Genomic DNA, 58,530 nt, shown 5'->3' on the forward strand with positions numbered 1-58,530 from the left:
ATGCAACTTCAAACTTTCATGCAAAATCTATATTTTGATCCCAAATATATTGACAAATGCACTAAAAAAAACATTAAATTTGCTTGACTTTACACTGATGAGATTACATAGTACTAAAAGAGGAAACAGCCACAAATTCCTATGATTTTTGCAATTAAATCTTAGGAACAAGAGAAGACCAAAAGCTAATCATTCTCATTCTGCCATTCATGAGAAAAGGTAAAAAAATAGGGCCTGACCAATTATGTTCCATGCAAAGTAATATAAGAGCATCCCCATCAGTGGGATGTCTTTTTGTTTTTTAATAATAAAATCAAAAAAAAAAAATTATTCCTGATATTTCACAGATCTGTGTCTCTCCACCGATAAAATTAGATACCCACATACCCTTTACATGTCATAATTTCATTGCTTGCGTTTGTTTTTTTTTTCTTTATTTCTGCATTTGCTTCTCTCTTTTTCGAAACAACGAAACTTTGAAGCCAAAATCGATTTTCTAAAATTTGATTCACAACCCAATTATTTATTTAATTATATGTGAAAGTAAGATTATTTTTTAAGTATATTTTCCAACTAAAATATAAAGAATTTTTCAAAAAATTGTATGTTTTTGAAATTTTTATTAAATAGTTTAAGAATCTCAATAATTTAAAAAATAAATTTTAATTAAAGAATTTTTGTAATAAATATTTTACTAAAATGAGTTCCTTCGCGATATGGCGGGGACTCCATACCTAGTTATCTTAATAATTATCTCTCGATGTCTCGGTCCATTCTCTTGGACACTTCGAGCGTACTTAAAAAAAAATGTTTATACAACTTCAAACTTTCATGCAAAATCTATATTTTGATCCCAAATATATTGACAAATGCACTAAAAAAACTTTAAATTTGCTTGACTTTACACTAATGAGATTACATAGTACTAAAAGAGGAAACAGCCACAAATTCCTATGATTTTTGCAATTAAATCTTAGGAACAAGAGAAGACCAAAAGCTAATCATTCTCATTCTGCCATTCATGAGAAAAGGTAAAAAAATAGGGCCTGACCAATTATGTTCCATGCAAAGTAACATAAGAGCATCCCCATTAGTGGGATGTCTTTTTGTTTTTTAATAATAAAATAAAAAAAAAAAATTATTCCTGATATTTCACAGATCTGTGTCTCTCCACCGATAAAATTAGATACCCACATACCCTTTACGTGTCATAATTTCATTGCTTCCGTTTGTTTTTTTTTCTTTATTTCTGCATTTGCTTCTCTCTTTTTCGAAACAACGAAACTTTGAAGCCAAAATCGATTTTCTAAAATTTGATTCACAACCCAATCAAATTTTTCATCGATTTCCAGACAAAATTGATGGCTCCTCATCGTCTTCTTCTTCTCCGATTCCGCTTGGTTCTTCTCTGTTAGGTAAGATGCTGATTTGGTTGACACAATCAAAGTAATTGCTGAATAATATTTGCTTCCTTGTGTTAGGAGCGCAAAAATCGAATTAAAAAAATATGTGAATTATATTTAAAATAACGAAATCACAATCGAATTACAACAGCATAATATAAAGCATAAAATAAATCACGGAGGCAAGATATGATATCTCTTTCCTTAATTCAATAAATCGGCCGTAAGTGCTTTCGGACAATCACGATTTATGAATCCCAGGATACAACCGATCACGAACTATTACAGTAGCACACCTGTAATAGAACTCAAGCGAACAGATCTACGTTACACTCTCAGGACTACTAAACTAAGAACTTACTTGAACTAAGCAAGGGAGAGGGAGAGAGATTTTCAGAGAGATGAGTGCTTTGTGTTTTTTTGTGTGTGAAAAATAATGAGAGGTTGTGCCTCTATATTTAGTGGAAGGAGGGAGGTCTCAAGAAAATATTCAGTGAATATTCTCGGAGTACTGTCCAAGTTTGCTTGGAGTTCACACCAAGTCTTTCCAAAAAATTAAATGGGTCTAAAGTTTTCCAAAAAACTCAAAAGCCCAGGGCCTACGACCCGCCTCCACGCCCAGCCCGGCCCTTCCCGCGTCCATGCTCGGCCCGCCCCGCATCCATGCTCGGCCCAGCCCGGTTTGGTTCGGTTCGCGTGTGGGAATCTTCCCTCTTCCAGCTACACACTTTTGAAACTAGAAGAGCGTGAAACTATATATATATATGAGTGAAAAATCAGTCATATTTCCGATGTGGGATATTTCCCAAACCATCTCAAGTAGCTTACTTCACACTCTAATTTCTCATTCAAATCAACTCCTTTTTGGATGTATGAGTATACCATATTGTAGTACTCGTTACCAGCTTTCCATTGCACTATCAACCCGACAATTCCGATCAGCCATTTGGCCGGAAAGTCGCCAGAAAGTCGCCGGAAAGTCACTATCCCAAAACCTGCAATTTTCTGAAACTTCTTTCTGAAAATTCAGTTCCAACACCTTGTCCGCATACATCTGGGTTTTTAGTGATCATCTCTGAGTTCAGTAATGTTAGAGAAACTATTTGTGTTTTTTGGGGGCTTTGAATCTATGAAACTCAAACAAGTTTTGATTTTTAGTGTTAACTCTTATGTGTCTGTCTTCGAACAGAGTCTTCAACTCTTAAATTTCCAATGGATAAGCCATGGCTTTACCTTCATGCATAAAGACCGGAGTTTTTAAGTCTCCGGCCGCCGGATTTAATCCTACCGGCAGTCTTATGAAGTTGGACGACAGTTTGCCGTTCCGACAAAGTTACAAAGTATTCGAAAAGGTGATCGGGAAAGATTGAGAATCCAAGCTGTTTTCAGCTTTCCTCCTGTGTTTCTGACAAAAAAGGGTCGGGCCGAGAAGCAGAAACAGCTCAAACAATAACTTCTAAAAGCCCTTGAGCCTCTTGAACGTGGTGCCACTGCCACGCCTGATGATCAGGTTCTTGATTTATCTCTTCCTAGAGAAACCATTAGCGTGCCATCTTCAGAATAGTTTTGGTACATTTAGGGTCTAGAGAATGTGACTGAGAGCTAATAAGATGATTCTTTTTCTTATTTTTTGAATCGTCATAGTTAGCACGTAAGGTGGAAGCAGTAAACCCAACAAAGGAGCCTTTGAAGTCTGATTTAATCAATGGGAAATGGGAGCTCATTTATACAACCTCTGCTTTGCGTTTGCAAGCCAAGGTTAGAACTTGTAATCTTTGAAACTTGTGTTGTTGTTGTGTATATGTTATTTTTGTTGGCTTGTTGACATTGTTGTGACATTTCCTCTGTCTCTTCGACAATGTAACAGAAACCAAGGTTCTTAAGATCAATAGCCAACTACCAATCTATCAATATGGATACACTAAAGGTGCAAACCATGGATACTTGGTGATGCGACCCCGGACTACGGACGTGAACCACGGACGTACGGACGGAGCAAAGCCAGCGGAGTGATTCGGAAATACAACTCGGTTCGGCCATGAACAAATAGGATCGGCGGATGGGGTGGCGCACGGACGGAAACAACACCAAGGAACGATAAGAACGGGCGGAGAGAGTTTCACGAGGAGATGCTCGACTCGTTTGGCTCTCGGAGAGATGGGGATAGAGGTGGAGCGAAGTAGCAACACACGAGGGATGACTCTCCTTGTGATACGGCCAAGCTAGAAGATTACGAACCCGGTTCGTGTAGCTTCTAGGGTTTCGTTTCAATCTCTGAAAACGAGAGGAAAGAGATAACTTTGTTCTTTATTAATGATAGTCTGCCTTTACATGATAAGGTCTAGGCCCTTTATATAGGGTGGCTTACATAAGGGGACTCTCAAACCCTAAACACGTGGGTCAAACTAAAACGCAGCGTCCTGGAAATAGTTTTAAAATACAACGGTCATAAGCAAAATTTAACTAAAGATAGAATGGACATGTGGCAGAAGTGGTCCTTGGCCATGGCCATGCACTAGGGATCATAGCCTCGTTAAAACTCCCTTGGTAAACCCATTGGGAAAAACCCAAGGTGGGAAAAAGAGTACTACTTTCCCTAATGACTTGGAGGTTTTCACCCTTGGGTGATGGTGAAGACCGTTAGAAGAGCCTCGGTTGGCTGTCCGTCGGGTCGGTTGGGTCCGTGATCGAGCGCCTCTTGTTCTTGAACGAAAGCTTGGACAAAGATGAGGCACTTCTTCCTTGCGGTCCTTGCTGCGGTCCGGCTCCTTTTTGTAGCTCTGAGCATCAGGTTCGGTGCTTGGGTTGAGGGCCTTCTAGTTCCGGACGCGGTCGCGTCCTTGGTTCCTTGCGCGCTTCGGTCCTCGTCTGAGTCCATAAGCTGGCCTTCGTCCCGGGTCCCATCACTTGGCCTTTCTATAACTCGGGAAGGTTTCAAACCGCTGAATTCACAAGTAGGTTTGAGTTGTGTTAGACCATATATGATGCTCTTTTTCTCTGTGATATGGAAACCTATTTGATGTGATCCATTGTTATAAATGTTCAAAAGTTTGTGACTTTGTCACATATGTGTAATGATCATGTTCCATTGTGGCTGATTAGCGTTTTCATCTTTGGAGAGTACTATTCCTATAGCCGAGTTTGTAAAATGAGACTCATATATGATAGCAAACTACAATGTTTTCCTAGGTAACTGGAGACTTGACACCCCTCAGTTCAAAGAAGGCTGCTGTGAAACTCCAAATGTATAAAATTCTCGGCTTTGTAAGTATACCAAAACTCTTGCTGCTATATGTGCGTGCGTCTATAGTGAGCCTGTACTGATTTCATACACCGTATGCTTCTTTTACTGAGTAGTGTTTGCTGTGCAGATTCCTAGAAAAGCACCTGATGATACCGCACGTGGTGAACTAGAGATTACCTATGTGGACGAGGAACTACGGTCAGTTGTCAAATGATAGTTTTCATTTCTATATGGAACAGAAAACGTTTGAATCTTTAAAGGGATGTTCTTTCTATCATCACCGTGTATGTATAGTGTTGATAATCAGCTTGTATATTTTCTAAGTTTCACATCTTTTCTCCCAGATCTCTCTTGCTAGCTCACATCTTTTCTTTTAAGTTTCACATCTTTTCTCCCATTCTTTTAGTTTGTTTTTTTTTCATTGTAATATATGTTTTAAAGTTTTAGTAATGTAATATATTTGTTTTTTAATTAAATGTATTATACTATAACTACAGTTTTTAGTTTTATTTTCTTAATATTGTATACATTATATACCAACATTTATAACATTATACCAACATTTAAAACACAATTTTAATAAAAATTATTTAAGACACCCATGTTTATGGATGACTAATAGGAGGAGAAAAAATAAAAACAATTGATTAAAAATCTAAACTTAAGTTAATATTATTTTTAATTTTATTTAAAGTTTAAGGCACTAAGATGAGTATGACTAATGGGCATGCCAACGAAGAAATTATCAGATTCTAGAGGGACCTTTTATAGAAATACGTGGCTTAGAAATTAACGCCAATACGAATTAAAGAATATTTAGTTTGCATGGCACATAATTTGTCAAGTCATCATATTCGTTCTTGCACAGACTAAAATTGTATTGTTTAAAAACAAAAAAAAAAATTGTATTGTTTACTTTATCGATCACCAAAGTTCAATTTAACAATTTCAAGTTTAATACTATAAACTACGACATATGTTAGTTAACCAATCTCTTGAGATAAAAATGTACCCATGTCTTGGGATTGAAGATGCCTTAAGATCTAATGGCTTATCTAATGAGAGTAGGAAGGATATGTGGCACTTGAGGATGGTTTCTGATACAACATAGCAACACGTAGGTTAAATTCGTTACGTGAACTACTACTATACTACACATAAACCGAGTTGTTCCCAAACATAGACTAACACAAATCTCCCACAGAAGACAGAATATACACAACACGGTCGAGTTCCTCAAATCCTATTTCTCTTTATCTCCAATGATGGCACAAATGAACCTACCATTACCAAGCCACCACGACGAGACCAAGACAGAGTCAACAGAGTTCGAGAAGAATCAGAAACGGTACCAAGACCAAATCGCCACGTTTCCTCACGTCAAAGGTTGGTTTCCGAAAGCTCCGCTGATCGAGTACGGTGGCCATTGGATCATACAGCCTCTCCTAGAAGGTTGCCTTCACGCGCAAGAGTTCTTCCAAGCGCGACCCATTGACTTTTTCGTTTGTAGCTACTCAAAGACAGGTTCCACTTGGCTCAAAGCTCTGACTTTCGCCATCGTCAATCGATCTAGCTTGGAAGATTCCTCAAGGATGTATGAAATCAACAATCTAAATAATACAAATATTAGAGGGATAAATCGGAACTGGTCATTCTATTAACCTAGAATTGAAGGTGAGAGTTTTCGGGAAATACAATCAAAATTCTAAAAGCAATTAATACGAATATAAATGCTCTTTTTTCTCTGATTGCCAAGAGTTCGGATCCCGAGCTCTGACAATGACTTCTAGTATTTATAGTGGGCTATTAATCTAGCGTCCCCTCTGTCTCCTCCGTAAAATGACAATTTTGCCCCTACGGCCAGATGGACTATGTCCATGACTTCAAGCCCTTAACTTCTTGAGAATCTTCTGTTTGAGCTATCTGAAATGTTGGGGCAAGGCCCATATCTAACAATGGTCCCCCTAGTCCGATGTGCGATGGATTGCTTGAGCCGTCGGATACAATTCCGCGTCGCTAGGTCCGTCTTGCAGAAAGAACATAAGATTTTTAAGATCTTGAAGACCTTCCGGGAGGTTCCGAGTTGAACAGTGCGTCACGCACGTTCTTCAAGGCATCCAAGAGATTTTGGGATAAATAGTGCGTTGCACACATTTTTCAAGACATCCGGGAGCTACCGGGATGAATAGTGCATTGCGCACGTTCTTTGAGGCATCCGGGAAATGTTCTTCGAGACATCTGGAAGGTTCCCGGATGAATAGTGCATTGCGCACGTTTTCCTAGGTTTGTCGGTTTTTAAAAGGGAGTTTTGCGTGTTAGGCACGTTTTCCGAGGCGCAGGAAGTAGAGACAGCTTCAAAACGAGGGTTTTCCTTTTTACCTCAGTCAAAGCGCTGGTCCCCCCATATAAATATGTCTCCTTGACCTAGTTTTTACTTCTAACTTTCTCCTTCCTTCTCCAAAAGGTAAATTTCTCTTCTCTCTCTTTTATCTCTTTATTTTTTTTTTTAATCTGGCTTGTAAGGGCCATGGTTTCGCCGCCGAACCTGCCATGTCGTGCCCCCATGTCGCCGCCGCTTGAACCGGCCGGTTCGTTCTCCCGGCGTTGCCTTGTCGCCGCTGGATCCAGCTTCGTCACGTCCAGCTCTTCCGCCGCCTTGCACCACCGTTTGCTTCAGTCGATCTCTCAGCCAGCGATGTCCCCTTGCCAAGTCACGGTTTCATTCTCGTCAGTCATGGCCGAGACCTTGAGGCGTCTCGGTCATACTGCGCCATCGTGGTGCCATTGCCAAATCTGCCAGTTTTCTTCATCGACGACACCTCCTCAATGTTGTACGGGCTTCGTGTTGTGATGTTGTGGCCGCCGAACTGAGCCAAGACCATGAGGCGTCTCGGCTCCACCGCTCTCCTTATGGCGTGGTGTCGTCGTTCCCGTGTGTAACTTTGACAGTCCTGACGAGGCTGAGGACATAGCAAGGTCGAGGTCTTGATGAACTTAAGAGGTCGTGACGAGCCCGAGGTGGCGAGCTCGGGTTGGCGAGGTGATGAAACAGAAGTCCGTGCAAGAGTGCTTTCGACGTAGGGCGAGGCGATTTGTTCATGTATCGCTAGCGGGATGGCGGGATTGATGATGGCGTACGTGACGTTGTTGTTCTTCGTCGTGCGATATCGCGAGTTCGGATGGCGAGATCAAGACTGTAGCGAGGTCGAGATTGCTGCGAGATCGTGATTCTCATTGGCGAAGTGGTTGTGCTGATGCTGTAGTGGACGCGAGCGAGTCGACGTTTATGAATGCTGGAACGTGCGGTGGCTATTGGCGAGGTGGCTGTGGCGTGTTGGCTGTTGCGGTACGCGAGACAGTGTGGAAGGCGAGATAGGTCAGCACGCAAGATGGCGATGATGCACGGTGAGGTAGTGGACTCGAACGACGTTGTCTCCTAGTGAAGAGGTGGCTTGGATCGAGATCATGGTGAGCTTGAGGGTTTACGAGTACGAGACCGTACTTCAAGAGTTTTTGAGGTTGAGACCCTTTCGTACGAGACTATGGCGAGATCTGGGGTTCACGTATGAGACTATGGTACGTGCTCGATTTGGCGAAATCGAGTTTGGCGTGATGGAGGAGCTCGTAGGTCTAGATACGGGGACGTGCTAATCTGCGCATTGACGCCGGGCCGGTGACGATGGCGTCGTCTTCTTCGTGAAGTTTCGAAGTAGAGATGATTTATCCGTGTGGCGGTCAAAGGCGAGGTCGAGGTTGGTTGCTTGCATACGGGATACGCTGGCTAGATCAAAACCGAGGTTTGGCGAGGCCGTGTTTATCTCGCACAGGTGGTGAGCTCGCATCTCGCAAGTGGCGTGGTCGTTGCATGTTGAAGTGGTTCGTTTTCTAAGTTTGCGCTTGAGACTTTCGTATTTGCAGCGGCGAGATGGTGTTACTGCAGGTGTCTCCGCGAGATAAGACAGGTTGCAGTGTGCAAGACAGTCTGCGGGATGTAGTACGCAAGACACGGGACATTGCGCGGTACACAGTACGCCGTACGAGGTACACAGTACGTAGGATGCAGTGCGCAATACGCGGTACGCGGTATGCAGGACGTAGTGCGCAATATGCGGTATGCGGTATGCAGGACGCAGTGCACAATACGCGGTATGCGGTACGCAGGACGCAGTGAACAGTACTTTGTACGCAGAATGCAGGGCGTAGTGCGCGGTACATAGTGCGCGGTACGCAATACGCAGGGTGTGGTGCGTGGTACGCTGTATGCAGTTCATTTGGGTGTTTTAGTTCTATCCGGTATCTGTTGCGCTTTCGATATGTCTTTGCTCCCATACTGATCGGTTGCTTGGTTGGTTTTGCAAGGTCCCGCGCTATGGTTTCTGGAGATGATATCTTCGGTGACGTTCCGGAGGAGTTTGGAGATGACCAGTACCGTGCGCTAGAGAGAGGTCTCGACGAAACTAGAGTGGACTGTCCTTCATGGTGGAATCCGCCGGAGGAGGGCGTCCTACCTGATCTTACGGACAAGGATGTTCGGAATCTCGAAGATATATTTCCTACGGGTAACCAGCACCTTACTCTAATCCCACATCCTTCAGGTCAGCGCCGCGGGAAGGTGCTGGCGTACGAAGAACGCAATGGTTCGGAGTGTGCTCCTAGGTCTATGGTCGCTGGCTTAGCTGTGGGAAACGGGGTTCCGAGACGTTGTAAAGGTCGTACGGGAGACGGAGAATGCACCCCCCGCGATGAAGGAAAAACCCTGAGCAATGACATGTCCATAGCCCGTATGTTCGACGTCCATGAAATGCCACACAACCTGCAGCTTGCGTTGCCGACTATCAACGAACGTCCGTGGGCTTGCCCGGTAGGTCACCTCTGCATCTACGAGGACCTTTTTACTGAGTGCGGTGATGTTCATATATTTCACCCTGTTTTCCCTTAATAAATTCACATCTTTTGCATCCTTTGCCATCCTTTTTGACCATTATTGCATAGTTTTAGGATTGTTCTTGCATTAGAGTTTAGTTGCATTGCATTTGCATCTTTTCTTGCATAAACAGGTGATTTTGAAGCCTAAGGAGCATGGAAGCAATGCTGAGGAGAAGTGAAGCAATCATAAGGAGAAAGCAAAGGAGCTAAGGCTGAAGAACCAAGGTCCGGAGTCCAACTCGACTGCCCACTCGACCAGACACTCGACCGTGTGCTGAGAGGGACTCGACCGAGTGGGAGGAGCACAAGAGGAGCCAACTCGACCGGTCACTCGACCGAGCACCAGGTCGAGTTGGTCGAGCCGCCTGGCTATTTTGTCTTTTAGCGTTATTAGGGCTTCCACTACTTTTTCTATATAAGGGCTTGTACCTGCAGCCACCAAGGAGTCCAGCTTTTTAGAGAGTCAAAAACCTAGTTTTTACCTTTTTGGGAATTATTCTTTTTGCACTTTTATATTTTAGATCTTGTACCTCCTTGAATGAGAAAAACAAAGAATTCTTGGATTTTGTTGGTTCCATAACTTTCAAGATATTAAGAATTTGTGTTTGATTCCTTCTTTAATATTGTAGATCTTTGCTTTATCTATCTAATCATGCTAGTTTTATCATTTTCTGGGTTTATGACTTTGATGTTCATCATGTATGCTTGTGAGTAGTTGCTTATGATTTTGAGGATGGGTCTAGAGACTATCATTAGGCTTGCTAAGAGATTAGAAGTCTTGTTTGATTTTTGACATATTGCTTAATGCCTGCTTGTGTGGATTCTTTATTTTGTGAGAACAAGTCTAGAGATGCATGAGTTTGATTGTTTCTTGCCATGAGAGTGGAGTAAACATGTCTTAGAAATATATGTCTAGAGATTAGCTCAAGTTGTTTGAGATTTGTTGACCAAGTTAGATGACCTCAATCATAGTCCAGCCCATGAATCCCTCCTCAAGACCTTCCTTGTTAATTGATTTCCTAGTTTAAATCCTGTTGTTTGATCGTTGTTTGATTTGCTTTTGTATTGCTCTGTTTTTCTTGCATTGCTCTGTTTTCCGGATTTGTTCAGCTAGACCCTGCACTCGATCTACACTCGATCGAGTGCTTGCTCGAGTTCATCCCCAGAATTCTTGTTTATGCTTTGTAGTTGTCCTGTCTTATCTCTTGTCTCATTCTAGTTGCATTTCTGTTGCATTTACTTAGTGTGCTGTTCATTACTTGCCTTGCATTACTTGCATTATCATAGTTCTATTTCTGTTCTTGGTTCATCATAGCTTTGATTAGTCTGTTCTCTTTACATTTAGCATCTATCTTAGTAGTTTTTACTTTCTGCATTTTACATTCTGCAATAGGATTGTTAGTGACAAACATCCTTTACATTTGGCTTGACTTAGACATTTATGCACATCCTGATTGCTTGCAAATACTCAGATTGGATTGACACCTCTTATACTACAATTGCATAAGGGGAATTTAAACACCTTGCTTTCACCATTGTTCATCATCATAACATTCACATTTCATTCATCCACCACCACAAAGATATGAGTTTCAATTTGGCGTCGTTGCCCAATTGAGTGTTTATTTGTGACAATTAGGGTCATTATTAGTCTAAGATTAAGTTCTATTGCTACCTTGATCACTACTAATCTCGATTCTTCTTCTGCTTGTCTGTGTTGAGTTTCAGGTACCAACTCGACCATCAAATCGAGCTAGCACTCGACCGAGTGCTGATCGAGTACTTGATCGAGTCACAACCCGAATACATTTGTCTTCTCATCTCAGTCAGCCCGACCTTCAACTCGAGCATGTGCTCGACCGAGTACCTGTTCGAGTCAGTAATGATGTACCACAACAGTATGTTCAATTACATACCCATGCAACATCAACCAGTATACCAGGCTGAATTGTATCCCTCTCCATGGTTCCAGACCTCACAAGCTCAAGAACCTGACTTAAGAGCTATGATGCAACAAATGTTGCTTGGGCAAGCCACTAAGCAGATTGAGGACGCAAGGCAGTTTGCTGAGCTGCACCAAACGTTGAATTCTTATTCTACTGGACTGAATAACTAGTTGGAGAGACTGAGCTCTACAATCACGAACATGGAGAGTTGCATGGCTTCTACTTCCTCTCCTACACCAAACCAACTTCAACACCCAAGGGGATGCACTGCTAAGGCCATTCATCTCAATGAGGCAGTTGTCACTGAGGACAGTGAAGTTAAAACTGGGGAGGATTGGTCATTTCTTGAAGCTCAAAGTGAAGATTGTGCAAAACAAGCTGAAGTTGACAAAGAACTCAACCCCCCACTCGAACACACACACGATCGAGTAACTGATCGAGTTTCCAGTCGAGTTGATGTCCCAGAAGCTGTTAAGCATGCTAAGTACATTCCTCCTGCTTATAAACCACCTCTACCATTCCCAGGGCGTTTCAAGGCACAAAAGCTGAAAGAACTCAGAGAAATTATTGAGAAAAGGGAAAAGTTGGCTTTGCAACAAGAGAAGGAGTTAGCTTTACAACAAGGGGAAGTCATTGAGAAGGAAGAAGTCATGGCTTTGAAGGAAGAGGTTGTGATTGAAAAGAAGGAAGTGAGGGCCATTCAACAGGAGGTTGTCATTGAAGAGAAGGAAGAGGAGAGAGGATCAGCTTTGGAACAATATGCCCCATATCCTCTCTACAAAGGCATGTTACTTGACATATCCAAGCAGAAAGCTCAGAATCAAAACAAGAGAGATCAAGAAGAGATTGGGACAGCTATTGTACCAACAAAACTTGAAGATCCAGGTCCATTCAATCTACCTTGCTCCATCAGCTACCTTCACTTCAACAAATGCTTGTGTGATCTTGGAGCATCTGTTAGTGTCATGCCCTACTCTATAGCAGAAAAGCTTGGACACACTGAATTCAAGCCAAGCAATCTCTACATAAGTCTAGCTGATGGTTCACACAAAGATGTAGTTGGTAAATTGGAGAGCCTCCTAGTCAAGATAGTCAAGGCAAGAATTCCCACTGATTTCATCATAATAAAGATGGATAAGGAGGTAGAGGATCTAATCTTGCTTGGGATACCATTCCTTGCCACAGCAGGAGCAATCATTGATGTTAAGGAGGGGCTGATAAGGTTGAACATATCTGAAGGTTTGACCATGAACTTTGATATTACAAATCCATCTAACCTACCAACCATTGGAGGTCAACCATTTAAGATTGAAGATAAGGCTGATTTTGGGGTTTTGAGAGAAGAAGAGACTTCAACAGCTAAGGTCACATCTCATGAGGAATCAGTTCAACATCTTAAGGGTTCAGTTCAAGAGCTGACTGATCTGGTGAAGGATCTTCAAGTTAAGCTCAACAAGAGGTCTTTGAAGAAGGCAAGACCAAGACTCAAGTTTAAGAAGAAGCAAAGCTCAAATGTTAAGGAAGTAGTGATCAAGAAACAGCACCAAGGTTATCAAATAGAACCAGGGGGGATTTCATCACCTCCTTGGAATCCAAACCAAGCCTGAACAGGCATCAAAAGTCAAGCTTAGTGACTCTAAACAAGCTCACTAGGGAGGAAGTCCCTAAGGTATCCATGTACATATTGTTTAAGGTTTTTGGTATTTTGATTTTTGTTTGGTATTTTCATGATCAGGGAAGCAAGGGAGGCCAGATAGAAGAGGAAAAGAAGACTTGGCAGCCAGCTCGACCCCCCCCCCCCCACTCGACCAGGCACTCGACCGAGTACCAGTCGATGGCCATAGTCGAGTTACCCCAGTCTCCTCCTCCAAATCAACAAGACCCCAACTACACTTTTGACAGCATGTAAGAGGATGTGGACAGTTTCTTCTCCAATACTTGAGGTACCACTATCACCTTCCCTTGTAAATACCATTGCATTTCATATTGTGTTTTGTTTTTGATCTTGATTCCTCTTACAAATTTCTTTCACACAGAGGACTGTGTGATTTAAGTTTGGGGGAGGGTTTGAGATAACATTTGATATTGTGTTTTGTGTTCTTATTTCAAATTTTTAGCATCATCATGTTAGTATTTGCATAGCATCTAAGGCATAGAAAAACGCTAAAAATTTGAAATTTTTTGCAAAAATCTTTATGAAAAAAAGAGTGTTCATGTAGTTTGCATTGCATATTAGGATCTTGTTTAGCATGTTTCGTGTAGGATTGTATATTATTTGCATTAGGGATCTATGATGAGCTTTGCCTTGTTAGTTTGCTTGATTCACTAGACTAGGATCAATGCCCAAGTTAATAGTACTTTGATGCTAGTTGAGTGGTTAGAAGCATAAGATTGAACCAAGCCTTGAATTCCTGCATTGCATTTGGTCTAAATTGAAGCATGTTGTGATTTGACACCATTTCCTACTTATAAGAACCTAATATTAACTTACAATTATCAATATGTGCATTGCTTTAAACTCATGGATACCATATACATATTTGGATCATCTTTCTCCTTTTTACCACTCTTGGTGATCCAAGTAGCTGATTAAGACATTAAAATCAGTTTCGCTACCCATTAACCAACCCTTCTTTCAAGCCATGTTTGTTCTTGTGTGTGTGAGGCCTATTTTTTGGGATTGACCTTGGTAGAAAGTGTTAGGTTTGAACTGACAAGAGTACAGCCTTGTGTAGTTCTAGTTTGCATTTTTCAAGCTAGATAGGACTAGGTGGTTCACTTGTTGGGTTTGGGACTTGGCTGTTATGAAAAGAAAAGAGGAAAAAGAGAAAGAAAAAGGGTAGAGTCTTTAAGAGGAGGATGTGTTTAAGTAAAGCTCTAGTGAAAGGATGGGAAGTAAAAAAAAAATTGTTGAAGATGGTTCTAGTTAAAGAAAGGAAAAGAAAGAAAAGAAAAGTCTAGCAAAATGCTTGTATGTCTTAAGAATAATAAGAAAAGAGAACCATAGCAAAATAAGAAAGAAGCCCCCATCCCACTAGAAAGATCAAATAAGAAACCTCTCCTAAGACTTGAAAACCAAAAGAGAAAAGGGTGAAAGAGAAGAGAAGAAGTTAAAGGGTAGCACTGAGATCATTTGGGTTTAGATGATAGGATAAACACTTTGGATGCCTTTGGGTAGACAAGGTTTTATTCTTGTATGTGTCTAAGTGTTCTTACCTTTAGCATTCTTCTAAAGCTCAATCCATTTTTATGAGAGAACCCTGATATTGATAAGCCCCACTCTAAAGAGAGACCACCATTGTCTCAAAACCTTTATCTCCAAGCCAAATGAATTTAAGCATTGCATAGAATTGATTCATGTTCTTGATTAATGAATGTTGAAGGAAATGGTTGATTTGAATGCATGTGGATATCTAAGGCTCAAATCAATAAAGGTTGTGATATGCTTGTCTAAAATCTTTAAGTACAGCTCATTCAACTTGCATCATAGTACTAGTAACTTGGACATTGATTCTAGATGGTCTATTTACAAGCTTTAGGAGCTGAGATCCCACTTTCAAACCTCACCTACCTTCTTATGACTTGATTATTTGCTTGAGGGCAAGCAAAGACTAAGTTTGGGGGTGTTGATGTTCATATATTTCACCCTGTTTTCCCTTAATACATTCACATCTTTTGCATCCTTTGCTATCCTTTTTGACCATTATTGCATAGTTTTAGGATTGTTCTTGCATTAGAGTATAGTTGCATTGCATTTGCATCTTTTCTTGCATAAACAGGTGATTTTGAAGCCTAAGGAGCATGGAAGCAATGCTGAGGAGAAGTGAAGCAATCATAAGGAGAAAGCAAAGGAGCTAAGGATGAAGAACCAAGGTCCGGAGTCCAACTCGACTGCCCACTCGACCAGACACTCGACCGTGTGCTGAGAGGGACTCGACCGAGTGGGAGGAGCACAAGAGGAGCCAACTCGACCGGTCACTCGACCGAGCACCAGGTCGAGTTGGTCGAGCCGCCTGGCTATTTTGTCTTTTAGCGTTTTTAGAGCTTCCACTACTTTTTCTATATAAGGGCTTGTACCTGCAGCCACCAAGGAGTCCAGCTTTTTAGAGAGTCAAAAACCTAGTTTTTACCTTTTTGGAAATTATTCCTTTTGCACTTTTATATTTTAGATCTTGTACCTCCTTGAAGGAGAAAAACAAAGAATTCTTGGATTTTGTTGGTTCCATAACTTTCAAGATATTAAGAATTCGTGTTTGATTCCTTCTTTAATATTGTAGATCTTTGCTTTATCTATCTAATCATGCAAGTTTTATCATTTTCTGGATTTATGACTTTGATGTTCATCATGTATGCTTGTGAGTAGTTGCTTAGGATCTTGAGGATGGGTTAGGCTGGATTGTGTTTGAGGTTTGTTTGATTTGGTCAAGCTTGATTGTTGTAGATCTCTTCTAGGCTAGATGTTCTTAATGCTGATCCTATATCTGAGAGGGTAGGATCTGATCTCTTCTACGCTAGATGTTGTTAATGCCTGCTTGTGTAGATTCTTTATTTTGTGAGAACAAGTCTAGAGATGCATGATTTTGATTGTTTCTTGCCATGAGAGTGGATTAAACATGTCTTAGAAATATATGTCTAGAGATTAGCTCAAGTTGTTTGAGATTTGTTGACCAAGTTAGATGACCTCAATCATAGTCCAGCCCATGAATCCCTCCTCAAGACCTTCCTTGTTTATTGATTTCCTAGTTTAAATCCTGTTGTTTGATCGTTGTTTGATTTGCTTTTGTATTGCTCTGTTTTTCTTGCATTGCTCTGTTTTCCGGATTTGTCCAGCTCGACCCTGCACTCGATCTACACTCGATCGAGTGCTTGCTCGAGTTCATCCCCAGAATTCTTGTTTATGCTTTGTAGTTGTCCTGTCTTATCTCTTGTCTCATTCTAGTTGCATTTCTGTTGCATTTACTTTGTGTCCTATTCATTACTTGCCTTGCATTACTTGCATTATCATAGTTCTATTTCTGTTCTTGGTTCATCATAGCTTTGATTAGTCTGTTCTCTTTACATTTAGCATCTATCTTAGTAGTTTTTACTTTCTGCATTTTACATTCTGCAATAGGATTGTTAGTGACAAACATCCTTTACATTTGGCTTGACTTAGACATTTATGCACATCCTAATTGCTTGCAAACACTCAGATTGGATTGACACCTCTTATACTACAATTGCATAAGGGGAATTGAAACACCTTGCTTTCACCATTGTTCATCATCATAACATTCACATTTCATTCATCCACCACCACAAAGATATGAGTTTCATGCGGCATGTGGTTCCTGATTCCAGAATTCCTAACGAGTTACTGTACGCATCGGAAGATCGCATTCCCGCAGCTGTCGATCTCCACCATCTGTAACGCTGTTGGGCTTTCGATAATCGGCGCCTCGATGAAAATCAAGATTAATGTGGACCTCTTCGAGCTAGTTACGTGATTTATGCATGACAACTCGGGGCTATATTGTGCTCGCTGTACTCCAGGTCTCACGATTACCTGCGGCCAGAAGAGCAACATTCACGGTTGGCGAAGGCGGTTTTTCTTCGTAGAAAAAAACGAGATTGGAACTTGTATCCCGGTAGCCATTGCTGGGTTTGGTTCGTGTCCTTTGGTTTTCTTTACCCCGCTTGCTGACCGTATTTGTTTTATTTTTGCAGGAAATCCTCCACCTTCAGCTGCGTGTGATTCTGAAACCGTTGACAAAACTTCCGCTTTTCTTTTTAGTGGGAATTTGCGGTGGCCATCCGTCCTTTCACACGTCGAGACTTGTAAGTTTAGAATTTTCGCTTGCCTTCCTTCCGAGACTTGTGTGCTCTCGTATCTTATGCTTATATTCATTCTGCAGGTTCGTGGACTGTTTTGCAAATGGGAGACTCCCTGATGCCTTGTTACGCTGATTTGATCGACGCCGACGATGCGCCAGTTGTCGCAACCAAGGTTGTCGCACCCAACGCCGAGGCCGACGCGGAGGTTGTCATTGTGGAGCATGAGGATGGCGACATGCATGTTCCCGAGGGTGATCCTAGCCGTAGGACTCGTTCTGCTGGGGTAGCTGCGGCTTGTGCTGGGAAGAGGCCTTCTTCAACGTCCCGTGGGAGTGTTCCAGCAGCTAGTGGTGGCGATCATCTCGTAAGAGGGCGATGCTTGAGGAATCTCTAGGCGTCCTCATCATGCGGAGGATGGTCGCGTGGGCGTCGATCACTCGTTTTCTTTTTGCTACGACGTGAAAGATCATGTGTTTTCTGGCGACTCACGGGCTTGCGCGGACCTCGCCAGCAAAATTCATGGCGACTTCGTCCCGCTTCCTGCTCCTGGCGATTTGGCTTGTCCGACCACGTACGAGGAATGCGTTTGTCGGCAGTTTCAGGTTAGAGTCCGTTTCTTCAATTTGCTTTGCCTTGCGTCTGCATGTTAATCATAATCCAATTGTCTCCCTTAATCTTTTAGGAACTAAGCTGGCCGAACCGTCTTACTGGTGACTACGAGGATAAGGTGCGTGCTGCTAAGAGGGAGACGGCGCTTGCTCAGAATGCATTGGTTCAAGCTGAGTGATCGAGCAAAGAGAATGCGGCTCTTGTCAGGGAGCTGTCGGCTTCTCTTAAGCATTCCTAACGAAAGCTCCCTTTCCAGTCGGAGCGAATTAGGAAAGCGAGGGATGAGCATGGAGAGCAGGAGCACGCAAAGGCTGCTATCATGATTGGGACGCATTGTGAACGTATTGACCGCCTGAGGAGGCATGTGATTGCGACACGCCAGAAACAGCCCGACTTGCTCACTCTTACCCATGTGACCGGGACTAGACAGTGTCTACAGACGATGATCAAGAGCGGCGTTGCTATTCCCGAAGATAGGATGGTGTGTCTTGCCGCTAGCGAAGAGGAGTTCCAGGCGAAAGGAAACCGAGTTGTAGTTCCACCGCTTATTAATGATGATCTTGAGCCAATCCCGGAGGCTGCTGACGGAGGTGGTGATGATGCTGCTAACGAGTGATATGTCCTCGTGTTATTTCTTGTTTCTTTTGCTTTTTTGATTTCACTTTTTGTTATTGTGAACTTGATTGCTGATTGCTTTTGTATTTCTCCTTTGGGTACTGCAAACTTTGTTGTTTTTGCTTTATGACTTGGTCATTAGTATTTTATTGATGATTTCCGCGCAAATGTTGATTATTGCCGATTTTTGTTTCCTTCATTATGATGAAGTTGCTTTTGAATGATCGCACAAAGTTTGATTATTGCGTACAATAGAGATGCGACGTTTTTGTTGTTTACAGGGCATATTTTGCAGTGCAGGACGTCTCCTGGCTTACCCTGGATATGTTGCTCCCCGAAACGTCTCGAGTAGACAAGACGGGCTTGTCGTACTTTTTTAGGTGCGGTACGCATGACCGGCTTATCCTCTGGGTGCTACAGGAATTGCGAGTGTGCGAGTGTATCGATTCCTGCTAGCTCGTTGTGAGTCTGGACTCAGCTTAAAATGTCCTACCAAAGTTAGGAAGTGGATTATTTCACCACTGCACCCATGCGGAACGCGTTTTAGAGCTGTGCGTCGTGAAACTTTTATTTTTTATGAAAGTTATAGTTGGACCTCGTAAAAGGCTGCCTACGTACCCTCGAAAGGGATTAAACCATTCATAGTTCGGATTACAAGGAAATGCTCGGTAGATCGAGCGGTTTTTTTTTTTGTTTTTTTTTTGCGACTAACGGACTAATGATAATAGCGCTTGAGGCTGGCGAAATTTCACGATCTCGGGACTGGATTGCCATTCATCTCGAGTAGCTGATAGACGCCGGGTTTGACGATCTTGGAGTTTAAGTACGGACCCTCCCAATGCGCACCGAGTTTTCCAGCGCTCTTCTCCCTTGTATTCTCGTAGACTTTGCGGAGGACGAGATCACCCTCGACGAAGTAGCAAGATTTGACTTTTTTGTTGTAGAATTTTGCGGCAGCTTGCTGGTAGTTCTGGATACGAAGTAGAGCTTGGTCGATGTAACATCCGCGAACCGAAATCCCGGTTTAGGGGATTGCATCGGTCGATGCATATAGTGCATCGGTCGATGAAGGTTCAGTTTTCTGTGGACTATTTAAGTTAAACGCTGCGTTTTGGGTTAGGGAAAACCCTTAACACGAGTTTTGTCTCATTAGTCGGGTTTTGGCCGCTTTTGAGAGAAAAAGAAAGAGAGAAAATTTCCCTAAGTGTTCTTGAGTGTTTTTGGTTATTTCTAGAGTTTGGAAGTTGTTCCTGTAGAGATCTGTAGTTGGGATTGTTGTAGGAGCTTCCTGGTTGTAGGAACGAAGATCCGGTGAGAAGCTTCGGGGGAAAACGATGCTCGGCATTGCATCGGTCGATGCACTTTGTACGTCGGTCGATGCAAATGTGAGGATGGCGCGTAAAATCTATTGTTTTTGTGCTATGTCGAGCATGCGTCGGTCGATGCAATGGGAGCGTCAGTCGATGCAGATCTTGCGTCGGTCGACGCAACCTCCAACTGGTGTCCATCGATGCATGTTGGTGTCAGTCGATGCTGAGTCCTGGTTTGTTATTGTAGATTGTTGATTGTTTATTGATGGTTAGAGATGTCTCTATTGCTTGTGTGTATAGCCCAGTAGATGGGAGGATTGCCTTACTGAGTGTTTATAAAATACTCATGCATTGCAATTTGTGTTTGTGGTGCAGGTAAAGGCAAAGTGTGATCATGGAATCAAGGCAATGAAGAGGAGGATATTCTAGGGACTCGATTGGTTGTTGTCTGGCATTGCTAGGTTGCTAAAGTTAGGTCATTAGAAACATTGCTAGGTTGCCGGTTTTATGTTTCCTGATGTTTGGTATTTGGATATTGTTTTTGATATAATATTGGCTTATTATTGGATATTGTTTTGGATATTGCTATTTGTTATTCTGATGTTTCTTTGTGATTGTGGTTAGGTGGCTAGTGGATATGGGACCACTAGTTGTAAGCTTCAATTGGTGACCACATTTTAGGAAAAGAATGAAGAGAAATGTGACATTCCTCTTTGTTCCACAATTTTTTTTACCATTTGATAGTAATAATTTTTCTTTTACATTCCTCTATATTCTTAAGAACTAAGGAACAATTGAACAAAAGTATTCCTCCCCAAAATTGATGAGGAACAAATGGAACTGAAAAAAGAACAAATATTAAAATTCGTTTTTATATTTTAAAATAAATAAAAAATAAGTTTATTAATAATATTCAATTTTCTAATATAATAATTTCATAATGTATTGACAGAAAAAATAATTTTGATATGAATTTCATGTTAAACTAATCTTAAGGCTATTTGAAAACTATATATGAATAGTAAAATAAATTTAAGAGACTCATGCTTATATCGTAAATAAAAACTAAAAATATTTTAAATTACCTTTAAAATTGTATTGTAGGTTAATATTAAATATTAATAATTAATATGACATATCTTAAATTTAATTTACAATTTAAAAAAACAAATGTAAAATTAATTGTATATACATTAGAAGTAGTATTAGTATTATTATTGAATTTGATTTATTTAATATTTAATATATTTGAAAAGATATTTTAATTGTTTGGTTATTATTTAATATTTAGTTCATTCTCTGCAGATTTTCTTTTCATTCTTCAAAAAATGTTTATTCCATTGCGCATTGTTCTTTTTGTTCCTTTTCTTTTTGTTCTTTTAATGGTTACCAGTAGGAGTCATAGTTTATTTATTATTATTATTATTATTAATTATATTTAAAAAACGGCTCGGATCGTTTCAATTTGGTATCAGAGCCCTTACAGTTCTAGGTTTGGGTTCACTAGGCTTTGTGCTGTAGATGTTTGGGGTTGCATGTCTTGATTGATTATGTGAGTTAGTCAATTGTATGTGGCATGGAGTCCTAGAACATCCTTTTTGAGCCTACAGTGTGATTACACGGTGAGTTTATGTTTTTGTGTTATGTTTAAATTGTGTGCTTAGCCTTCTGTTCATGGTCGTGGTCGTAGACGCGGACGTGGTCGTGGACGCGGACGTGGTTGTGGACGCAGACGTGGAAGTGGTAAGGGTAGGGTCCAGAGGTTAGTGAGACTGCGGACCAGAGTGTGACAGCTGAGGGTGTTGGCGAGTCGCAGGGTGTCCAGGGGGATTCCATGAGTGTGGCTGGGGGCAGTGTTGATGCTCCAGTGGCCGGTGATGTTAGGGTCCCGGGTGTGGGAGACCCAACGGGGGAGTTCCTAGAGTCGATCTTGCGGGCTTATTAGCACAGTTGTTGGAACGGTTGCCAACAGTGGTACCGACTCAGGCTAAGGTAGTGCCACCAGTGGTGGCAGAGGTGCGGCAGCCAGTGGCTGCAGATGTGGGAGCACATGGTCGTTATTTGTCCATGCTCAACGAGATGAAGGGCATCGAGACTGCAAAGGTTTTGGGTGGTACAGCCCCTACTGCTGCAGATGCGTGGAGGACGAGTGTGGAACGTAACTTCCATACTCTGAGATGTCCTGAGGAGTTTTGGGTGGACATTGGGGTCCACCATTTGATTGGTGATGCTCAGGTGTGGTGGAGAGCAGTGGCTGCTAGGAGAGTGCAGCGAGAGATGACTTGGGCTGACTTCGTAGGGGAGTTCAGCCGCAAGTATTTCCCGAGGGAGGTATTGGACCGGATGGAGGTGCAGTTCCTTCAGTTATCTCAGGGGACCCGGTCAGTGCGAGAGATGGATTTGGAGTTTAGTCGGCTTTTATGTTATAGGGGTAGGACTATGGAGTCTGAGGAGGCCCAGATCAGGAGGTTTATGAGGGCTCTTCGTGATGGCTTGAGTGTCCATCGTAGAGGAAGGAGTTACGCTACGCGTGCAGAGCTGGTTGAGACTGCAACAGAGATCGAGGAGGATATACGGGCACAATCAGTGACGGTTAGTCAAGCAGTTCAGCCTAGTAAGGCTCAGCATCATGGAGGTTCTAGCAAGGACGGCAAGCCTGTGCAGGGAACCAAGAGGAGGTGGGAGGCTACGTATAGGCCGAGTGGTGCGAGTTGCTTCGGCTGTGGGAGCAAGGATCACATGATTGCTAGCTGTCCCAAGAGGAGTGATCCGACGGCAGCGGTTCGTGTATGCAATCATTGTAGGGAGCCAGGGCACATCAGGCCCTTGTGTCCCAAGTTGCAGCCGGTGGCAGTGGTGGCGTTGCAGCAGGTGTAGCCAGGAGGGCAGCAGGGGGCACGGATTGAGCAGGCGCCACGGGTTTACACGACTGCAGAGACTGGTGGAACCAGTGCCAAGGCGATCACATGTATAATTTCTGGGACCTTGTTGGTGGGCGGGTTTAAGTCCCATGTTATGTTTGATTCTGGAGCTTCTCATAGCTTCATTACTCTGGAGTGTGCAAAGAGCGCGAGAATCAGAGCGGATCCCGGGGAGCGTACAAGAGTTGTCAGAGTTGCGGGAGGCAAGTTCCTGAGGTTATAGGACGAGCCAGAGGAATTGATATTCAGATCGCAGGGGAGTCGTGGCCAGCGGATTTGCTTATCAGTACAGTGGAGTTGTATGATGTGATTCTCGAGATTGATTGGTTGCATCGGCATATGGTGCATTTGGATTGCTATCAGGGTAGAGTGGAGTTTGAGCGTCCAGGAGGGAAGTTGGCTTTTCAGGGTATTAAACCGACTTCGGGGAGTCTCGTGATCTCGGCCATTCAGGCTGGGAAGATGATCGAGAAGGGCCGTGAGGCTTATTTGGTTACCATATCTATGCCAGAGTCAGTGCAGAAGTCAACGGTTAGCAGTATTCTTGTTGTAGAGGAGTTTGAGGATGTGTTCCAGTCATTGTAGAGGTTACCACCATCTCGGTTTGATCCTTTTACAATTGAACTGGAACAAGGGACAATGCTGTTATCCAAGGCTCCTTACAGAATGGCTCCAGCAGAGATGACAGAGCTGAAGAAGCAGCTAGAGGATTTGTTGAGTAAGGGATTCATCCGTCCTAGTGTATCACCGTGGGGAGCACCGGTGTTATTTGTCAAGAAGAAGGATGGGAGTTTCCGGTTGTGTATTGATTACAGGGGTTTGAACCGGGTCACTGTGAAGAACAAGTACCCTCTTCCGAGGATCGATGAGTTGTTGGATCAGTTGAGGGATGCTACTTGGTTCTCCAAGGTAGATCCGGCGTCGGTTATCACCATATACTGATAGATGAGGTAGATGTGAGGAAGACTGCATTTAGGACGAGGTATGGGCATTATAAGTTTGTGGTTATGCCTTTCGGGTTGACTAACGCACCAACAGCGTTTATGAGATTGATGAACAGTGTGTTTCAGGAGTGTCTGTATGTATTTGTCATCATTTTCATCGACGATATCCTAGTTTATTCTAAGAGTCTTAAGGAGCATGCAGTGCATTTGAGGGCAGTTCTGGAGAAGCTGCGGGAGTAGAAGTTGTTTGCTAAGTTGAGCATGTGCAGTTTTTGGCAGCGTGAGATGAGTTTTCTGGGTCATATTGTGTCTGCAGATGGAGTTTCTATAGATCAGGAGAAGATTCAGGCTATCAGAGATAGGCCTAGACCGCAGAATGCCACAGAGATCAGGAGTTTTTTTGGTTTGGCAGGTTAGTACAGGAGATTTGTGCAGGGGTTTGCGAGTAGAGCACATCCTATGATTAAGCTGACAGGGAAGGATGTTCCTTTTGTTTGGTCATAGGAGTGTGAGGAGGGCTTTGCAAGCCTGAAGGAGATGTTGACTACTGCGCCAGTGTTGGCTTTGCCTGAGCAGGGAGAAACCTATGTGGTTTATACGAATGCATCTAGAGTTGGTTTGGGGTGTGTTCTGATGCAGCATGGGAAGGTGATTGCCTACGCTTCGCTGTAGTTGCGGAAGCATGAAGGCAACTATCCTACTCATGATTTGGAGATGGGTGATAAAGTTTTTGCCCTGAAGATTTGGAGATATTATCTTTATGGTGCAAAGGTGCAGGTATTTATAGATCATAAGGGCCTGAAGTATATATTCACTCAGCCCGAGCTGAACTTGAGCCAGAGGCGGTGGATGGAGCTGGTGACGGATTATGATTTGGAGATAGCCTACCACCCTGGTAAGGCTAACTCGGTTGCAGATGCTCTGAGCCGGAAGAGGGTAGCTTTGGCTCAGGAGCAAGAGATGGACTCTCTAGTAGGAGAGATCGGTACTTTGAGTTTGTGTGATGTTTCTCAGGAACCATTGGGTTTGGAGGCTGGTGAATGCATTAAAGGATGTGGATTCAGAGTATCAGGTCTCAGATAATGGTACTATCTTGGTGCACGGTCGGATATGTGTGTCCAAGGATGAGGAGTTGAGGCAGGAGCAAGTTTTCTATTCATCCTGGAGCGACTAAGATGTACCGAGATTTCAAGAGGTACTATCATTGGGTCAGGATGAAGAAGGATGTAGCTAGTTGGGTCGCGAGGTGCGATGTGTGTCAGCTAGTGAAGGCTGAGCATCAGGTTCCAGGAGGGTTACTGAAGAGTCTTCAAATTCCAGAGTGGAAGTGGGATATGATTTCTATGGACTTCGTGGTAGGTTTGCCAGTGTCCAAGACGTTTGATGCTATTTGGGTCATTGTGGACCGGTTGACTAAGTCGGCACATTTTCTAGCCATTAAGAAGACTGAGGGAGCAGCGGTCTTGGCTAAGAAGTATGTGAAGGAGATATTCAGGTTGCATGGGGTGCCAGCGAGCATTGTGTCTGATAGGGATTCTAAGTTCACTTCGGTGTTCTGGAGAGCGTTTCAAGCAGAGATGGGCACTAAGGTGCATATGAGTACAGCTTATCATCCCCAGACAGATGGACAATCAGAGAGGACGATCCAGACGTTGGAGGATTTGCTGAGGATGTGTGCGTCGCATTGGGGAGGCTATTGGGCAGATCATTTGAGCTTGGTAGAGTTTGCTTACAACAACAGTTATCAGGCGAGTATTAAGATGACTCCTTATGAGGCTTTGTATGGGAGGTCGTGTCGTACACCGTTATGCTGGACTCAGGTGGGAGAGAGGAGCATTTACGGGGCAGATTTTGTTCAGGAGACCTCAGAGAAGATTTGGGTTCTCAAGCTGAACATGAAGGAAGCTCAGGATCGGTAGAGGAGTTATGCCGATAGGAGGAGGAGAGATCTTGAGTTTCAGGTAGGAGAAAGAGTGTACCTCAAGATGGCCATGTTGCGGGGTTCGAAAAGTCATTGACTGAGACTAAGTTGAGTCTGAGGTATATGGGTCCGTTTAGAGTGATAGAGCGGGTTGGACCAGTGGCAGATAGATTGGAGTTACCTGAGGTTATGCGTGCTTTCCATAAGGTTTTCCATGTGTCTATGTTGCGGAAGTGTCTCCGTGAGAATGATCAGTTGTTAGCTAAGATTCCTGAGGATTTTCAGCCTAACATGACTTTGGAGGCGAGACCTGTGAGGGTTCTCGAGAGGAGGGTCAAGGAACTTCGGAAGAAGAAGATTCCTTTGATGAGAGTCCTTTGGGACTATGATGGTGTTGAGGAGCAGACTTGGGAGCCAGAGGTGAGGAAGAAGGCAAGGTTTAAGAAGTGGTTCGAGAAGCAAGCCGCGACTTGAGCTTGTCTAGCCTAGTTTCATCTATAATCTGTGTCTGGAGCGAGAATGGAATATTCCATCCCATCTCTCTTAATTACTTGGTCGCTTGGGGTGGTTGGTTGTGCGACTAAGTAACAAGATGAGGTGGTGCTCGGGATACAAAGTTTCCATGAGGCGAGGTTTTTGGAAGAAAGTTTCCTGAAAAAGAAGTTTCCAAAAGTGGAAAGTTTCCAAAAAGGGAAAGTTCTATAATGGAAAGTTTTATGGGAGTTAGAATTTGTCCATTTTAGTGGTGGTGAGCCTTGGAGAGGCTTGTGTGGCCTTAGTGGCGGTCTTTTGAGATATTGTGTGGCCTTTGTGGTGGGCTGTGAAACTGACTTTCTTTGTGGTGTGGTGAAAGAAAGATGTATGGAATGATGATGTATGGAATGAATAGAAGTCAGGGTTTTTCAATTCCCCTTATGCAGTTGCAGTATAAGATGTGTCAATCCTATCTGAGTGATTGTGAACAATTAAGATGTGCATATGACTCTAAGTCAAGCCAATTGTAAAGATTGTTTGTCACTAACAATCCTAAAATGAGATATGAAATGCAGAAAGTAAAAACAACTAGAACAAAATACTAAATGCAAACAGAACAGACAAATTAAAGCTATAATGAAACTAGAACAGAGATAGACACTATGCTAATGAACTAATGCAAGACAAGTAATGAACAGGAAACTACGTGAATGCAATGGAAATGAAACAGGAATGAAACAAGACAATCACAAATTAAAAACACAAGTTCTGGGGATGAACTCGAGCAGCACTCGACCGAGTGTAGGTCGAGTACGTGGTCGAGCTAGACTTAAACGTGAAAACAGAGCAACACAAGAAAAACAGAGCAATGCTAAAACTAATCAAACAACAAGCAAGCAATGATATTTAGACTAAGATTTCAATAAACAAAGAAGGCCTTGAGGAGGGATTCATGGGCTGAGCTAATCATTGTGTTTATCTAACTTGGTCAACAGATCTCAAGCAAACATTGAGCTGATCTCTAGACATACTATTCTAATACATATTTAATCCACTCTCATGGCAAGAAACAATCAAACCTATGCATTTCTAGACTTGTTCACACAAAGTAAAGAATCTACACAAGCAGGCATTAAGAAATACATCTCAAACCAAACAAGACTTCTAATCTCTTAGCAAGCCTCATGGTAAGCTCTAGATCTAGCCTTATCTATGCTCCTTAGACATTGGTGTGATGCTAAGATGCTTGAAATCAAACCCTACCTTCTCAGATATAGGATCAGCATTAAGATCATCTAGCCTAGAAGAGATCTACAACAATCAAGCTTGACCAAATCAAACAAACCACAAGATCAACCCAGCCTAACCCATCCTCAAGGTCCTAAGCAAACTACTCACAAGAACACATGGTGAAATATGTCAAAAACCTAGAAAATAATGAAACTTGCATCATTAGAAAGATGAAACAGAGATCTACAATATTGATGAAGGAATAAAACTTGAACTCTTCATACTTTGAAAGTTATGAAACAAACAAAATATAAGAATCTAGTCTTTCTCTCTTAAACAAGTACAAAATCTAAAAATAAAAGAAAGTGCAAAAGGAATAAAATCTAAAAAAGGTAAAAACTAGGTTTAAGACTCTCTAAAAAGCTGGACTCTTTTGTGGCTGCAGGTACAAGGGCCTTATATAGGAGGTGAGGTGGAAGCCCTAAAAATACAAAAAGTCAAAGTAGTCAACGGCTCGGTCAACTCGACCAGTGCTCGGTCGAGTGGCTGGTCGAGCTGGCTTCTCTCGTGCATTCTCCACTCGGTCGAGTCCTCCTCAGCACATGGTCGAGTGGTGCGGTCGAGTTGGACTCCGGACCTTGATTCTACAGCCTTAACTCTCTTGTTTCCTCCTCAGGATTGCTTCACTTCTCCTCAGCATTGCTTCCATGCTCCTTAAGCTCCAAATCACCTGTTTATGCATGAAAAGATGCAAATGCAATGCAACTATACTCTAATGCATGATTAGTCCTAAAGCTACACAATAATGGCCTAAATGGATAGCAAAAGATGCAAAAGTTGTGAATAAACTAAGGCCAAACAAGGTAAAATATATGAACATCAGGCTGTTTAGCCATTGTGTGGCCTTTATGGCGGGCTGTTTAGTCAATTGTGTGGCCTTTATGGCGGGCTGTTTAGCCAGATGAGTGGCCTTTGTGGCGGGCTGTTTAGCCAGAGTGCTTGTTTAGGCGGTCCTTCGGGACAGATGGTCTTTGTGACGGTCCTTCGGGACATATGATCTTTGTGACGATCCTTCGGGACAGATAGTGTTTGTGATGGTCCTTCGGGACAGATGGTCTTTGTGACAGTCCTTCGGGACAGATGGTCTTTGTGACGGTGCTTCGGGACAGATGGTCTTTGTGACGGTCCTGTTTAGGACATTTGTTTGGCCTTGGTGGCGGTCCTGTTTAGGACATTTGTTTGGCATTGGTGGCGGTCCTGTTTAGGACATTTGTTTGGCTTTTGTGGCGGCCCTAGTGGCACTGAGATGATCCATGTGTGGTCATGAGGTATTCCAGTGAGGGGATATGTGGTTGGTAGGACATTGTGATGTCTTATGCGAGCCACGGGAAGGAAGCCTGGATAGGGATAGGACTCAGACGTGTTCAGAATTGTTTGCTCGCGACTCTTGGGGGACTTAGGTTCTCCTAGAACTGCATATTTTGAGACTTTGTGGCTTGGGAGTATGGTTGGTATATTGACTTCGGATGACGATCCGAGGGCACGCTGTAGGGTGGCAACCCGAGAGACGAATATTGGACTTCCTTATATATTATGGCATGTGGGCTTAGGCCCAATGAGGAGCCAATATTATGCCATGCAGGCTTCGGCCTGATGAGGAGCCAATAAAAACTCAAGGTTTAGGCCTCTGAGTAAATGAAAGTCCAAAAGTCGAGAGCAAATAATGCCTAGAGCGTGAGTCTATCGCCTAGAGGTGACCTTTTGTAGATCGGTCGGAGGAGTGTGGGCCGTGGAGACGGTTGCACGAGAGTCCTTGGCTGATGGTTGTTCGAGATTCAAGGACGAATCTATGTTGGTGGGGGAGAATTGTAACATCCGCGAACCAAAATCCCGGTTTAGGGGTTTGCATCGGTCGATGCATATACTGCATAGGTCGATGCAGGTTCAGTTTTCTGCGGACGAGTTAAGTTAAATGCTGCATTTTGGGTTAGGGAAAACTCTTAACACGAGTTTTGTCTCATTAGTCGGGTTTTGGCCGCTTTTGAGAGAAAAAGAAAGAGAGAAAATTTCCCTAAGTGTTCTTGAGTGTTCTTTATGATTTCTGGAGTTTGGAAGCTGTTCCTGTAGAGATATGTAGCTAGGATCGTTGTAGGAGCTTCCTGGAAGTGTTTTCTTGTTGGTTTAAGGTTCAGATTCTTCTTGGCAAAGGTAAGTGCATGACCATGGCTTATCTATGCTTGAGATATCTCTGATTTGCTTGTTATGTGTGGTTAGGCTTGTTAGATTGTTATTTGGGACGTTAGGAAGCTTTCTTGTGGCTTGGGATCGAGTTTTGTGGTTGTAGGAACGAAGATCCAGCGAGAAGCTTCGGGGAAAAACGATGCTCGGCATTGCATCGGTCAATGCACTTTGTGCGTCGGTCGATGCAAATGCAAGGACGGCGCGTAAAATTTAGAGTTTTCGTGTTATGTCGAGCATGCGTCGGTCGATACAATGGGAGCATCGGTCGATGCAAATTAACTTTGCATCGGTCGATGCAGATCTTGCGTCGGTCGACGAAACCTCCAACTGGTGTCGATCGATGCATGTTGGTGTCGGTCGATGCTAAGTCCTGGTTTGTTATTGTTGATTGTGTATTGTTTATTGATGGTTAGAGATGTCTCTGTTGCTTGTGTGTATAGCCCAGTAGATGGGAGGATTGCCTTACTGAGTGTTTATAAAATACTCATGCATTGCAATTTGTGTTTGTGGTGCAGGTAAAGGCAAAGTGTGATCGTGGAATCAAGGCAATGAAAAGGAGGATGTTCTAGGGACTCGATTGGTTGTTGTCTGGCATTGCTAGGTTGCTAGAGTTGGATCATTAGAAACATTGCTAGGTTGCGGGTTTTATGTTTCCTGATGTTTGGTATTTGGATATTGTTTTTTATAGAATATTGGCCTATTATTGGATATTGTTTTGGATATTTATATTTGTTATTCCGCTATTTGTTTGTGATTGAGGTTAGGTGGCTAGTGGGTTTGCGACCACTAGTTGTAGTTTATTTATTATTATTATTATTATGTATTATTTAAAAAAAAACGGGTCGGGTCGTTTCAGTCGCGCTCTTCTTCAATGAACAGGAGTCTGTCACAAAGCATTTTGTTGTTCAAATCAGGATTATGAACGAGCATGGACCGACGGAGCGTGGGGATTCCTACTTCGGCCAGTGCGAGTGCCTCCATGCCGTAGGCTAGAGAGAATGGTGTTCGACCGGTAGTTGTGCGTGGGGAAGTTCGATGAGACCATAGGACGTCGTCTAGTTCGTTGGCCCATAGACCCTTCTTGGTGTCGAGTTGTTTCTTGATTCCTGCGGGTATCTTGTACGCGACTTGCTGAAACGTATCCGCAATCTAGAGCAGAATCCTTAAAATGGAGGGAAATGAATTGGGGGTCGTTGTCACACACGATTTTGTAAGTAAATCCATGCCTGCAAATGATGTTCTTCCAAATGAAATACGATTCCGCTTCGACCCACTTGGTGAAATAATCTGTCATGATCAGAAGATAATTATTTTGGTTAGACGGAGTTAACGGACCCACGATATCCATTGCCCATCGCATAAACGGGTAGGGTGGTGATGTCGTTCGTAAGAGCTCGATTGGAGAATGGATAAGCGGAGCATGACGTAGACATTTTTCGCACTTGGCTGCAAATGTGGAACAATCGGCTACCATAGTTGGCCAGAAATGTCCATTGCGACGGATTCAAAGTGCTAGAGCTCGACCGTCTGAGTGGTTTCCGCCAGCGCCTTCGTGGACTTCACGCATGATGTCGTTGACGTCCTTCGTATTTACGCAGATGAGAAGAGCACCTGTAGCGTCTCGCTGAAATAAGTTGTCGTCCAACATTGTGTACTGGGCGCATTTAGCGCGCAAACGCCAAGTTTCCCACTTATCCTTTGGATTTATTCCGTCAGCGATGTAGGTTATAATTTCGGTTTTCCAGTCGTCGTCTGCAGAAGTAGCAGGAACTTGAGCTGGGGCAGCTGGAGCTGGGGCAGCTGGAGCTGGGGCCGGGGTTGGAATGGGCGTGGCGGATATGGTTGCAATTGCTAAGACATTTCTCAGGCTTGTTGACGTGTCGGTTGAGGGCGCAGCTTCAAGAAACTTGGCAGGAGCGGGTGGTAACAAATTGACGTCGATACTCGGTTGATCAATGCTCTCTACCGGAATTACTCTTCTGAGATCGGGATCGGATGTAGAAGCAAGCGTTGCAAGTGCATCCGCCGGGGCGTTGTCGCTTTGTGAAATCTTGACGAGCTCAACGAACGACTTTGAGGTAGGCATCCATGCGCGCGTGTCTTGTTGCATAATCTCCACTTAACTGGTGTGTTACCAGCTGAGAGTCGCAGTAAGCATGGATCTTTTTGACTCCAATTCCGTGCGCGAGACGCAATCCAGCGATTAGTGCTTCATACTCAGCGTCGTTGTTTGACGCAGAGAAAGCGAGACGGAACGATTGCTCCAATATTTCTCCAATAGGCAAAGTTAGAAGTACGCCTGCTCCTGAACCCATCTTTGACGAAGCGCCGTCTACGTGAAGTGTCCATATTTCGGGTTGAGGGTTCAACGAGAAAATCTGCGAGAACCTGTGACTTGGCGCAAGTGCGGTTCTTGTATTCTATATCGTATTCACTCAACTCGACTGCCCATTTCGCAAGGCATCCTAACTGGCTCGGGCTGTGGAGAATTGTCCGTAGAGGCTGATTTGTCAAGACTTCGACAGTGTGAGATTGGAAGTAGGGGCAGAGCTTTCGAGCGGAAATTACGGCTGCGTATGTGAACTTCTCAAGAGTCGGATATCAGGGTTCAGCGCCATCGAGGGTCTTGCTGACATAAAAGATAGGATGCTGCTCGTCGCGATCTTCTCGGACAAGCACGCGAATAAGTAATAAGTGAGTAATATATGATAGTGAAATATATGGTTGTGAGATAGTTGAATAAATGGAGTGTTGTAAAATAAAGTAGAGAGTTGAATAAATGGAGGGTTGTAAAATAAAGCTTAAGGAATATTCTATGTAATATTCCCTAAGATTTGTACTATAAAAACCAAGGCTTGGTGAAGAGTTTCATACAAGCTTAAGTGAGTGAGTTTGAGTAAGAGTATTAAGAGTTCTTGTAATCCCTTTGAGTGTTTCAATAAAATAAGTTTATCCCCTTGTATAAAGATCTTTCTTACATTCTTACATAATCTTTGTCCAAAATACTTCCTAAACACTTAGCATTGATCCTAAAAACCTCCTAAGTGGTTGTACCACTATGTGTGTGTAATTTTGGTATCAGAGCCATGGCAGTCTAAACTCTAGCTCTTCTCTTCCAGAAAGGTAATACGCCATAACGTTGTCTTCTACCATGCTAGTATGAAAGTATGCTCTGTGGTTGCAATATTAATGGATCCTCCACATCAGAAATATAACTATGCTAAGAAAAAACGGTATGGAGAAAAATTTCTATGAGGTTGTAATGCTCGATGTACCTTGAGGCTTTTAATGTTGCGATAGTTTTGCCTCGGTTTGCGTAGCTAAGCACCTCTTGATTGATTTCTCTATATTCGTAGTAGGTAAGATAAAACAGGGAGACAACTTATGGACTGTTATTACTTCAATGGTTAGAAGAGAGTTATAGTATTCTGTCTTGGTTTCTGGTTCTATCCTATATTATGGAAAGTTCATCTTCTTTGTCTAAAACCCCTTCTTTTCGACGATCAACTTCTAAAAAGATTGATTACTTATATGAAGTAGAGTATGTGAGTGATGATAGCAAAGTTCCTATTACCCAACTCCCATTACTTAATCCTTACAAAGCTTTCACCAAACCAAATTCCACTTTTCCAAAAGTCATTCGCCAGGTGTTTGTCCCTAACAAACATAATGCAAAGGAGCTTGTTCTAGCCTCTCCGTTGGAACAACACCTTATCCCGGCGACAGAAATAGAACAGATGATTCCCCTCAGAATCAATGAAGGCATGATACATCATTGGCGAACTCAAGGATATACTCATCTTTACTATGGAGCAATACGTTTGGCGCTAACACTCCATGGCAGAAAAGGCTTACCAGTTGTAGCACGGGTAGCTCTCCTTGACACCAGATACAAGGAATACCAGCATGCTGGTATTGCAACTATCCAGACAACACTAAACGCTGGTACTGTTTTCGTCACGCTCTTCCCAAATTTCAACGTGGCATTGGAAGACCCTCAAATATATCAGAACATGCAAATCCAGCTGCAAATCACAGGCGCTCCACAGATTGGAAACACATATGCGGCAACACTTCACCATCAAATGGCGTACAGAGTCCAAAATCATGCAATGGACTTAAGTCTCCCAAGAGACACTGAAGATGCACTACTCATACAATTGGAGTCACAGCATAGTCCGTCGTGCATCCATATTCCTAGACAGATTCCTAGAGATGAGCTTGTCAAGTTACTTCCAGAATCATGGGTTACCAATTACGAAAAACTCCATGACCGGAGTACCCCAATACAATCGGTGGACTCTTCTATTCATAGGAGAAAAGATGGAGCTGTAGAGATTGCCTTCAAGCAACAAGAAGAAAAGTCAAGACCAACGGCTTTCTGCACAGAAATCAATACAATTACTCCTTTTGAAGACACTCAAACCTTGGAGATCAATCCACGTTTAGATGGTGTTCCGATCTCATCCTTTGATTCGTTGGGAGATCCCATTTACTCTTTCCAAGATGAAACAGGCCACAAATTCTTTGATGTTTGCGATTGCCAACACTGTCAGATGAATAGTTCTGATGATGATGACACCCCAAGGCGTAGGAGAAAAAAGAAAACTACACAACAAATTCTCAAAGAACGATTTGAGTCTGGAGATCCACAAGTTGGCCTTCTCGGAGAACCAAGCGGCAAGAATTTTGAATACTATGTATTGTATTCAGGTGGCTCAACTCCCACAACACCTGAAAAAGAAGAGGTACAACTAAGTTACATGTTCGGACCCCCATCCCAGCAGGATTCACCATTTCCATCCAAGGAGTTTGAAGACAGCAATATAAAGCACTCATGGAAAATCCGGAATCCAAATGTTAAGAATCCAGATGGTTCAGTAAAGCAGATCAGTGCCGCAGAAGCAACGTTAAACTGGCAGTCGGAGAACGCCGTAACCCAAAACCATCTATTAAGTCAGATTGACAAAAAGGTAACCATCATGGACCTTTCCATTAAAGAACTCACCAAAAAGATAACCTCTCTCCACCAAGAACTTCTCCACCTTGCAACTACTGTCTCCATGAACTCTCCCCTCATGTTCCAAAAAGAGTCTGAACTAAAGTCCCTTAAAGCTCAATTACACTCCTTACAAAACCAACCCAAAACTCAACCACCAACTCCATATGACCTTTTTACACCATATCCCATCTACACACCACCTTACACAGCCCAAACACAACCTTTATCTTTTTCTCAAGACCCAAGTATTTTTGGAGCATCCTCCTTCTTACCAACAAAAGTTCTCTATGAACAACAGTCTACCAAAAAGAAAAAGCCAACAGAAAAAAGACCAGGGAAGGAAGCCATACTTGAACCACCCAAACCGCTTACCGAGACATCAAAATCTCAAGACCAACCCGAAGCCAGCAAAATGCAATTCATGGTGGAGCACGCTAATCCAATCACTGTTTTTCTCGAGAAGGTCGCAAAACAAGAAAAAAGACTTTCTCAAGGAAGTATGATGAATAAGGTACCAACAACATTAAAAGATGAGAATGATGAGGCCATGATCCCACATATTATGATGGCTTCACCTGCTGTGGTTGAAGAAGACATAGAGAGTGAAGGTGGAAACGTATATGAAGAAACCCAAGAAACTGGACGAGATCAGACAGAAGGAAACCCGCGGTTTAGTACAGAACCACATAAGGGTTTCTCTTTTGATGATGTTCCCCCTTCAAAATGGCGTGACAAAGTATATGAGATGCATGCATGGCTAACAGGACAACAACTTAACCCAGGAGCCACTTTACCTACCTCGATTGATAAACTGGTGGCTAAATTCCAAGGACGTCTCAGGCAATGGTGGATAAGCCTAGGTCAATATCGACAATTACAAATCCGACAATCTCCAACAATCGATGCTTTGGTGGGACACATTCATAATGAATTTCTCGGCACATGGGATCACTATACTATCCAAGCAAGAGAAGAATATTCCTTAAGCTTTATTTTACAACCCTCCATTTATTCAACTCTCTACTTTATTTTACAACACTCCATTTATTCAACTATCTCACAACCATATATTTCACTATCATATATTACTCACTTATTACTTATTAAATTACACACACATAGTGGTACAACCACTTAGGAGGTTTTTAGGATCAATGCTAAGTGTTTAGGAAGTATTTTGGACAAAGATTATGTAAGAATGTAAGAAAGATCTTTATACAAGGGGATAAACGTATTTTATTGAAACACTCAAAGGGATTACAAGAACTCTTAAGACTCTTACTCAAACTCACTCACTTAAGCTTGTATGAAACTCTTCACCAAGCCTTGGTTTTTATAGTACAAATCTTAGGGAATATTACATAGAATATTCCTTAAGCTTTATTTTACAACCCTCCATTTATTCAACTCTCTACTTTATTTTACAACACTCCATTTATTCAACTATCTCACAACCATATATTTCACTATCATATATTACTCACTTATTACTTATTCCCCCTGTCTCCAAAAGAGAGGCGACGTCTATCTTATCCGTTGTCGTCTTCTTCACTGTCTGAGGCGACTTCTGTGACGTAGATCTTTTGGCCTGGAATGTATCGTTTTATCTGTACTTTTTCCCTTCAACTCTGTAGACTGGATGATCTGGATTTGATTGTGGCCACGCGTATTGATCATGGAAGCCTGCAAGCACTTGTCGTATTTCTTCAGCGAATCCTAGCGGGTAGACGTGTCTGTTGTGCCAGTGAGCTGTGTGAGGACAAAGAAGATTAGGGTCAACTTCAGATTCATTAAATCCATTCAATAATGCAATTTGCTTTGCACGTTGATGGAAATTCCCCGAGGCAAAAGCATCATTATTGTAGCTTGTCTCAATGTTCGCATCATATTTCTTTAGGATAATGATTTCTCCGTCTTGTTCTTCTTGGATTGTAGTAATCCTGAACGTGACAAGTATATCCAACTCAGGCTGTGCACGAACATGTTCTTGCCACCAGGTAACATCGTGGTATAATGTGAGCCATTTGTATAATAATTTCTAATGCGCCTTCCGTCTGGTCAATATGCATTTCGCCAAGTACTGGAGCAGTTGACTTTTATGGATGAGGACCGCAATAGTGTAAAGATCTGCCATGTACCAGAGTAGAAGGTATGCTTCTATAGGAAACCGGCTATAATGAGCAGGGTTCATATGAATGGTGGTAAGGAAGGGATAGGCCGGGTGGTAAGGGAGGCCAAGAAGTGGACCCTGATCAAGACCATATCGGTGTATATAGAGCTTTAGAAAACCATGCAGTGTCTCAATCCCTCTGTAGATCAATACATTGTCGAGTAACGATTCCCTTATTCCATGCGGCATATCGGCAATCATTTTCCGCAGATTATCTTCTGTTGGATTGTTTGGACTGAGGGTGTATATCATGGGTACTATTGACGAGATTTGACGCTGAGTTCTTGAAAGAAAATCTGGGAGGAAGTTGTCTTTTCCTTTGATGTGTTTAACATCGAATTTCCACTGGGAAAACCAACTTGCCCACCTGAGTAACTGAGCTTGTAGTAACATCTTCTGCTTGAACTGAATCATTTTTGGAAAGGAGGACATGTCCATTTCGATGAGGAAATGTTGGCCCACCAAATGAAACTCAAATTTTTCTATTCCTCTTTTGACAGCGAGTATCTCCTTGTAAGTAGAATGATAGTGTTTTTCACTATCTTTGAAGACTCCACTTTTGTAGCCACAAATATGTCTCTTCCCTTTTTCGTCTTCTTCTAAGAGTACTGCTCCCCAATAGCAATCACTTGCGTCCGTCTGCAGAATTCTTCTTCCCTTAGATGGGATTTTTAGAGCTGGTAAGGTTGTGGAAATTTTCTTCAATTCTTTCACTGCTTCTGTGCATTTCTGGCTCCAAGGAGGGGCATCTTTCTTGAGTTGAGCAGAGAGAACCGATCTGTGTTTTGCAAGACCATGAATGAAATCCGACATATAATTGACAATCCCCAGAAACTGTTGGACTTGCTTGAAAGATAGTCGATCATCTGGAAACTCATTGAGTTGGGTGGCAATGTGAGGTTGGAGGTAGTATTCTCCCTTGGATATGTGTATTCCCAGAAAATCAATCTCCGTTTCTCCGATCACCATTTTTTTTTCTGATAGCATAATACCGTATTTTTGTACGATACTGTGGAACTTTGCCAATAATGAAGTGTGGGAATCTATGTCTGGCGAGAATAGCAGAATATCGTCGATATACACCAGCGCATTTGGGAGGATAGGCTCGAATATCTTGATCATAGCTTTTTGGAATAATGAAGGAGCTACCTTTAGTCCAAAAGGCATGACTTTCCAGTGGTAATGACGATCTGGTACACAAAATCCCGTCTTTGGTCTGTCTTCTGGTTTGATTCCAAGCTGCCAAAATCCTGCTTTTAAGTCAAACTTGGAGAAGATTTGTGCTTGCGGGAGTTTTTGGAATAACACTTCTCTCTTTGGCAAAGGAAACTTGTCATCGGCAAGGAAATGGTTGAGTGGTTGATAGTTGATGACCAATCTGAGTTTTCCTCGCACCTGTTCAGCCCGTTTGTTGACGTAGAATGCTTCGCATGCCCAAGGTGAAGTGGTCTTCTCAATGAGATCTTCTTTTTGGAGTTGGTCAATCTCTTCGAGTGCAAGATTGTAGTGATCTGGGTTCATTCCTGGGTGACTTGCTTTAGTTGGGTTGATATCTTCATTCTTCTTGAAAGGTAAGGATATGAAAAAATCTGGATTCTTCCATAAAGGAGATGAGCACTTTGTGAGAAACTCCGAATGAGAGGTGGCGCAAGATGTCATTGCTATTTCTTCTTTTATGGGATTAAGCATCTCCATAGGGTATAGATGAGACACCGTTGTCCAAGGTAGCAGCTGATTTTTGTGCTTGAGACATTTTGGGTGCCACGAAACTCTCCGAAGACTATGGAGGATATCAAATCCAAGTATAAAGTCCTTTCCAGGGAGTTCAGAACCAAATACTTTGGATTTAATCATGTATCCGGGGAAAAGTTGGATGTATATTGGCTTGCTGATAAGAGAGATATGAAATATCTGGCCGTTGGCTGCTTTGAAAGCGACTGAACATGAATTCCAATGTGAAGCTGGGAGGAGGTCTGGTTTGATGATGGATGAAGAAGCTCCAATGTCAAAATAGGCAATGACCGATATTGGTTTATCATACTTGTTTGGGAAGATATAGATCTTGGCATTTGGAGATGGTTGGGTTAGATACACCAATTCTTCTTGATGTGATTGCTCTATTTTGCAGAAATCGAATGTGTAGAGGTCAAACAACATGAACTGGTCGTCTCTATCGCTTTCATCTCTAGTATCCTCTTCTGAAGATTCATCTTCAAACTCCATACCCATTGCAAGAACTGTATCATCAGTTGGTTCATCATCAAGGGAAAAGATGGATTCAATATCCGAGTCGTCAATATCTTCAACTTGTGCCAAGTAGCCAAGGAGGTTGTCTCTCTTCTTCTTGTTAGGACACTGTTTCGCATAATGTCCCTTCTTCTTGCAGATGTAACATCTGTCTGATTTTTTGAAACCTCTTTGAGTTTTCTTCCTGAAGAATTTCCATTTCTTTCTAGAAGATAACTTTGGATATTTCTTCTGCCACTTGCTTCTATAGCTTTTTCCTTTTCCATGACTTGTAGAACAATGGCATTTCTTTTCTCTGCATTTGATACTGAGTTCCGGCCGATCACATGCTTTTCCTAGAAGTTTTCCTTGTTCCTGAAGCTGTTTGAAAAACTTCTGGTGGTTGCATAGCTTTTCAAGGGCTGCCAGAGAAATTTGATATATTTCTCCGAGTGAAGCTTGATTGAGAGGCATATTCTTGAGAGACAATACCCTTGACGTTTCATTTCCAAGTGGTTCTGGAAGTGAATTCAGGTACGCCTGTTTGAGGTTGACATCATCTATTCCATTTAGGGCATAGAATCTCTTTGACATCCGCTCATAATGTCTTTCAAGATCCTTCCTCTTGAAGGAACAACATCTCATGCTAAGATATACGGAGTACTGGTGGCAATGTAGAGATACGGAGTTTCTCCTTATCTGGTTTAGCGAGTACTGGTGGAGATGAGAGATAGTATTTTAATTCCTTGAATGCCGATTCACATTTTTCGTTCCACTCAAAACGTTTGTTTCTGCGAAGGAGCTGATAAATCGGCAAGCACTTGTTCGTTGATCGAGAGATGATGCGGTTCAGTGCGGCAAGGCACCTAGTAAGGCGTTGTACCTCGCGGGTGTTCCTTGGAGATGGAAGGTTAATGATCGCCGAAATCTGCTTCGGATTTGCTTCTATACCGCGCTTTGTAACGAGGTATCCCAGGAATTCGCCGGAAGTGACGCCAAACGTACATTTTGCCGGGTTTAGTTTCATGTTGTACTTGTTCAGAATATCAAAATATTGTTTCAGGTGTGAGACGTGGTCTGCTGCTTGAGCCGACTTGACGAGCATGTCATCAATGTAAACTTCCATGGTCCGCCCAAGTTGACTTGCAAACATCCGGTTTACCAAGCGCTGATACGTTGCTCCCGCGTTCATATATTTTACTTTGTTTTCCCTTAGTTTATTCACAACTTTTGCATCTTTTGCTATCCATTTAGGCCATTATTGTGTAGCTTTAGGACTAATCATGCATTAGAGTATAGTTGCATTGCATTTGCATCTTTTCATGCATAAACAGGTGATTTTGGAGCTTAAGGAGCATGGAAGCAATGCTGAGGAGAAGTGAAGCAATCCTGAGGAGAAAACAAGAGAGTTAAGGCTGTAGAATCAAGGTCCGGAGTCCAACTCGACCGCACCACTCGACCACCACTCGACCGTGTGCTGAGGAGGACTCGACCGAGTGGAGAATGCACGAGAGAAGCCAGCTCGACCAGCCACTCGACCGAGCACTGGTCGAGTTGACCGAGCCATTGACTACTTTGACTTTTTGTATTTTTAGGGCTTCCACCTCACCTCCTATATAAGGCCCTTGTACCTGCAGCCACCAAAGAGTCCAGCTTTTTAGAGAGTCTAAAACCTAGTTTTTACCTTTTTTAGATTTTATTCCTTTTGCACTTTCTTTTATTTTTAGATTTTGTACTTGTTTGAGAGAGAAAGACTAGATTCTTATATTTTGTTTGTTTCATAACTTTCAAAATATTAAGATTTCGAGTTTTATTCCTTCATCAATATTGTAGATCTCTGTTTCATCTTTCTAATGATGCAAGTTTCATTATTTTCTGGGTTTTTGACATATTTCACCATGTGTTCTTGTGAGTAGTTTGCTTAGGACCTTGAGGATGGGTTAGGCTGGGTTGATCTTGTGGTTTGTTTGATTTGGTCAAGCTTGATTGTTGTAGATCTCTTCTAGGCTAGATGATCTTAATGCTGATCCTATATCTGAGAAGGTAGGGTTTGATTTCAAGCATCTTAGCATCACACCAATGTCTAAGGAGCATAGATAAGGCTAGATCTAGAGCTTACCATTAGGCTTGCTAAGAGATTAGAAGTCTTGTTTGGTTTGAGATGTATTGCTTAATGCCTGCTTGTGTAGATTCTTTACTTTGTGAGAACAAGTCTAGAAATGCATAGGTTTGATTGTTTCTTGCCATGAGAGTGGATTAAACATGTATTAGAATAGTATGTCTAGAGATCAGCTCAATGTTTGCTTGAGATTTGTTGACCAAGTTAGATAACCACAATGATTAGCTCAACCCATGAATCCCTCCTCAAGGCCTTCTTTGTTTATTGAAATCTTAGTCTAAATAGCATTGCTTGCTTGTTGTTTGATTAGTTTTAGCATTGCTCTGTTTTTCTAGTGTTGCTCTATTTTCACGTTTAAGTCTAGCTCGACCACGTACTCGACCTACACTCGGTCGAGTGCTGCTCGAGTTCATCCCCAGAACTTGTGTTTTTAATTTGTGATTGTCTTGTTTCATTCCTGTTTCATTTCCATTGCATTCACGTAGTTTCCTGTTCATTACTTGTCTTGCATTAGTTCATTAGCATAGTGTCTATCTCTGTTCTAGTTTCATTATAGCTTTAATTTGTCTGTTCTGTTTGCATTTAGTATCTTGTTCTAGTTGTTTTTACTTTCTGCATTTCATATCTCATTTTAGGATTGTTAGTGACAAACAATCTTTACAATTGGCTTGACTTAGACTCATATGCACATCTTAATTGTTCACAATCACTCAGATAGGATTGACACCTCTTATACTGCAACTGCATAAGGGGAATTGAAACACCCTGACTTCTATTCATTCCATACATCTTTCTTTCACCACACCACAAAGAAAGTCAGTTTCAATTTGGCGCAGTTGCCCATTTGAGTGTGTTTTGTGACATTTAGGATCATTATTAGTCTAAGATTAAGTTCGTTTAAACACTTGTGAAGTTACTGAACTCGAATCTTCCTTTGCTTGGCTGTTTTGTGTTTCAGGTACCACTCAACCACCTACTCGACCACCACTCGACCGAGCTGTGATCGAGCACTTGATCGAGCCAGAAGCCGGATCCAAATAGCCATTACTTCCCAGTCGACTCGACCACCCACTCGAGTCTGTGCTCGACCGTGTACCTGTTCGAGTCTGTAGTAGAGTTTGTTGATGCACACAAGGTCAAAAGGCAAAGACAGTCTTCAACAGCCTATTGACAACATCCACAGGCTACAAAAGGGTTTGAGACATAAGCAAGGAAGAGTAGTTCAACAACAACAAGGTCAAGCCATCATGGAGCAACAAGCTATCCATGAACAAAGACCAAGGCACATTGGTGCAGGAGATGCACCCAATACCCACAACCAAAGGGCTGGAATTGTGCCACCTTCAGTAGCAAACAATAACTTTGAGATCAAGAGTGGATTGATCTCAATGATACAAGCCAACAAATTTCATGGGTTGCCAATGCCTGATCCACTAGATCACCTTGATGAGTTTGACAGAATATGTGGGCTCACTAAGATCAATGGAGTGACTGAAGATGGATTCAAATTAAGGCTCTTCCCATTTTCTCTTGGAGATAAAGCTCACCTTTGGGAGAAGACTCTTCCTACTGGAGTTATCACCACATGGGATGCATGCAAGAAAGCTTTTCTGGCCAAGTTCTTCTCCAATGCAAGGACTGCTAGGTTGAGGAATGAAATTTTTGGGTTTGCTCAAAGGAATAATGAGAGCTTTTGTGAAGCTTGGGAGATGTTTAAAGGATTCCAGACTCAGTGTCCTCACCATGGCTTCAGCAATGAGTCACTTCTAAGCACCTTGTATAGAGGAGTGCTTCCCAAGATAAGAATGCTTCTTGATACAGCCTCTAATGGCAACTTCCTCAACAAGAATGTGGAAGAAGGATGGGAATTGGTTGAGAATCTTGCTCAATCTGATGGCAATTATAATGAGGATTATAATAGGACAATAAGGAGCTCCTCCACTGATCAAGAGGACAAGTATAAGAAGGATTTGAAGATGGTCAATGAGAAACTTGACAAGATACTCCTCAGCCAGTCCAAGTCTATTCACTTCATTGGTGAAGAAGAAGCTCCAGTTCAAGAGGGGGAGCCTGAATTTGCTGAGTTGTGCTACATGCAAAACCAGGGAGGATTCAAAGGCTACAACCAAGGAGGTTTCAAAAACAACAATCTCTCTTATAGGAGCACCAATGTGGCCAATCCTCAAGACCAAGTCTATCCACCTCCTCAGCCTCAACAACAGCAACACAACTACATCCCCAAGCAACAACACCAAGTGTTCCAGCCCCAATTGTGTCCCCCACCAGGGTTTCAGACTAACCAAGGCCAGGAACAAGACTTAAGAGCAATGATGCAACAATTGTTGATTGGGCAAACACAAGGCAAAATTGAGGAAGCCAAGCAGTTTGCTGAGTTGAATCAAAGGCTCACATCACAGTACAATGATCTGAACATGAAGTTTGAAGGTCTCAACTCCAGAATGAAGTATATGGAGAGCAACATTGCCTCTACTTCAGCTCCTAAACCCAACCAACTCCCTAGAAAAGCGGTTCAAAATCCAAGGGAGTTCACTGCAAAAGCCATTCATATCTCTGATGAGGAAGTCACTGAGGACAGTGAAGTCCAAGTTTGGGGGAATTCATTAGTTACTGAAGCCCCAAGTGACGTTTGTGCAAAGCAACTGGAGTCCGTTATTGCACTCGACCAGGTACTCGAACAGCCACTCGACCGAGTGCATGCTCGAGTGGTCGATCGAGTTGCAGACTCAGAAGCTGTCAAGCCTGCTAAGTACATTCCTCCTGCTTACAAGCCACCTCTTCCATTCCCAGGACGTTTCAAGGCACAAAAGATTAAGGAGCTTAGGGAAATCATTGAGAGAAAGGAGATGATGGCTAAGCAACAAGAGGAAGAGAAGGCTTTGAAGGAAGTGGTTGTGATTGAGAAAGCTGTGGTTGAGAAAGTGTTGGCCATACAAGAGATCACCATTGCTTACCAAGAAGAAGAGAGAGGACCTACCTTGGAACAGTATGATCCATATCCTCTCTACAAAGACTTTTTGCTTGATTTGTCAAAGAAGAAGGCTGAAGCTCAAGATGAGAAGGATCTTGAGGACCTTGGAGGAGTTATCATTCCAATCAAGCTTAAGGATCCAGGTCCATTCTATCTGCCTTGCACACTTAGCTATCTTCACTACAACCAATGCCTTTGTGATTTAGGAGCTTCAACAAGTGTGATGCCATACTCCATAGCACAAAAGCTTGGGAGAACTGATTTCAAATCCACCAACCTTCATATATGTCTAGCTGATGGGTCAAACAAGGAGATAGTTGGAAGGTTGGAGAATGTTCCAGTCAAGATAGGGAAGGCAAGGGTTCACACTGATTTTGTGGTGTTGGAGATGGACAAGGAACCTGAAGATCCAATCATTCTTGGAAGGTCATTCCTAGCCACTATTGGAGCAGTTATTGATGTCAAAGAGGGTCTTGTGACCTTGAACATTGCTGAAGATATAGCCATGAAGTTTAACATCTATAACCCAACCAACCTTCCTACCATTGATGATCAACCTTTTACTATCAAGGACAAAAGAGGTCAGGAAGGTTCAAGTGGTGAAGCATCTCCAAAGGCTAAGCTCTCCTTTCAAGATGATTCTGTGGAAAAGCTTAAGAGGTCAGTTCAAGAGTTGACTAGTATGGTTGAGGATCTTCAAGTTAAGCTGAACAAGAGGTCCTTAAGGAAGGCAAGACCAAGGCTCAAAATCAAGAAGAAACAAGGTTTGTGTGTTAAGGGTGAGGTGATCAAGGATCAACTTCACAGTGATCAAGAGGTTCCAGGGAGGATTTCATCACCTCCTTGGTATCTAAACAAGGTTTAAAAAAGACACCAAAGTCAAGCTTAGTGACTTTAAACAAGCTCACTAGGGAGGAAGTCCCTAAGGTATCCTTTGTAAATATGGTTTATTTTCCTTGTAGTTTTGATGTGTTTTCTTTTATGTTTGTGTTGGACAGGCCTTTAGGTGAAAATGTAGTTGGGTAAGGAGAGATTTAGACTTGGAGAAGGAGACTCGCAAGCCCACTCGACCAACCCACGAGAGGTACTCGACCGAGCTAGGAAGGAATTGAGGCCCATTTGATCTTCAAATCGCTAGAACGATCGAGTGGAGGGAAAAACAAGAAGAAAAATTTTGAAATTTCAAAATTTAGTCAAGGTGCTCGACCGTGTACAGTCGAGTGTGGGGTCGAGTGGCAGCAAAAAGCAGGTCAAAGATTCCCATTTCAAATTTGAATGGTATGGACGTTCCACCCTTGTCTCTTTGTCCCCTTAGCTTCTTTATATAGACCTTGCACGAAATTATACCTCTCACATTCTCTCATTTGCTCAAAACCATTGAATTCAAGTTTTAAAGTCTCTCTCATAGCTTATCTTTTGCTCAAGCTTAGTTCTTTCAAGTTTTTGGTTCACTAACCTATTAACTTTGAGCTTTGAGTCTATTCCCTTCAGTTCTATTTGAAAAATGTCTTCAAGAATCACTAGGAAGTCTCAACAAACCGCTGAAACCTCCATGGAACGTCATGATGCTAGCCTTGAATCAAGAGGAGAAGCTGGAAGGGCCACTCGACGCCCCACTCGATCATGCACTCGACCGAGTGGTGGTTCGAGCAGCCGGTCGAGCCAGATGCCGCGTCCAAGGAGAGAGAGAGTTGAGGAAGATCCTGAGAGGACTGAAAGTGAGGAGGAAAGGGAGTCAACTCTCAATGAGTTCATGAGGAGACACAAGGCCAAAGGGAAGAGGCCAGCAGTTGAGGTTGAACAAGAGGAGAGTGAGAATGAGAGTGAGGAAGAAAGTGAAAAAGAAGAGATAGAGGATGATGGAGAAGCTGAGTCTTGTGGGTTGTCAAAGAGGCAACTTTATGATGCTTTCATGAGAATGGAGTTCTTAGGGACTAGATATCCACACAAGGAAACCATGGAGAAGCTAGCCATTGGTGAAGATGTGGAGTATCTCTTTGAGAAGAGCAACCTAACTAAGTTTATGGGGCTTTGCATGGAGGGCTACAAAGAAGAGAGTTGTGAGTTTCTAGCCACAGTCAAGCTGCATACATATGCAAGGAAGGATGCTGAGTTTGGAGCTGGTCACATTGCTTTCACAATCAAGGGGAAAAGGTATGAACTTTCAATGAAGAAGATAGCCAATGTGTTTGGTTTTGAGGTTGGGAGCAATAGGAGTTTGATGATTCCAAGAGAAGAGCTCTATGCTGTGTGGGAAACCATTGGGGACAACAAATACTACTCATCCTCCAATTCCAAGAGTTCAAGGATAAGGAGCCCAGTCCTAAAGTACTTCCACAAAGCTCTTGCCAACACCTTCTTTGCTAGGAAGGAAACTGGGAACATTAATGAGGTGGAGCTAAAGATGATTGATTTGGCTCTCAATGGAGTCATCTTCCAAGCAAGAAATGGTACCATCATTCTTGGGAGCACTGTGGAGACTGACCTAGCAATGGTGCTCATTGACCACATGATTTACTTGAGAAGTTGGGTAGGCAAGTTGGAGAATAAAGGATCAAGAGGAGCACTAACCATTGGAGGCATCATTACTCCAATCCTACAAGCTGCTAAGGTTCCACTTAGAGGAGAAAGGGTTTCACCAAGATGGATTGACTCTAGCTACCTCAACTCTACTCTCATCCTAGCCAAGGAGATGCATCAAGGGAATCACATTTTCAACTTTGAACTTCCAACACTTGGGAAAAAGCAACTGATTTTGCCTAACCAAGAGCTCACCACCATTCAAGAAGGAGCCAACATTGACTTTTGGCCAGCTGAGGAGCATTTGTTTGATGGGATAGTTCAACTTAGAGTTGATGAAGCTGGAGATGTGCAAATGGCTGATGGGGAGGAGCAATTTTACTTTGAAGATTATGAGCTCAACCCAAGAGATAGTAGAGGAGTGAGGGAGGCTACCAAGAGATTAACCCTTTTGCAAAAATGGAACAAATGGCATGGGAAGAGGTTTGATAAGCTGAAGAAGAAGGTGACCAACATGGCTAAGTCTATCAAGGGCTTAAAGAAGGAGATTGCTGAGTTGAAGAGTGGGAATTCTTCACCTACACCATCAAGCCCTTTGAGGAGGAGTAGCTCAACTAGAGCACTTTCTAGAGTTGCGAACCCTGTGGAACCAGCTAGGGCTTCAATGTATGAGCCAAATCAGAGGAAGAGGAGCTCAAGTACCCGAGAACAACCATTTTCAAGGTACTCGACTGGGTCACTCGAGCACCCACTCGACCGAGCACCTCCAATGCACTCGGTCGAGTTCCAGCCCAGATCAACCTATGGCTTCCCACCTCCAGCTGCTTATCCAGGATATCAAGGTTACCCTCCCATCCCACCCCAGTACTTCATGGATCCAGCACTCTACCAGCAGTTCTACCAGCAGCAAGGTCAACATTTTGACACTCGTGGTCCAGCTCGACCCCCCCACTCGAGCACGTACTCGACCGAGTCTCGGTCGATTCCCATCGTCGAGCTGCCCCAATCTCCACCTCCAAGTCACCAACAAGACCCCAACTACTCCTATGACAGCATGCAGATGGATGTGGACAACTACTTCCACAATCCCTAAGGTACCACTATCACCTTCACTTGTAGATATCATTGCATTTGACATTGTGTTTTGTTTTTTGTTTATCATCTTGAATCCTCAATCAAATTTCTTTCACACAGGGACTGTGTGATTTAAGTTTGGGGGAGGGTTTGAGATAGCATTTGACATTGTGTTTTGTGATTCTTATTTCAAATTTTTAGCATCATCATGTTAATACTTGCATAGCATCTAAGGCATAGAAAACCCTAAAAATTCGAAATTTTTTGCAAAAATCTTTATAAAAAAAAAGAGTGTTCATGTAGTTTGCACTGCACATTAGGATCTTGTTTAGCATGTTTCATGTAGGATTGTATAGTATTTGCATTAGGGATCTATGATGAGTATTCCCTTGTTAGCTTGTTTATTCACTAGACTAGGATCAATGCCCAAGTTAATAGTACTTTGATGCTAGTTGAGTGGTTAGAAGAATAAGATTGAACCAAGCCTTGAATTCCTACATTGCATTTGGTCTAAATTGAAACATGTTGAGATTTGAAACCATTTCCTATTTATAAGAACCTAATATTGACTTTCAATTATCAATGTGTGCATTGCTTTAAACTCATGGATACCATATACATATTTGGATCATCTTCTTCCTTTTTACCACTCTTGTTGATCCAAGTAGCTGATTGAATCATTAGAATCAGTTCCCCTACCCCTAAACCAAACCTTCTTTCAAGCCATGTTTATTCTTGTGTGTGTGAGGCCTATTTTTGGGATTGAGCTTGGTAGAAAGTGTTAGGTTTGAACTGACAAGAGTAAAGCCTTGTGTAGTTCTAGTTTGCATTTTTCAAACTAGATAGGACTAGGTGGTTCACTTGTTGGGTTTGGGACTTGGCTATTATGAAAAGAAAAGAGAAAAAAAGAGAAAGAAAAGGTTAGAGTCTTTAGGAGGGGAATGTGTTTAAGAAAATTTAAAGTCTAGTGAAAGAATGGGAAGAATAAGGTTGTTTAAAGATGGTTCTAGTTAAAGAAAAGAAAGAAAGAAAAGAGAAGTCTAGCAAAATGCTTATATGTCTTAAGAATAAGAAGAAAAGAGAACCATAGCAAATAAGTAAGAATCCCCCATTCCACTAGAAAGATCAAATAAGAAACCTCTCCTAAGACTTTAAAACCAAAAGAGAAAAGGGTGAAAAAGAAGAAAAGAAGTTAAAGGGTAACACTAGGATCAATTGGGTTTAGATTGATAGGATAAACACTTTGGGTGCCTTTGGGTAGACAAGGTTTTGTTCTTGTATGTGTCTAAGTGTTCTTACCTTTAGCATTCTTCTAAAGCTCAATCCATTTTTTATGAGAGAACCTTGATATTGATAAGCCCTACTCTAAAAAGAGACCATCATTGTCTCTAAACCTTTTACTGCCAAGCCAAATGAGTTTAAGCATTGCACATAATTGATTCATGTTCTTGATTAATGAATGTTAAAGGAAATGGTTGATTTGAATGCATGTGGACATCTAAGGCTGAAATCAGTGAAGGTTGTGATATGCTTGTCTAAAGTCTTTAAGTATAGCTCATTCAACCTGCATCATAGTACTAGTAACTTGGACATTGATTCTATATAGTCTATTTGCAAGCTTTAGGAGCTGAGATCCCACTTTCAAACCTCACCTACCTTCTTTTGTCTTGATTATTTGCTTGAGGGCAAGCAAAGACTAACTTTGGGAGTGTTGATGTTCATATATTTTACCTTGTTTTCCCTTAGTTTATTCACAACTTTTGCATCTTTTGCTATCCATTTAGGCCATTATTGTGTAGCTTTAGGACTAATCATGCATTAGAGTATAGTTACATTGCATTTGCATCTTTTCATGCATAAACAGATGATTTTGGAGCTTAAGGAGCATGGAAGCAATGCTGAGGAGAAGTGAAGCAATCCTGAGGAGAAAACAAGAGAGTTAAGGCTGTAGAATCAAGGTCCGGAGTCCAACTCGACCGCACCACTCGACCACCACTCGACCGTGTGCTGAGGAGGACTCGACCGAGTGGAGAATGCACGAGAGAAGCCAGCTCGACCAGCCACTCGACCGAGCACTGGTCGAGTTGACCGAGCCGTTGACTACTTTGACTTTTTGTATTTTTAGGGCTTCCACCTCACCTCCTATATAAGGCCCTTGTACCTGCAGCCACCAAAGAGTCCAGCTTTTTAGAGAGTCTAAAACCTAGTTTTTACCTTTTTTAGATTTTATTCCTTTTGCACTTTCTTTTATTTTTAGATTTTGTACTTGTTTGAGAGAGAAAGACTAGATTCTTATATTTTGTTTGTTTCATAACTTTCAAAGTATTAAGATTTCGAGTTTTATTTCTTCATCAATATTGTAGATCTCTGTTTCATCTTTCTAATGATGCAAGTTTCATTATTTTCTGGGTTTTTGACATATTTCACCATGTGTTCTTGTGAGTAGTTTGCTTAGGACCTTGAGGATGGGTTAGGCTGGGTTGATCTTGTGGTTTGTTTGATTTGGTCAAGCTTGATTGTTGTAGATCTCTTCTAGGCTAGATGATCTTAATGCTGATCCTATATCTGAGAAGGTAGGGTTTGATTTCAAGCATCTTAGCATCACACCAATGTCTAAGGAGCATAGATAAGGCTAGATCTAGAGCTTACCATTAGGCTTGCTAAGAGATTAGAAGTCTTGTTTGGTTTGAGATGTATTGCTTAATGCCTGCTTGTGTAGATTCTTTACTTTGTGAGAACAAGTCTAGAAATGCATAGGTTTGATTGTTTCTTGCCATGAGAGTGGATTAAACATGTATTAGAATAGTATGTCTAGAGATCAGCTCAATGTTTGCTTGAGATTTGTTGACCAAGTTAGATAACCACAATGATTAGCTCAGCCCATGAATCCCTCCTCAAGGCCTTTTTTGTTTATTGAAATCTTAGTCTAAATATCATTGCTTGCTTGTTGTTTGATTAGTTTTAGCATTGCTCTGTTTTTCTTGTGTTGCTCTGTTTTCACGTTTAAGTCTAGCTCGACCACGTACTCGACCTACACTCGGTCGAGTGCTGCTCGAGTTCATCCCCAGAACTTGTGTTTTTAATTTGTGATTGTCTTGTTTCATTCCTGTTTCATTTCCATTGCATTCACGTAGTTTCCTGTTCATTACTTGTCTTGCATTAGTTCATTAGCATAGTGTCTATCTCTGTTCTAGTTTCATTATAGCTTTAATTTGTCTGTTCTGTTTGCATTTAGTATCTTGTTCTAGTTGTTTTTACTTTCTGCATTTCATATCTCATTTTAGGATTGTTAGTGACAAACAATCTTTACAATTGGCTTGACTTAGACTCATATGCACATCTTAATTGTTCACAATCACTCAGATAGGATTGACACCTCTTATACTGCAACTGCATAAGGGTAATTGAAACACCCTGACTTCTATTCATTCCATACATCATCATTCCATACATCTTTCTTTCACCACACCACAAAGAAAGTCAGTTTCAGGCATCCTAACTGGCTCGGGCTGTGGAGAATTGTCCGTAGAGGCTGATTTGTCAAGACTTCGACAGTGTGAGATTGGAAGTAGGGGCAGAGCTTTCGAGCGGAAATTACGGCTGCGTATGTGAACTTCTCAAGAGTCGGATATCAGGGTTCAGCGCCATCGAGGGTCTTGCTGACATAAAAGATAGGATGCTGCTCATCGCGATCTTCTCGGACAAGCACGCCACCGACAGCCGAACAGGAGATGGCAATGTAGAGATACGGAGTTTCTCCTTATCTGGTTTAGCGAGTACTGGTGGAGATGAGAGATAGTATTTTAATTCCTTGAATGCCGATTCACATTTTTCGTTCCACTCAAAACGTTTGTTTCTGCGAAGGAGCTGATAAATCGGCAAGCACTTGTTCGTTGATCGAGAGATGAAGCGGTTCAGTGCGGCAAGGTGCCCAGTAAGGCGTTGTACCTCGCGGGTGTTCCTTGGAGATGGAAGGTTAATGATCGCCGAAATCTGCTTCGGATTTGCTTCTATACCGCGCTTTGTAACGAGGTATCCCAGGAATTCGCCGGAAGTGACGCTAAACGTACATTTTGCCGGGTTTAGTTTCATGTTGTACTTGTTCAGAATATCAAAATATTGTTTCAGGTGTGAGACGTGGTCTGCTGCTTGAGCCGACTTGACGAGCATGTCATCAATGTAAACTTCCATCGTCCGCCCAAGTTGACTTGCAAACATCCGGTTTACCAAGCGCTGATACGTTGCTCCCGCATTCTTCAGCCCAAAAGGCATGACTCTGTAATAGAAAGTGCCTTGTTCGGTGATGAATGCGGTCTTTTCACGGTCATCCTTGTGCATCATTATTTGGGTGTAGCCTGAGAAGGCATCCATGAAATATAACAATTCACTTCCAGTTGTGGCTTCGACGAGCTGATCAGTGCGCGGAAGAGGAAAACTGTCTTTCGGACAAGCTTTGTTGAGGTCTGTGAAGTCGACGCACACTCTCCACGTACCATTCTTCTTCTTAACCACGATCGAGTTACTCAGCCAATCTGGATAGCGAACTTCAGTGATTGATCCCGCTTCAAGTAGCTTCCGTACCTTGTCATTAACCGCAGTTGTGCGTTCCGCACCGAGCTTTCGACGCTTTTGCTTAATGGGTTTGTAAGTTTGATCGACATTGAGCTCGTGGCTGGTTATGCTGGGATCGATCCCGGTCATATGATCTATCGACCAGGCCAACGTGGTTGCGTTTTTACACAAAAACTGAATGAGTTCGTCCCGCAGAGCTACTGGTAGCTCGGCACCTATGCCGACACAGCGTTTAGGATCGGACAAATTAACGTTGACCTGGATCACAGATTCTTTCGGTGGCAGTGTGCATAGATCTTGCGGAGGTTCGGATTCGGCAATCACGAATGCTCTTGCATTGTGCATCTTTTTCTCGATGATGAAGCAAGTTTGAGCCATCTAGGGATCTCCGCGTAGTGTGTAAATACCGTATGCGTTCGGGAACTTGACACAAATATGATAAGTTGAAGCGACAGCACGCCTCTTATGGAGCTATGGTGTTCCGAGAATGATGTTGTAGAGAATGGGTTTGTCCACAATTGCGAAGTTGAAGCATTGCATCGTGCCGCCGACGTAAATTGGAAGTGTTATGGTTCCAACAGTCATTGTAGTGTCTCCATCGAATCCCGTGAGAGGTTGTGTTTCATGTGTCGTGTTGCGAAGATCAATCTCCATCTGGATTAGAACATCCTTGAATATCACATTGATCGAGCTCCCGGTGTCAATAAGAATTCTCGTCACCAAGCTCTCCCCAATCACCATTTCTACGACAAGCGGGTCGTTGTTTAGACTTACGTTGTGTGCGTCCTCTTTGGTGAACGTAATAGGATCGGAGGACCTTTTAAACGTGTTGCTATGGGAAGGCCAGCTGCGCTTTGTTTCTGCTTCGCGACAGTAAGCTTAAATCGACCAAACAGAATCGCGGCACGTAGACAATCCGCCCATGATCATATTGATCCTTCGGCGTGGAGCTGGTGCTTCCTCATGCTCTTCTTTGTCATGGTTTCGTTTCGGGGGAGGAGGTAGGAGAGTGATTTCTCGTGCTCGATCATTTTGTGCTGCAGCTTCCTCTTCACGCTGCCTGTCGTGCTGCTGTTCGTCGTCCAAACACTACGGGTTGTCTTCGTGTGTGTTAACCTTTCTCCGTTCTCGCTCCACATCGATGTCACCTCTCTTGTACTTGTGAAGAAGAAGCAACCAAAGTGTCTTGCACTCTTCTGTGGAATGTCCGCCAAATTTGTGGAAGTCGCAGTAGCCGCGTTTGCCTTTGTAGCTAGGACCATCGGACTCGCGCTAATACTTGTTTCAAGGTTTGACCTGCTGTTGTTCCTTTCCAACGATGGTGAACATTGTCGCTTTCCTCCCTTTCTCACCTCATGCTTAATCCCGGTTGTAACGCTGGCGTGGCTCATAGGACTCCTCTACGGCCTTATTTTTGGAGCTCGGGTTTTTTTCAGGCGCTTTCTCTACCGCATTGGCCTTGTTCAGGTTTCCTTTTCCCTTGTCTTCTTCCACCATGATGTATTGATTTGCGCGTGCAAGGACTTCGCCCAAGGAAGTGACAGGTAGGATTGTTAGGTCTTCCTGGAACCTGGTCCCGTGAGCAAGTGCTTTCTTTAGTGCACCTATTGCGGCGTCGTTGCTGATAGCGAGCTGAGATACGACTCCTTTAAACCTGGCCATGAAAGTCCGCAGCGACTCCATTCACCTGGCCATGAAGCATTGGTGATGCTGAAGGAAGGCGGTTCTCAGTGCTTCATAGCCATCGATCGAATTGGCCTTCTGCCTTGAAAACGAGTTCAATGATTCGCCAGTTAGGCTCTCGACGAACAGCGAACAACTTCCTGCGTCTTCTTCTTATGGTGAGAAGTATGAACTACCAATGTGGATGGACATCGACTTTACGTCGTACGGTATCGGCTTGTTCTTGTTGGTGTCGGGGTTGCGTCTTACTCTGACACCTAAGACTCTTCTGGTGAAAGGTGAACGTCGCGCCTCTGCCAGCACGGTCTCCAGCTCTGGAGCCGCGCTTGTCACACGGTGCATCTGAGATGTAATCTCCTTCAGCTGAGCTTGTATCTGCTGAAGTTCTTGCTAAAGGGCGCGATTTTCAGCGTTCTCGGATTGGTCAGTTTGGAAACGCACTCTCGGCTGTTCGCCATTGGGTCCAACGACGATCGACGAGAGTCGGGGCCTTCCATGGGCGTGGTGCTCTGGGCGCAGAATGGTAGCGGCATTATGCTCATCTCGCGGAGTATTGTGCTCAGTTCACGGAGTGTTGCGGTCAGCTCGCAAAGTGTTGTGCTCAGCTCGCGGAGTTCGTGGCGCCAGTGCGTCTTCATTTTGTTCGCGTTGAGACTTAGATTGTTGCCTGTGACGCCTCGCGTGGTCACTTTGTCCTTGAGATGCCATTGGCGCTGCTTGACCGCTCATCCGGTCTAGGGTTCTTCGTACGGATGCATCGAGCGCGGCTTGGTCGATAGTAACGCGTGCGGACGTGTGATGAGGTTGAGTGATAGGCGTAGTGCTTGTAGCTTTGCAGTTAATTGGAGTGTCGCCAGCAGCTACACGATTAGGAGGGATAACGCCATTGGCTAGACCATTAGTCAGAGCAACGCGCGTAGCGCCTAAGGCTTTGCGGTCGGTTGGGTTAACGCCAGCAGCTACACGAGCAGGAGGGATAGTGTCGTTGGTTTCGCGATTGATCGGAGCGACGCGCGTAGCGCCTACGGCTTCACGTTCAGTCGGATTCACGCCTTGGAGCTGGTTCGTCCTCGAGCGGGTGCGGCCCCATATGGTTGGTCTAGGGGACACGACGCAAGCTGCGGAAGAGTCGACGCCTTTGTTGCTGGAGAGATCGGTATGAGACATGCTTCTGGTTTTCCGATAACGCCTTTGTCTTCAAACTCTATTCGTTAAAAGAAAGGATTCCGTAGCCCCACGGTGGGCACCAAATTGTTGATGTATGAAATCGATAATCTAAATAATATGAATATTAGAGGGATAAATCGGAACTGGTCCTTCTATTAACATAGAATCGAAGGTGAGAGTTTTCGGGAAATACAATCAAAAATCTAAGCGCAATTAATACGAATATAAATGCTGTTTTTTCTTTAATTGCCAAGATTTCGGATCCCGAGCTCTAACAATGACCTCTGGTATTTATAATGGGCCATTGACCTAGGGTCCCCTTTGTCTCTTCCACAAAATGACGATTTTGCCCCTGCGGTCAGATGGGCCAGATCCATGACTTCAGGCCCTTAACTTCTTGAGAATCTTCTATTTGGGCTTCATGAAATGTTGGGGCAAGACCCATATCCAACACCCTCTCCTAAAACGTAACCCTCATGAGCTTGTTCCTTTCATTGAGATGGAGTTCGCTTACTTCCCTCAAGTTAATTCTCTCAAAGAGAAAGGAAACACTCTGTTTTCGACTCACATGCCCCACGGGTTATTGCCCGAATCAGTTGCGAAATCGGTTTGTAAGATGGTTTACATCTGGAGAGACCCAAAGGACACATTCATCTCCATGTGGACTTTTTTCCAAAAGCAAAAGTCAGGAAAGGGCCCTCTACATAGTCTTGAGGAGTGTTTTGATATGTTCTGTGGAGGTTTCTCTGGTTACGGTCCTTATCTAGACCATGTCTTAGGGTATTGGAAAGCTTACCAAGAGAATCCAGATCATGTTTTGTTCCTCAAGTAGGAGACGATGAGAGCTGATCCTTTGCCGTATGTGAAGAGACTGGCTCAGTTTATGGGTTATGGATTCACAGCTGAGGAAGAGAAGAAAGGTGTTGTTGAGAAAGTTGTGAATCTTTGCAGTTTCGAGACGTTGAAGAATCTTGAAGTGAACGAAGGGGAGAAAACAAGAGAAGACATCTCTTGGGTTTACTATCCGAATAGCGCCTTCTTTAGAAACGGAAAGGTCGGAGATTCGCACAACTACCTTACACAGGAGATGGCAGCTCGAATCGAGGGATTGATGCAAGAGAAGTTCAAATATTCCGGTTTGCTTGAACATGGATATATGACACACGTCACATAGCATACGTTGTATTAAGTTATGTATTGGAAGAATAAATCTTGATGTTGTTTTGTCTAAATGAACTGTTTCCAATAGAAAAGGAATTGGCTTTTTTTTGATGATGTGAGCTAAGTCTTTATCTTCTACAAGCTGTGTTTCAATCTCGTTTCTATTCTCATACACAAAGAAATATCCACATTCATAACATATGAGGATGAGGTTTCGTGTCAATTTCTACATAACAACAACTCAATATCATGAAAACATATATAATCACATCTATAAAACTGTTATGAAAGATGACATTATGAATACAACATTTTAGTAATGCTATGGTTGAACCATCTATCGTAGTTTTTAGGATGAGTAATTAAATAAATATTTTGAAAATAAGAAAAAGCTATGAAATATTGTATTACAGCACTAAACAAGTGAAAATACTTATATGTAGCTAGAAGCACCTATCATAGCATTAATACATAGTCACTATATTAGTTTTGTTTTTAACGTCATTTATCAAAGCGTTTCACTAATGTTGTGGTAGAAGACTTTATCATAACATACCAAAAGAACGCTATCGTATGTGGGGGTCTAAAATTATTTCGGTAAACATAGCGTTTATAAAATCAATATTAATAACATATTATAGCGTTTCTCTAATGCTAACAATGTGGATATTTTTTTGTAGTACGTATCCACCATATCACCTGGACTACTATATGCATTATACGTATTATTGTTGTGCACTTTTGTAATGCAAGAGAGACGACCTAACTTTCTGGTAGCATGTTGTATTTTTTATAAGTATTGTACTTCATGAGGGAGTTGAACAACAATACACAAAAAAATGAGTTGTTCATTCTAAATGGATGTTGGAGTATAGAATCGAAGTAAATCGCATCTTCACTAAATTAATCATTCCGCATGTGGGTGTGTTCGTCTTCACGACTTCTTTCTATAGAGACTCTTCTTGGCCTTGAATTGTTTGCCTATTGAAGTTGGCCATAATCGTCCAGCTATTCCTCAAGCATGCTCTCAAGTTCTTCAGTAGATATATGTTTTATCAAACTTTTCATCAACGTGAAGGAATTTGGGGAATTTGAAGAACAAATGATATTTATAACTAATGTGAATAAAATAGGAAGAAATGAAAGTGATTTATAGGAGAGTGAAATGTTAGATGACATTTATAAGAAACGTGTACTTATATTATATATATATATATAATATTAAGGTACTTTGAATTTATTTAGATTTGAATAGGAATTGGATGCTACCTCAATCAATGGTACAAAGTCCTTTGCAACATTTCCACCTACCGTAAATTCATTCCATTTCTGCCTAAGATCAACAAAGAAGTAGTGGGAATTGATCTTCATAGCCCGATAACATACTACTGGTCCAATCTTAATGGCTCATTTCGCATCAAAACCAATATAGCTTATATTGGGTGTTCTGGCGTTGATAGACAAAACTCGGAAGAGCTTTCGAATTTTACAGGGACATCGTTTACCATCAACGAAAATCACAATTTTTAGACTGTTGGATTAAGATGTATATTAGATATTAACCTTTAACTTTTAAAACAATTAATTTTATTGATAAAACTTTCAATTAAATAATTTAATTTGTATATACATCAAAAAAACAAAAATACAATAACATACCATATATCTCTATATTATTCTACATAACAAAGTTAATTAACTCTATTTAGGAAAAAAATCATTTAATAGTTAGGAGTCTTTGTTACCTCTCTATTGCATCGTCTCAGTATTTCCCAATTTTATCAAAAAAATTTAGGATACTTTTTCATCTTACCCGTAATATTATTTCTTCACATCATATATGCGTTTTGTTAAAAACGAGGAACCGAAGAACCCTCGATCATAGTATCTCTTAATCCTTATCTAGTATCGAATCGGAATATTCTTTTTGCTTTGTCATTTTGAGGTGTAGCCCACTACAAGAAAACACGGTTTTTCTGACTACAATCAGCGACTAAAACCATAGTCGTTAAATTTGGCGACAATTTAGCTACTAATTGGCGACTGTTTTGTGACAATTATGATATGGTTGTATATTAGTCACTTATTTGCGACAAAATAATTTAGTCGCTAAATAGCGACAAATTAAGGAAGTTGTGAATATTATCGTCAAACAGTCGCCAAATTAGCGAATAATGTTGTTGTTGCTAATATAGTCGTACATTTGGCGATTATAATGCGAAATTTTCGGCGGGTCGGAATTTTGTCGC

General features: G+C 42.3%; 1 non-coding gene and 2 pseudogenes across 1 annotated transcript; 2 read left to right on the plus strand and 1 right to left on the minus strand.

Moving 5' to 3' along the window:
• Positions 1-5,864: 5,864 nt before the first annotated feature.
• LOC104709564 (cytosolic sulfotransferase 18 pseudogene) lies at positions 5,865-56,294 on the plus strand (annotated as a pseudogene).
• Positions 33,057-34,356, plus strand: LOC147940135 (uncharacterized; annotated as a pseudogene).
• LOC147940136 (small nucleolar RNA R71) lies at positions 42,759-42,865 on the minus strand. Its single transcript, XR_015564865.1, has one exon. It is a non-coding gene; the product is annotated as a small nucleolar RNA R71 (small nucleolar RNA).
• Positions 56,295-58,530: the final 2,236 nt, after the last annotated feature.

Source organism: Camelina sativa, chromosome 8, assembly GCF_030686135.1.
Source record: "Camelina sativa cultivar CO46 ecotype springtype chromosome 8, ASM3068613v1".
NCBI lineage: Eukaryota > Viridiplantae > Streptophyta > Magnoliopsida > Brassicales > Brassicaceae > Camelina > Camelina sativa.